Source organism: Spinacia oleracea, chromosome 1, assembly GCF_020520425.1.
Source record: "Spinacia oleracea cultivar Varoflay chromosome 1, BTI_SOV_V1, whole genome shotgun sequence".
In the NCBI taxonomy this organism is placed as follows: domain Eukaryota; kingdom Viridiplantae; phylum Streptophyta; class Magnoliopsida; order Caryophyllales; family Amaranthaceae; genus Spinacia; species Spinacia oleracea.
This window is the reverse complement of record NC_079487.1, coordinates 42,481,169-42,552,636: the sequence shown is the minus strand read 5'-3', so window position 1 is coordinate 42,552,636 and position 71,468 is coordinate 42,481,169. Positions and strand designations below refer to the sequence as shown.

General features: G+C 38.0%; 7 protein-coding genes and 1 long non-coding RNA gene across 8 annotated transcripts; 1 reads left to right on the top strand and 7 right to left on the bottom strand.

Moving 5' to 3' along the window:
- Nucleotides 1–17,416: 17,416 nt before the first annotated feature.
- Nucleotides 17,417–21,388, bottom strand: LOC130465845 (uncharacterized). Its single transcript, XM_056834676.1, has 6 exons — nt 19,306–21,388; nt 19,064–19,222; nt 18,660–18,977; nt 18,437–18,577; nt 18,260–18,367; nt 17,417–18,176 (listed from the first exon to the last, which is right to left on the bottom strand). Exons 3-6 carry the CDS (start codon nt 18,903–18,905, stop codon nt 17,871–17,873), a joined length of 801 nt encoding a protein of 266 aa, XP_056690654.1. The 5' UTR covers nt 18,906–18,977; nt 19,064–19,222; nt 19,306–21,388; the 3' UTR covers nt 17,417–17,870.
- Nucleotides 21,389–24,380: 2,992 nt separating this feature from the next.
- On the bottom strand, nt 24,381–25,972 carry LOC130465844 (uncharacterized). The gene is made up of 2 exons (XR_008925863.1): nt 25,707–25,972; nt 24,381–24,578 (listed from the first exon to the last, which is right to left on the bottom strand). It is a non-coding gene; the product is annotated as an uncharacterized lncRNA (long non-coding RNA).
- Nucleotides 25,973–31,938: 5,966 nt separating this feature from the next.
- LOC110801373 (uncharacterized) lies at nt 31,939–33,885 on the bottom strand. Its single transcript, XM_056837520.1, has 5 exons — nt 33,642–33,885; nt 33,462–33,554; nt 33,271–33,372; nt 32,755–33,081; nt 31,939–32,651 (listed from the first exon to the last, which is right to left on the bottom strand). The coding sequence occupies exons 1-5, from the start codon at nt 33,810–33,812 to the stop codon at nt 32,553–32,555; spliced, it is 792 nt and encodes a 263-aa protein (XP_056693498.1). The 5' UTR covers nt 33,813–33,885; the 3' UTR covers nt 31,939–32,552.
- LOC130464007 (uncharacterized) lies at nt 32,108–32,539 on the top strand. Its single transcript, XM_056833324.1, has 2 exons — nt 32,108–32,149; nt 32,231–32,539. The coding sequence occupies exons 1-2, from the start codon at nt 32,108–32,110 to the stop codon at nt 32,537–32,539; spliced, it is 351 nt and encodes a 116-aa protein (XP_056689302.1).
- Nucleotides 33,886–33,953: 68 nt separating the features above from the next.
- LOC130464005 (uncharacterized) lies at nt 33,954–43,501 on the bottom strand. Its single transcript, XM_056833322.1, has 6 exons — nt 42,893–43,501; nt 37,990–38,281; nt 34,839–35,001; nt 34,687–34,740; nt 34,339–34,536; nt 33,954–34,247 (listed from the first exon to the last, which is right to left on the bottom strand). The coding sequence occupies exons 2-6, from the start codon at nt 38,272–38,274 to the stop codon at nt 33,979–33,981; spliced, it is 969 nt and encodes a 322-aa protein (XP_056689300.1). The 5' UTR covers nt 38,275–38,281; nt 42,893–43,501; the 3' UTR covers nt 33,954–33,978.
- On the bottom strand, nt 38,423–40,491 carry LOC130467951 (uncharacterized). Its single transcript, XM_056837207.1, has 4 exons — nt 39,799–40,491; nt 39,396–39,713; nt 39,232–39,313; nt 38,423–39,140 (listed from the first exon to the last, which is right to left on the bottom strand). Exons 1-4 carry the CDS (start codon nt 40,407–40,409, stop codon nt 38,646–38,648), a joined length of 1,506 nt encoding a protein of 501 aa, XP_056693185.1. The 5' UTR covers nt 40,410–40,491; the 3' UTR covers nt 38,423–38,645.
- LOC130464001 (uncharacterized) lies at nt 40,420–42,101 on the bottom strand. Its single transcript, XM_056833318.1, has 2 exons — nt 40,563–42,101; nt 40,420–40,437 (listed from the first exon to the last, which is right to left on the bottom strand). The coding sequence occupies exons 1-2, from the start codon at nt 42,099–42,101 to the stop codon at nt 40,420–40,422; spliced, it is 1,557 nt and encodes a 518-aa protein (XP_056689296.1).
- Nucleotides 43,502–54,188: 10,687 nt separating the features above from the next.
- On the bottom strand, nt 54,189–56,441 carry LOC110803373 (uncharacterized). The gene is made up of 2 exons (XM_056836850.1): nt 55,940–56,441; nt 54,189–54,490 (listed from the first exon to the last, which is right to left on the bottom strand). The coding sequence occupies exons 1-2, from the start codon at nt 56,297–56,299 to the stop codon at nt 54,320–54,322; spliced, it is 531 nt and encodes a 176-aa protein (XP_056692828.1). The 5' UTR covers nt 56,300–56,441; the 3' UTR covers nt 54,189–54,319.
- Nucleotides 56,442–71,468: the final 15,027 nt, after the last annotated feature.

Sequence of the window (71,468 nt, the reverse complement as noted above, 5' to 3'; positions counted from 1 at the left end):
AACATCAAAATTTAAATTCAATCTTAAATGTAACAACTTTTTTATTCAACTAAATAAATTCCACACACTAAATTTAAACCCAATTATATATTGAAAGTATAAATATTTAAAAACAATTTAAAATGTACCTAATTATTAAAAGAGGAGAGACGACGTGACTGAGAAGGGGCGCCGGCGGAGTGTGCGGCGGCGTGGCCGGCGGCGTCAACAGGGACCAGCGCTGCGTCGTCTGGAGAATGACGGCAGGGGCCGGAACAGGGGCCTTGTTGTGCGCTGCGTCGTCTGGAGAATGACGGCAGGGGCTAATTGAGTGGGATGCGCTATCAGGACGAACAGAAGAACGACGCAGGGGCCGGAACAGGAACGACGACAATGAAGCCGCCGGTGAAGCAGTGTTGTCGTGAGTTGAGTTTGGGTGTGAAGCAGTGTTGTTTGTCGAGAAAAACCTAGTTATTGCTCACAATTTGTGGTGGTTTCGTCGGTGAAGCAGTGTTGTTTGTCGAGAATATTAATTCGTTTTGCAATTAAGTGTGAGCGGGAATTTGAAAAAAAAAATTCAAAAGCTTGTGCATCGCAGATTTATAATTCTGCGTGGCAAATGACTCTAGGGGCACCATAGAGTCCTTTGCAACGCAGAATTATAAATCTGCGATGCAATTGATTGAGTAATTTGCATCGCAGATTTATAATTCTGCGTGGCAAATGACTCTGGGGGGCATTCTAGAGTCATTTGCCTCGCAGTTTAACAAATCTGCGATGCAAATCACTAAATTTTATGCTAAAATTTGTTATTTGCTTCGCATGTTCAGAATGGCGTGGCAAATGCGGGGATGCAAATAAGCCTTTTTCCACTAGTGCCATGAACCCGCACCCCAAGGCTGAGGACCACTTCCTCCGAAATAATAGCCGGAAGGAGGAACAAAGGGTCGTGAACCGCTAGCACCTCCAAATGAATGCCTGGGGGGATCAACATGTACAAAAGGGGAAGCTCCCCGCTCAGCATCAGAATGCCTCTGATGAGCACCAGCACCGAACCCCTGTCCCAGCTCCAAGCTTGGTCCCTCCTGTCCCAAGGACGTCTCCGCCTGAGGCTCCCTGTCAACAGATTCTCTACGGTCTCGACGGCGCTCCTATACAAGATACAATTTCAAGAATCAATTTCCCAGTTGGAATTTCCAGTATACAAGTTTCAAGATCAAGTGAGGTACCTCTCTGTTTCGGCCAGAAAGCTTCTGGGCCAGCTTGGCGCACTGCCTCTTCCAAGAATCAAGCAAGAGCATCCAGCGACGCACTCTCACCCAAGGCGCCTGCATACAAAATTCAAGATCAATTTCCAAATACAAGTTACAAACAGTTTCAAAAATGCAACAGTACTTACAGGGGCGTAATGCTCGGGTACAGCATCATATGATTTCCGGTGCGGAGGAGAAGCCCAAGGAATGGTGTCCACCACCTCTTTCCCGTCCGAATCCTCGTAGCGGAGGATCCTATCAGCATGAGGAATGTCCTCAGGATCAACCTCCTCCTCCTACATACAATCATACAATCATATAATCATCCAAGAATACAAGAATACAAGGTTCAAAGCTCACCGGCAGTACAAAGCGTACTCGTAGAGCAAGCCTCCTCGGGAAGTCATCATAGCTCCCCTTCCTATGTACAAAATCCCTCCAAGAGCGGCAAACAGCATCGCCCCTAGCCTCCACATAGAGCCGGGCCAACTCTTCATCCAACGCCAGCATGGACCCTGGTGGGTCCTTGGGGATGAGTCTCCCCCCCGAATTGTGCTGAGGGGACACCCGCTCCCCCATATACCACATATGGCGATACACGCCTGGAAGCAAAACCCGCCGCCCAGACAGGAAATGGGCACGAGCAGCTGAGGCAGGTACAACTGCGTTGGCAAAAGGACGCCATACCACCTGCGAAACCAACAACTCAGGCAACAGTACAAATACAAATACAAGAGAGCAAAACAGTACAAGAATATTACCCTATCAGCAGGTGAAACTCTCCAAGCTCTGCGAAAAGCCGCCAGGGACGCACCAACGCGCACCGCTCCTATCCAAGAGGCAGCATACGGGTAAGCCGCATCTCTAGTACGCTCCGGCGCCAATGTCGGAAAGTGCTCATGGATCCAATTCTTTCAAGGAACAAACAAAACATCAGTCAAGTTCAAGATACAAGCATACAAATACAAAGTACAAAGTACAAGGAGTCTCGAATACCTCTAGCACGCTCCACAGAGCAGCCATGCTCGGGTCACTACCCAGTGCAATCCGGGAGGCCCGCCCCATTTCATACAAGAGGTGGCTATATGTCAAACCACCCCAGTTATAACTCGGGACAGCTCTCAAGTCCCTCATAGCGGACAAGAAGCTAATATGCACCCGACTGTTCCTACTCGGGGCAATCACTCTGCTAACCAAGACAAGGAGGAAGAGCCTAACCCTCTGCTCCGCGGACACACCCTCACCACAGATAGCATCCACAAGCACCGTCACAGAAGCGTGAGAGTCGTCCTCTGACAAATATAGAACATGGCCGAGCAAGTCCCTGGCAATGGCCGAGCGCCACGTCAGCTCAGAGTCAAAGGTCACATTCCTCTCAGAAAAAGGAAGACTTGTAATCATAGCAAATTCAAGAGGGGTAATAGTAATCTCCCCCCATGCCATGTGGAAAGTGTTGGTGGTATCCCACCACCGCTCTAACAAAGCCCACAAACGGTTTTTAATCCCCGTTCTCCTCGGAGAACCTCCCATGGTGTGCCAGAAATCGGCCAGGCCCATCTGCGACCAAATCTCCATAGCCTCTGCATCAGCACGGAGAGCTCTAAAGGCCCTCTGAATCTCCACCAAGGACCAGTAAGTACGGAACGGCTTTCCGTCGGCCTACAGGTGAACGAGTTAGCTCAAGACCTATACAAGTACAAAGTACAAACCCAAAACACAGTACAAGACTCACCATGCCAGCGCGAGGCCGCTGAGAGAAGTGTCAATCCGGCCGAAACACCAGGTCGGAAGGGGTCCAACCAGCACCAGGGAAAGCAGGCGCATCTCGGGGAACCATACCCCAACCTGGCGCATTTATTGCAGCCGCTTCATCATCCGAAGCGTCTTCCTCAGCAGCTCGAACCACAGATGATTCAGCGAGCTTTCTCCGAGTGTGACGAGGAATACTAAATCAAGTAGCATACAAAGAGTCAAAATTTTAAACTGGGGGCTATCCTATATTAGCCTAAACAAAGTCAAAAAAAAATTCAAAACAAAATCCCAGTGGACCTCTAATTCAAGGTACAAATTCGACACCAACGCCTAAGCTACCCACGCCGAAGCAGGTATACAATTCCTACACCAACGCCTAGGCTATCCACGACGAAGCAGGTATTCAAGTTCCACATCAACGCCTAGGCTATCCATGCCGAAGCAGATACGAGTTCAAAAAAATTTCAAAAGTACAATTTCCAACAGTTCAAGTTCAAGTGGCTATCAAACAGTTTTCTACAAGATTCAAGAAGCTTAAGTATACAAGCATCATTTCAAAGTACGAGAAAATCAAAACTACATGCAATCCTAGAGTTATTTCATAAGCAAAAACATGAAAAACTTACATGGACAAGGCAAGAACAAGACCAAGGGAAGAGCTTAATCAACCTTTGAGAGAAAGAGCAAAAGAATTTCAAGTGAATGTGCCTCAAAATGGAACGGAAAGGGACACTTATATAGTGCAGCCTCGAGCCAGGCACCGCCCAAGCGCCCTGCGCTGACCTACTGCATGCGCAAATCTGCAGCGCGCGCGGTCTCCCGTGCTGATTGCACGTCCTTTGCTGCTACGGTCTTCCGCACCAAGCTTCAAACGTCGCATCGAACCATCCATCAAAATACGGGTATACACCTGTAGCTCCAAGTGCAAACAGATGAATATTTCAAGAATACAAAGTCCAAAAAATACAACGACTCGGGCGCCCAACTCCCAACGGACCCAAGCTTCGGGAAAGTCAGTCGAAGCTCAAAAATTTTAAGGGCCAGTAAAAAGCTCTTATCCCCAGCAAAGCACATCCCAACGGATTAATTCCGGGTGTCAAAGTTCAAAATTCAAGATTCAAATTTCAAATTTTCGATGCCAAGCTCCGTCCTGAACTGAAGCCAGAAAAATACAAGTACAAATCGGAGTCATCACCAACCGCACCGAGGTAGACTCTATCCTTTTTCTAACGCCGGCCTGTTTTATGCAGGTACCGGCGTACAAATAATGGTCTCGATTGCAGAACATCTTGACCATTCTCCGTCCCTTTCGTAATACTTTGACTTGCGCTTTCCTAACCGAACGCTCAGTCAAAGTAGTGGCTTCTGTAGACACCTAATTTGTGTCTCCCCTTTGGGATGATAACGATACCATTATCCTTGTTAGGCGATTGGAGTAACTCAAGGCGGAAATCCCAATTGCTAAGAACACCTCCAAAATCCAAGATCCAAAATCCAATCCCCGAGGTCGTTCCCCTCCCCGAACTCGGTACAAAATACAACTTCCAAAATCCTACTTCAAGATTCGAGTACAATCTCAATTAGTGGACCATCCCATTGGTTTTACTAGGTCTTTTCCACTCAAAATCATATAAGGCAAGTCAAATTTGGGGGCCGACCCACAAAACCTAGCATGCCGGGCCCCGTTCCGTAAAACCGGAATTCAAAAACCCGAGAAAGGCTTGTTTTTAGACGCAAATTCAAGTCTTAACCTCCAAGCAAACACTACACGCCAAACATCATACTATGCGTACGAAGGTACACCCATACAAGACAAATCAAGGACGGCATCTTTTCGTCCTTTTTGGCGGCATTCAGGCCACGTCAGCAGCGCACAGCGCTGGCCTGGCGCAAGGCGCTGGCGTGTGCTGGCGTTTTGCACCATTCCCTCCTATAAATACCCCTCAATTCCATCGAAAAAAGGGGAGAAAAACACATACAACGTCATAATTTCGACATTACTCCTCACAATACAAACTCAAAAACTCCTCAAAAACACATACAAAATTCCTAAATTCAAAAGCAATTGGGAGCTCGTGCCTAAGCCTAACTAGGTAAATCCGAATCCCATTTCAATCAATCATGCTATTTTGATTTCAAATGATTAGCAAGTTGGTGTTTTTTGCCATAAAAACACCACTTGCAACAATCATACATGCATGCTTTTTCAAAAATACAAACTTTTTCAAAATACAAAATACAAACTTTCAAGATTCAAGGATGTTCAAAGTTGCTTACATTCGTCTCTTTGAACTAGAACCACCTTCAAGTGTGGAGTAATCAAAGATGACACCTTTTTAGCATTTAAAGGTTTAGTCTTTTGAGATTCAAGACTCCATTTTTCAATATACAAGTTCAAGTTTTCATATTTCAAGATCCCACCATGTTTAGGGTTGTTCATAACTACCTCTTTAAACTAGGATTATTTCAAGTTCAAATTTCAATCATTTCAATTTCAAACATTTCAATATTCAAGCTTTCAATTTCAAGTTTAATATGCAAAATCTAGGATATTTGGGTTGAGCAACCTCTCCCAAGTTGAGATTTATGGCTTTGAATTCGTGTCGGGCGCACTTATTTTTAAGGAGCCGCTTGGCGTTCGATCTCATGTGCCCAAGTACAAATTTCAATTATGCACCTTTCAATATCGCAATTTCAATATCGCACCTTTCAATATTGCACTTTTAATTTCAATATCGCACTTTCAGTATCGCACTTTCAATACCGCAATTTCAATATCGCAATTTCAATTTCGCACTTTCAATTCCGCACCTTTACTTGCCTAGTCCATTTCTAGGCAATGTGGACCTACTCCCTAGTCCTTCTCTAGGGGGTCTTGTATTTACTAATTCCGCACTTTATTTAGTATTGTGATGTTGCTTTATGTGCTTTATCGCTTTCATCACCAACATGCTAAATACAACAAAATACAAAGGTTACATCACGCTTAACGAAGATATTTTTGGACAAACCGGCCTTAGGTTCCTTAAATCAATCTTTAAAGCAAAGTGACCACCATACAATTAGAAATTCTATTTTGCTCTAAATTTCAAACCCTCATAGTCTAATCTTAGGGTTTATTTTCGAAATAATGTTGTGCCAACGTACTTGAATATTTTTAAAGCTCGCCGAATAAGCATTTTCGTTCCTGAGCCCGGAACTCACCCATCCGTTTCAAGGATGCAAGGCCTTATCCAAAAATAGAGTCATTTTGTGGTCTTCCCAAACGAGACCTAAAATAAAGTTTGGTGGCGACTCCTTCGAGGTGCAAAAAAAAATTCAACGGTTCTCTAAACGAACCGCCGCGTGCCAACCCCCCTTATTGGAAACGGGAATATAAACAAAAAAGAACCCCCCTACAGTGTTGAAGTAGGAAATCCGGCATTATGGCGCCGTTGGATTGTATTTTGAACTTGAAAATTGGAATTTTGGACTCGAAAATCCGGCATTATAACGTCCTTGGATTGAACTTTGAATTTGGAACTTGGAATTTGGACTCGAAAATCCGGCATTATGACGCTGTTGGATTGAATTTTGAATTTGTAACTTGGAATTTGGACTCGAAAATCCGGCATTATGACGCCGTTGGATTGAACTTGAATTTGGCATTTGTGCGTGAGGCGTGTTTAAGGGTTTTGAATCAAATGGAGTGACACTCCTAAAGACCCTAAAATCGGCGATTTAGATGCATGAGGTTTGAATGATGCTCCTAGGGGTTTGGTTTCCTAGTTGGAGGCTAATTGGTTTTGGAAAGCTAGATCTCGAGGTTAGTCATTCACGCGTGCAAAGACGCCCACACAATGCACAAGTAGCACGTTGTCACACTAATCATGAATATGAATGCGACATGCAAAGTTCTCAACCTAAGGTAGGTCTAAGTGTTTGTATTATGCAGGTGGTCGGCTTTGGGTGTCAAAAGGTACTTAGCTAAGAGACGGATCCGGCGACAAGCTTTCACATCCGCCTAAGGGAAGTGAGTGTCGGCAGACAGCCTCCGTACTTGACATCGGGAATGCCAAGTAAATGCCAAGTTTCGGAAGGCGCGGAAATGGTCACACACTTTGGTCGGGAACCGTATGGAGAGTCACCATTTCGTTGCCCCCGGGGCTGGCCCGAATGTAGAACACATCCGTTTGGGCAAAGGTAGAAATTCATTTTGCACAATATGGTTTTCGAAAAATGCATGAAATGCCTAGAAATTGAAATTGAAATCGTACTTGAATTTGTATTTGTAAAGCCCGTTTTTCGGCACTCGTTCACGAGGCTTGGGAGCGTCCTTCCAGATGCAAAAATAGACTAACTCCCAACACGAAAATTTGAGCAAAAGTGGGCGACTAGCCACTGTGAGCCACTGTCCTGGATGCAGGTAGTGGCGTTGGGCGCAGGGGCTGCGCTTGGCGCCAATGCTGGCATCCAGTACTTCGGCAGATCAGTGGCTGGTTGCTCGAAATGTGCTGCATTTTCGAATTTGAAACTAGAAAGTCCCCAGCAGAGTCGCCAGAATTGTAGGGGTTTTTTTTTTGTTCATCCTGTTTTCTACAATGGGGGGTGTTGGCCGGCTCGTTTAGAGAACCGTTTGAATTTTTGCACCTCGAAGGAGTCGCCACAAAACTTTATTTTAGGTCTTGTTTGAAAAGACCGCAAATGAATCTGTTTTTGGATAAGGCCTTGAATCCTTGAAACGAATGTGTGAGATCCGAGCTCGGGAACGAAAATGCTTATTCGGCGAGCTTTAGAAATATTCAAGTACGTTGGCACAACATTAGTTCGAAAATAAACCCTAAGATTAGACTATGTGGGTTTGAGATTTAGAGCAAAATAGAATTTCTAATTGTACGGTGGCCACTTTTCTTTAAAGATTGATTTAAGGAACCCAAGGCCGGTTTGTCCAAAAAATCTTCGTTAAGCGTGATGTAACCTTTGTGTTTTGTTGTATTTAGCATGTTGGTGATGAAAGCAATAAAGCACATAAAGCAACATCACAATACTAAATAAAGTGCGGAATTAGTAAATACAAGACCCCCTAGAAAAGGACTAAGGAGTAGGTCCACATTGCCTAGAAATGGACTAGGCAAGTAAAGGTGCGGAATTGAAAGTGCGAAATTGAAATTGCGGTATTGAAATTGCGGTATTGAAAGTGCGATATTGAAAATGCGATATTGAAAGGTGCGATATTGAAATTGCAATATTGAAAGGTGCATAATTGAAATTTGTACTTGGGCACATGAGATTCGAACGCCAAGCGGCTCCTTAAAAATAAGTGCGCCCGACACGAATTCAAAGCCAAAAATCTCAACTTGGGAGAGGTTGCTCAACCCAAATATCCTAGATTTTGCATATTAAACTTGAAATTGAAAGCTTGAATATTGAAATGTTTGAACTTGAAATGATTGAAATTTGAACTTGAAATGGTTGAAATTTGAACTTGAAATGATCCTAGTTTAGGGAAATAACTATGAATAACCCTAAACATGGCAAGATCTTTGAAAATTGAAGACATGAATTTGTATATTGAAAATGGAGTTTTGAATCTCAAAGACTAAACCTTTAAATGTTAAAAGGTGTTTATCTTTGATTACCCCATGTTTGATGATGATTCTAGCCCAAGAGATAATTGTAAACAACTTGGACATCATTGAATCTTGAAGATTGTATTTTGTATTTTGAAAAAGTTTGTATTTTTGGAAAACATGTGTGACTGTTGCAAGTGGTGTTTTTTATTGATTAAAAAAACCAACTTGCTAATCATTTGGAAATCAAAGCAACATAGTATATTAGAATGGGATTCGGATTTACCTAGTTAGATTTAGGCAAGATCTCCCAATTGCTTTTTTGATTTTAGGAATTTTGTATGTGTTTTTGAGGAGTTTTGTGTTGAATTTTGAGACGTAATGTCGAAATTACGATGTTGTATTGTTGTGCTAACCCCTTTTTTCGATGAAAATGAGGGGTATTTATAGGAGGGAATGGTGCAAAACGCCAGCACACGCCAGCGCCTGGCGCCAGGCCAGCGCTGTGCGCTGCTGACGTGGCTTGAATGCCGCCAAAGCAAGGACGGGGAATCGTCCTTGTTTCGTCTTGTAGCGTTGTACCCGTTGTACGAATAGTACTAGGTTTGGCGTTTTGTATTTTCTTGGAGGTTAACGCATCGTTTAGCGTCTAAAAACAAGTCTTTCTCGGGTTTTTGAATTCCGGTTTTACGGGACGGGGCCCGGCATGCTCGGTTTTGTGGGTCGGCGCCCGAATTTGACTTCCCTTATATGATTTTGAGTGGAAAAGGCCTAGTAAAACCAATGGGATGGTCTACTAGTTGAGATTGTACTTGGATTTTGAAATTGGATTTGGAAAGTTGTATTTTGTACCGAGTTCCGGGAGGGGAACGGTCTCGGGGGTTGGATTTTGGACCTTGAATTTTGGAAGTGTTCTTAGCAATTGGGATTTCCACCTGGAGTTACTCCAATCAGCTAACAAGGTTAATGGTATCGTCATCATCCCAAAGGGGATACACAAATTAGGTGTCTACAGAAGCCCCCACTTTGACTGAGCGTTCGGTTAGGAAAGCGCAAGTCAAAGTATTTCGAAAGGGACGGAGAATGGTCAAGATGTTCTGCAATCGAGACCACTCTTTGTACGCCAGTACCTGCATAAAACAGGCGTTAGAAAAAAGGATAAAGTCTACCTCAGTGCGGTTGGTGATGACTCCGATTTGTACTTGTACCTTCCCGCCTTCAGTTCACGACGGAGCTTGGCATCGAAAATCTTGAATCTCGAATTTTTTTGAACCTTGAAATTTTGAATACCCGAAGTTAATCCGTTGGGGGTGTGCTTTGCTGGGGATAAGAGCTTTTTACTGGCCCTTAAAAATTTGAAATTTCGACTGACTTTCCCGGAGCTTGGGTCCGTTGGGAGTTGAACGCCTGAGTCGTTGTATTTTTTGGACTTTGTATTCTTGAAACATTTATCTGTTTGTACTTGGAGATACAGGTGTGTACCCGTATTTTTGATGGATGATTCGATGCGACGTTTGATGCTTGGTGCGGAAGACCGTAGCAGCAAAGGACGCGCAATCAGCACGGGAGACCGCGCGCGCTGCAGATTCGCGCATGCAGCAGGGCAGCGCCGGGCGCTGGGGCGGTGCCTGGCGCGGGGCTGCACTATATAAGTGCCCCTTGCCGTGCCATTTTGAGGCACATTCACTTGAAATTCTTTTGCTCTTTCTCTCAAAGGTCGATTAAGCTCTTCCCTTGGTCTTGTTCTTGCCTTGTCCATGTAAGTTTTTTCATGTTCTGATTGCATGTAGTTTTGATTTTCTCGTATTTTGAAATGATGCTTGTATGCTTAAGCTTTTTGAATCTTGTAGAAAACTATTTGATAGCTGTAGACACCTACTTTTGTCCCCATTCCCGCAAGGGAAAGGTTCGATGATGAAAACGTAAATCTCCACTTGACAACGCATCTCCTATAAAATAAACGAATCTCAATTCCCCTTTTCATTTCACCCGAAACCTGCTATTTATGGAAACCTGCTAAAAATAGTAACTGCCGTAAAAGGTAGCTTCTAAAAGTGGCAAATCATAAAAGATAGAAACCTGTCAGAATTAGGTGTTGCATTCCAACATAAATCCTAAATGAGATAGAAAACTGCGAGAATCCTATTCCTAATATGATTCGGAAATAAGAGTTACGTATTAATTGAAATCCTAACGAGCCTAGTGTTCGTAAGGGGCCCAGACGCATTCTGTCACAAAATTGGTACGCGCTAAAAGACTCGAATTAATCTCAAACTCTACGGATTTCAGGAATCCGAATCTGACTAAAGAAAACAGCCCAGACCCTATTTTCAACGCCTGGCTCTGGGCGCTGAAAATACCTGGGTATGTGTTTTTTCCTAATTCTTTGTGGATTAGAACTCTGCAATTCTATCTTTCCACGAACTCTTCCCTATAAATAGGCCCCTAAATTCGACGTGAAAAGAACACACACAACACATAATTATATTATGAGTATTGACTCCAACCCTTAGCCTAAGCCTCTCGCTGCGAAATTGTTCACGCGTTCTGTCGCAATCGATCCATAAATCGAACAGAACGTATCCTTACCCATAATTGAGATTCGTTAAATAAAAAGGAGAAATGGCAAAGTCAAAGTGGTTAGTTTTCTGAGAACCGTGACGCACCTCTCAAGGGTGCGTCGTAATGTGTCCCTTTTCGATGATTTAACTGCTTTCCTCGCCCTTTTTATGAACTGTTAAACTAACCTAATCTGATTGTTCTATCACGCCTAACAAATATAATATTTTTGGGAAATCGGATTATCATGCTAGGTCCCTTAATGCTATTTAAATCAGATAATCACGATCAAATTAGTATTATATGTTGCATATTGCTAAAATCAACTCAGATTAGTTTAATAGTTAACGCATGTCCCTTCAATTATTTATGCTGAGCTAGTAAGGATATCCTGCCTCTGGAGTTATCGACGAGCGAAGTACTCCTCTCGGTAGTTACAATCCCCCGAACCCTCAATCTCTACCTTGCGGGTGTATATTGAGAGATCCCCACACCAGGGATCACAAGGGAACCTACGGCCGCCGTGGTTAAACATAATTGCACTCCCTTTATGTCACGATAACCGGGTTTTGTCAGTTTTTCTCATTGTCTTTAAAAACTGAATGGTGACTCCTATATTACTAGTCAATTGGGTGTATACTCACAGGGAATCCAATTACACTTGATTGAATAAAAAGAATCGTCACACCCACGAGGGACGAGGTCACGCATTAGCCTCGTGCTTTTTCGACCCCCTCACAATGGTGACTCCACTGGGGATAGTGAAGGAAATACTCGTGCTTGTAGGTAATCAAAATAGCCGAAGGGTGAAACGATCCTACCCCGCGTTTATTTCCCCATCAAGTTGGGGCGACCTGAAAATAAGCATATTAATGTGAACGGGCAGAACCGCATAACGAATCTCGGCTCCCTCGGGAGTTGGGACTAAGGATACATTTTTTCGCCAATAGGGGTGTGCATACGCCGCGCATGTTTCCCACTCGGTACTTGTGCAGGTAGTACACCTATCCCGAACCCAATCGCTCGCCCATTAGGTCCCTCTCGCCTGCATGCCCCCTTGGCTTGCACTTGCGGGTTGGCCTCTTGAGCGAAATTCGTCTGTTGAAGACACTACCTCGACCGGGGCATGTGTTGGATCTACGATAGAAGCGGTACCAAGCCAGGCGCAAATAAACTACCCATAGAAGCCTATCACAAACTACGTGGCATATTTAATTTTCAAATCCATGTTTGTAATGTAGTTATGTGTAGCGAAATATGTGATTGTGTGTGACAAACTATCCTAGAAAACCAACGACCTTAAAAATTGCCCAAACATTCATAGACTAATTTGCCAAAGAGTTATACCGAAACACGTGTTCCGCAAACCCGAATGATCGCCACAAAAATAAGCGACGCTCGGGATGGCCTGTAACGAATCCCACAAACGCTGCCACGCGTAAAGGATGTTATCAGGAAAGCACGCAAATCGAAGTCGCATAAACAGAAGACAGAAAACGAGAACCAGCCAGGGACGCATTTTCAACGCCCCTGGCTGGGCGCCAGAAATTCTCACGCCCCTCGCTGGGCGCTGAAGTTGCTGCTTGGCCTTCTGGTCAGGCGCAGCAGCCTCGGTGCCCGCGCGAAAGGAAAATATGTAGCGCAAAAAAATGTTCATAAAAAGAATTGCTACAAGGGCGTAAGAAAAGCACTCGATTTCAAAAGCAACTCGCGAAAAAATTAATAACTCTTTGCGTCGTTGTTAGGCCTCCTACGACGGCAATGCTCGACACTAAAAGTCGACCATGCAAATAATCATGAATGTCACACGGGCAGAGATTTTCGAAAACATAAAGAGTTCAAAGTGCACACATAGCAGTCCAAATATACTAGTCCGACTTAAGGGTAGTCATAGAATGTCTAAAAAAACCGACTCACGAAACAAACTAATGTGTCTCCTACTCCACAACAATAATGCAGGGCCCCTAAGTACTTGCCCGTGATAGCCATCAAGGAATGCGATGGAAGAAGCATATCCCGAACATCTATACCTAGAGGTCGCACAAACCCAAGAGATGCATGCTCTGGGACACGACCCTTTACGTTCTCAAAGGCCACTCGCCCCAAAGAACCATGCTATGCCAAAAACGCTCCCCAACTCACACGCTTTCGGGCTATTGTTTGGGTTAGAAAAGAAAAGAGCGAAGAAAGAAACAGAAATTATGGCATTAGCTCTCCAAGATGAAGTGTTCGATCCTACTAAATTGATCGCTCCATCACCCTCAAAAGATGACCAAATCCAACGAGGGTGGCGCAAGACTTTCAAATGGACTAACGCTCGTGGGATGAAGTTCAAGATATCTGCGGGAGAGGGTCCGATGTACGAAGAATTAGAGTCTGAATCCGAGTCTGACTCCGTGTCCGAACCTAGCAAAATTGTAACCCCTCCCAAAAATAGTTTAGACTTGGAAATCTCCACCCCGGGAGATCTTTTTGATGTAATGCTTCATGACTTTAATAAGATAAACAAAACTTTTGAGTATGTGCCGCTTAAAAATCCGAGTAATAATGCAGAATGTCTCGCCACTAATGAGCACGAAAAAGAGCCAGAAGAGGAATATACCGAACTAATAAAAGATGTAAGTGAACAAGAACTCAAAACTTCTATAATTGAGGACACAGAATCGGTAAATATTGGAACGGAAGAAAATCCTAAAATTATTAAAATTGGCCTCACCTTAACTCCCACTGAAAAGGCCGATCTAATCTCCACTTTGCGGGAATTCGAGGGTGTCTTTGCTTGGTCCTACAAAGACATGCCAGGAATAGATCGAGAAATCGCTGAGCATAAAATTCCGCTAGATCCCAAAATGACGCCAGTAAAACAAAAGCTACGGCGGCTCAAACCAGAGATAGCCTTGAAAATAAAAGAAGAAGTCACTAAACAATTAGACGCCGGCTTTATAAAAGTCTCCAACTACCCAGAATGGGTGGCCAATATTGTCCCCGTAGCTAAAAAAGATGGACGAGTGCGAATGTGCGTAGACTTTCGAGACCTCAACAAAGCCAGTCCCAAAGATGACTTCCCTCTACCTCACATTGACATACTAGTAGACAACACCGCAGAGCACGCGCTCCTCTCCTTTATGGACGGGTACGCCGGATATAACCAAATACTCATGGCAGAAGAAGACATGGAAAAAACAACTTTCATAACCCCTTGGGGAACATATTGTTACACTGTAATGCCTTTTGGTTTGAAAAACGCGGGGGCCACCTATCAAAGAACAGCCACCACGTTACTCCATGACACGATACATAAAGAAATCGAGGTCTATGTGGACGACATGATCGTCAAATCTAAAGACCGGCACGGTCACCTCCCGACACTTAAAAAGTTCTTCACCCGAATCTTGAAACATAACATGAGACTAAATCCACAAAAATGTGTGTTCGGGGTAACCTCGGGAAAATTGCTAGGATATGTTGTTAGTACGCGAGGAATCGAGATTGACCCATCTAAGATCAAAGCCATTACCGAAATGCCCCCACCAAAAACTGAAAAACAGATAAGGGGCTTCCTAGGAAAGCTGCAATACATTAGTAGGTTCATTTCCAAGCTTACTATGACTTGTGAGCCAATATTCAAAAAATTAAGAAATGAAGAAAAGATCGAATGGGATGAACAATGCCAAACTGCCTTCGATAAAATCAAAGAATACCTAAGCAAACCACCCGTCCTCTCCCCGCCTTTGCCTGGAATCCCTTTACGCCTATACCTAACCGTCACGGATACTGCAGCAGGAGCTATGCTCTCACAGTGTGTACATGGATCCGAGCGAGCCATTTACTACTTGAGCAAGAAGTTCATACAGTACGAGACGAGATACACAGAACGTGAGAAAACCTGTCTCGCCCTTGTCTGGGCATCCAAAAAACTCAGACATTACCTATTGGCCCACACTGTTCATATAGTGTCACAACTAGATCCCTTAAAATACATGTTCGAAAAGCCCGCCCTAAATGGTCGCCTGTCCAGGTGGCTAGTCATGCTCTCAGAATTCGACCTAAAATTCATGCCGGAAAAAACAATCAAAGGAAGAGTGGTAGCCGAATTCCTGGCCGAGCATGCCACGAATGAGGAAACCACGGAAGCTTACCTCCTCCCCGAGGAGGAACTTCTGATGATACGAGACGACTATTGGACACTATACTTCGATGGCGCGTCCAACCAAAAAGGATGCGGCGTCGGAGTTCTCCTAGTCAGTCCCGAAGGAGCTCATATACCAATTTTCGTCAAACTTGACTTCGAGGCCACGAACAATGCCGCCGAATACGAGGCCTGCATAGTTGGGCTAGAGGCCGCAGTTAGCCTCGGAGTCAAACATCTACAAGTCTTCGGGGATTCTTCCCTAATAATCAACCATATATCCAAAAGATGGAAGGTCCGAAGCACTAGTCTCTCAAAATATCAAGCTCACTTAGACCAAATAGTCGAGCAATTTGAAAAAATCGAGTATACGTACTTGCCAAGAGACGACAACCAATTCGCGGATGCACTAGCAAAGCTAGCTTCAATGCTCAACATCCCGAATGAATGGGACGGAATGACCCTTCGGGTCGAGCGAAGGAAAGAGCCGGCTTATTGTTGTTCCATAGACTCCGAACCTGAAAACACCGAAGAAGAACCATGGTACACGGACATCCTTCGTTACAAAACAAGTGGGGAATTCCCCCCAAACACTTCCCCGCGAGCACAAAAGGCCCTACGCCTCCTCGCTTCACAATATAGCATAATTCTGGGAGAACTGTTCAAATACACGCCGAATAAAATCAAGTTACTTTGTGTCCATCAAAACCAAGCCCAAAGACTAATGGAGGAATACCATAACGGCGTGTGCGGACCCCATATGAACGGAAAAATGCTATCCCGAAAAATATCCCGCTCAGGGTACTATTGGACCACTATGAAAACTGATTGTCATCACTTTGTAAAAACTTGCCCAAAATGCCAAATCTTCAGTAACCTTAACCATTTGCCTCCCTCAGAACTATACACCTTCACTTCTCCATGGCCCTTTTCCACCTGGGGTATAGATATAATCGGCAAGGTAACACCAACAGGCGTATGGGGACACGAGTACGTTTTAGTCGCAATTGATTACTTCACTAAATGGGTAGGGGCAGTCTCCTATGCAAAATTAACGGCCAAACATGTCGCTCGATTCCTAGAAAAGAACATATTCTGTCGACACGGGGCTCCACATGAAATCATAAGTGACCAAGGTTCCCACTTCAGGGCCGAAGTCCAAGACCTGCTCGAAAAATATCATGTCAAACACCATAAATCCTCTCCCTACAGGCCGCAGATGAACGACGCGGTAGAGGCGGCCAACAAAAATATTAAAGTCATAATCGAAAAAATGGCCGAAAATTATAAGGATTGGCCCAACAAATTATACTTCGCATTATGGGGCTATCGAACCTCAATCCGCACCTCCATTGGAGTAACACCCTACTCCTTGGTATACGGAATGGAAGCAGTTCAACCGGTCGAGTTGGAGATTCCCTCCCTCCGGATCGTCCTAGAAAGCAAGCTACCCGAAGCTGATTGGGTTCAAGCTAGGTACGACGAGCTCGTCCTTTTAGACGAACGGAGGTTGAGAGCTTTACATCACGTGCAAGTGTATCAAAAGCGCATCGCAAGGCAATTCAACAAAAGAGTCAAACCTCAAAATATCAAAGAAGGCGATTTTGTATTAAAAGAAGTCCGCGCACCTACTGCAGACCCTCGAGGAAAATTCTGGCCTAACTGGACAGGACCGTATTTTGTAAAGACCATCCTACCTGGCGGAGCAGTCCAACTAGCTGACATAGATGGAGCGGAATTCGCTAACCTCACGAACTTAGACCAAACTAAAAAAGTACCATATTTAATAAAATTCAGTCCAGAGTTAAGGCATCTAATAAAACACATTAAGACTTATAAGAAAACATTATGCGCATTACTCTAAGCAAACGGCATAAAACTCGATAAGGTAGAAAAAGTGAAGGACAAAACTTTAACGCCCAGGACTGGGCGCTGTTATTTTTCACGCCCAGGCCTGGGCGCCGATATTTCCTTCGCCCTTGGTCGGGCGTCATTCTCTCTTGCCACCTACCCTCCCGCTTCTGCAAGTGTTCGTACTCCTTTTTCTAACCCTCAAAAGAGCCACGAACACTTGGGGGGGGGGGGGGGGGGGGGGAAGCAGACGTGTAATGAACACCCTTTCAAAAATTTTCTCAAAAGCTAGAACTACGCGCGACCTAATTCTGACAAGATACGTAGGCAATCCTTCTCAAGGATTCGGTCCAATAAAAATTAAAAAAATAATAAAGTCATGCAACGCATCAAGAAGAAAAGATATTGCAAAGGGCACTCTACCCTAACCCATGCACGGGCAAGACCAAATAGAATGAAAAAAAAAAAAACAAAGCCACAAGAATTTCCAGGAACAAGCCCAACAAAGGAGTATGGCACGAATCGGCAAAAAACAAAAAAATAGTGAACATGCATATGTAATACCCCAAGTAGTCGGTTAGTCTAAAAATATGTGTGCACTCTTATATGAACTCATTATTTTTACGAAAGTCTTTTCCTTTTCAAAATTCGTCGTTGGTTTAGAAAGCTAATATTGCTATAATATGTTAAAACAAAGCCCACGGAAGGCTCAAAACATTCTTGCACCAAAAATCGCAAAAAAAATATATATATACACGCGGAATACAAGAATGAATATGTACAAAACAGGAGGTAAGCCTAAGACTCGTCATCGGCTCCATGTCTCCAAGCCTCGCCGGTCCATCCACTCCACTCCCCGTGGTATGAGGGCCCCCAGCCAGAGTCACCCCAAAAATGAGGTTGTGACTGCAACTCGGGGCTAGGCTCTCGGGCCACCGACACGGAACGTCGCCTACGCTCCGGCTCGGACCTCTCCCCGGAAGAACTCACCCCCGCGTCGGAACGGCGATGCCGTAGGGGCGAGTGTCGCGCCCTCTCTCTCTCACGACCGTGTCCCCCGCCCGAGGGACTCGCGTCGTCGGCCCCGGCACGTCCAGCCGCCGTCTACAAAAAAGGACAAAAAAGAGAGTGAATAACCGAAAGCCAAACAAAAGGTACAGATCAAAAGAAAAAAGAGGGCACATTACCCGAGTAGAGTGGGGGCTCCTGCAAGAAAGTGCAGACCGAGCTCGAACCAACGCGGACTTCAACCGGTTGATCACCCCCACCATCGCATTGGTCGTACGGGCCGGAACCTGAAACAGGAATGTTAGTAAAAAAGAAAGAAAAAATATAAGAAGAGTACACAAATAAAAGGTGCATACCGCCTGTACTCCCTCAGGGAGCGGAGCATGGAAAACCCGGTCTTCCGGGAAAGTCTCCACAATCTCGGATCCACTCTCTCCGGTATACGAGATCCGAGCATCGGGAAGCACCCATCCCCCCAACGAAGGGTCTGGACACTCCTGCACAAAACACAGTAGGCATAAACACATGGGCACGAGCATGAAAACACTAAAATCAATACGAAGAGAGGAGGCAACTTACAGCGCCAGGCTCCGGGAGACGAAGAGAATCCTGGATAAACTGGTAATAGCTAGCTCCCTCTATCACCAACTCCGTCGCCGGCACGCCAGTCCTCGAGTGGACCCTCCACGACTCTCCTATCGAGCGAGTAGACAGCATGGTCGCAGGCGGAGGCCTGGGCACCGAAAAAGCCCCGACCGTCTGCATACGTACCCGCTCTCCCAGGTACCAGACAGGGTCCCGGTGGCCAACGAACAAGACCCGCATCTGGCTCAGGGCATAATTATCCCCGACCGAAGCATGGGTACCCCTAAAAGAGAGCCATGGGGTCCAAACCACCTGTTTTTGTACAAACGCAGTCAGATCTCGCACATAGAAAATAAAAAAGAATGACGAAATACGAGATAGAGGATAAGATTTTGTACATGCTCAGGGTTCCCGTCCCGGATAAGATCCCACACGGTATCGGGCGGTGGACGCACTGTCAGCTTCTTCTTCCAACCCCAACGGCGACCGGCAGGGAACTCCAAAGGCCTCTACCCCTTTCGGGGAGCCAGCCAAGGTAAGTGCTCAAAGGCCCACAGCTGCAAAAAGAAAAGGACAATAAAACATTAAAAAAAAGAGGCCCGGTAAAAGCGAGAAAATAAAAGAAAGTCTAGGCACATACCTCGATCAAACGCGGCACTCCCGCTAATGTAATTACAAAGTGACGTCTACTCGGGTCCGAGTCGCGCACCGACAAACTCATCTGGCCGACAAGCGTCGCATAGCCCAAATCGCCCCAGTGATAGTCACCCAGTGTAGACACGTCCTCCACCATGCCTATCCACCTCGGGTCAAAGGTGTCAGTCGGACCCGATAGAAAAGTGGAAGTAATAAAATGGAGGTAGAACAGCCGAGCCTGTCTCGAAGGCGACTCCTCTACCCCATGCTCCAAAGCCCACATCAGGTCAGCGAAAGGTATCCCACGGGGCTGGTACGAAGGTAATCTACTACCCATCCACGAGCCCAGGAGCCTGGTACCCTCAGCAACAGTCGGCGATGGGCCATCCGACCTCAGACGAACGGGGTTCCCTGTAAAGGTCAACCCCGTCAAAGCCGTGTAGTCCTTAGGAGTGATCGTCATCTCGCCCCAAGGAAAATGGAAGGTGTTGGTGGTATCCCACCACCACCTCATAAACGACCGCAGAAAGGACAGGGAAATGTTAAGCCGCAGTATCTCCCAGAAGGTCTCAACCACCGGAAACAGTGAGCTCGCCCTCACCAAGGCCTGGGCATCCGAGCTTAGGTAGCTAAAAACGGTCTCACTCGTCGCTGCGCCATAGCCGCGAACCGTAGTCTCTCTCCTCGCGTGAAGGCGGGAAGTCACGTGGTGCTCTAGGTCGTAGTGCAGATCACGACCGTCGTAGAGCTCAGGGCCCACCCATAGGGGACCCGCGCCAGTAGACTGACGCGTCATGCCACGCTCCTCGTGGCCACCAGGATGGGGTAACGACTCGTCAGACATGCTGATCAACAATACAACAAGGCATTATACCTTTGACAAAATCGGCACTCACACCGATCCTTAAAAAAGAGTGCATTTCACTCATGAAATGGAGTCATACAATTTTTGTTCCCTAAAAACATGATACTAAGTTCATACTTAGAAAAATTCCCTAAGTAAAAATTAACTCCAGCAAAATAAAAATTCTTCCATAATTTGTCACCCATGAATTATGAGGAACGCAAGCAATATACCAAGAACACCTACATTATAAGAAAAAACTAGGGTCGTAGGTATACTTGGGGGCTAGCATGAAAATGCCCAAATTCAACAAAAATCAACATACTTGCAAAAATTAACATGCACAAACTAATTAACATGTTATGTGGAACATTTCCAACTATCTAATTGAAGGAAAGGGGCACAAAATCAAAAAACCCCAAATCAATTTCATGCACAAAAATACTTGACAAAAATACTGAAATTGACAAAAAAGCTCAAAATTACTGAAAATTACTTACGTTGGGAAGATTAGGAAGTGATTTGGAGTAGAATTCGTGAAGAAAAGTGAAGGAAACGAGCAAAAATCAGTAGAAAGAAGTGAAGAGTTTGAGCGAAAATGGTGGAAATGGGAAAGGAAGGAGACGGTCCGCGTATTTAAAGACCAGCCCCCCCTTCGCATTTTCAACGCCCAACTCTGGGCGTTAGAAATTCTCGCGCCCACAGTTGGGCGCTGAAAATGCTTCCCAGACAGCGAGTCGGGCACGCGTACTCCCCTATTTTGTGTAAGATATCCGTTATCTTGATATTTCTTCCCCAAAAAAAAAAGGTATTTTGAAAAAAAAAAAAAAAATTGTTAAACAAAAATATACACAGTGTGGACCCACTTATAGGACACATCTAATCAGGAAATATTACGACCCACCAACAGGTTGTAATCACAAAAGCCCTTCTACATAGGCAAAATAAGAAATTCAAAATGGGCTCGCCCACCCTCAGCCGGCGGGGTCTGCGTCAGTAGCCGCGCAGGTCCTCAGTTTTCGAAAGAAATAAAGTCTTCAAATTTAAAATAGGCTCGCCATCTTCAGCCGGCGGGGTCTACGTCACTAACCGCGTAGGTCCTTATTTTCAAAAAAGCAAAACAAATTTCAAATTAGATTCGTCCACTTCTGTCGGACGGGGTGTCCACCCTTAGCGGACAAGGTTCGCCATCTTTAGCCGGCGGGGTCTACGTCACAAATCGCGTAGGTCCTTATTTTCAAATTTCAAAAACAGATTCGTCCACTTCTATCGGACGGCGTGTCCACCCTTAGCGGACAGGCTCGCCATCTTTAGCCGGCGGGGTCTGCGCCATTAAACCGCACAGGTCCTTAGTCGCTGCGGTGATAACTTTTGCTGGATTTTCCTTCGTTTTCTGTCCTATAAAAACAAGGGTGCTGGATTTTCCTTCGTTTTACGTCCTATAAAAACAAGGGTGCTGGATTTTCCTTCGTTTTACGTCCTATAAAAACAAGGGGGTTTTCTCGTTTAGCTAGCCCTGAAAATGAGAATCTTTACAAAACGTTTTTACCTCGTGATTGGGCTTGGCCAGGCCCAATTACACTTTACAGCTTTGATTTCGAAAAACTCTGTAGCTACTCCCAATGACAAAGTAAGGGAGTTTCTACGCACCTTTAGATCCTTCCAATGAAAAAGTGAGGAAGTTTCTATACTATCAGTTGACAAGTCCCAATGACACGTGAGGGATATGTCATCATTTCAAGTGATGACCCTTAAGTCAAATGTTATCACTCGGGGGCTCGTGAGACCCTCGCAAAACAGGTCACAATACACCATGGCTTGTGTGACGCACTCCGTCTAATACTTTGACCATCGTCTTACTCCAAGACTCAGTCAAAGTGGGGGCTAACTGTAGACACCTACTTTTGTCCCCATTCCCGCAAGGGAAAGGTTCGATGATGAAAACATAAATCTCCACTTGACAACGCATCTCCTATAAAATAAATGAATCTCAATTCCCCTTTTCATTTCACCCGAAACCTGCTATTTATGAAAACCTGCTAAAAACAGTAACTGCCGTAAAAGGTAGCTTCTAAAAGTGGCAAATCATAAAAGATAGAAACCTGTCAGAATTAGGTGTTGCATTCCAACATAAATCCTAAATGAGATAGAAAACTGCGAGAATCCTATTCCTTATATGATTCGGAAATAAGAGTTACGTATTAATTGAAATCCTAACGAGCCTAGAGTTCGTAACGGGCCCAGACGCATTCCGTCACAAAATTGGTACGCGCTAAAAGACTCGAATTAATCTCAAACTCTACGGATTTCAGGAATCCGAATCTGACTAAAGAAAACAGCCCAGACCCTATTTTCAACGCCTGGCTCTGGGCGCCGAAATCTTCGGCGCCCAGGCCTGGGCGCTGAAAATACCTGGGTACGTGTTTTTTCCTAATTCTTTGTGGATTAGAACTCTGCAATTCTATCTTTCCACGAACTCTTCCCTATAAATAGGCCCCTAAATTCGACGTGAAAAGAACACACACAACACATAACTATATTCTGAGTATTGACTCCAACCCTTAGCTTAAGCCTCTCGCTGCGAAATTGTTCACGCGTTCTGTCGCAATCGATCCATAAATCGAACAGAACGTATCCTGTCCCATAATTGAGATTCGTTAAATAAAAAGGAGAAATAGCAAAGTCAAAGTGGTTAGTTTTCTGAGAACCGTGACGCACCTCTCAAGGGTGCGTCGTAATGTGTCCCTTTTCGATGATTTAACTGCTTTCCTCGCCCTTTTTATGAACTGTTAAACTAACCTAATCTGATTGTTCTATCACGCCTAACAAATATAATATTTTTGGGAAATCGGATTATCATGCTAGGTCCCTTAATGCTATTTAAATCAGATAATCACGATCGAATTAGTATTATATGTTGCATATTGCTAAAATCAACTCAGATTAGTTTAATAGTTAACGCATGTTCCTTCAATGATTTATGCTGAGCTAGTAAGGATATCCTGCCTCTGGAGTTATCGACGAGCGAAGTACTCCTCTCGGTAGTTACAGTCCCCCGAACCCTCAATCTCTACCTTGTGGGTGTATATTGATAGATCCCCACACCAGGGATCACAAGGGAACCTACGGCCGTCGTGGTTAAACATAATTTCACTCCCTTTATGTCACGTTAACCGGGTTTTGTCAGTTTTTCTCATTGTCATTAAAAACTGAATGGCGACTCCTATATTACTAGTCAATTGGGTGTATACTCACATGGAATCCAATTACACTTGATTGAATAAAAAGAATCGTCACACCCACGAGGGACGAGGTCACGCATTAGCCTCGTGCTTTTTCGACCCCCTCACAATAGCCACTTGAACTTGAACTGTTGGAACTTGTACTTTTGAATTGTTTTGAACTTGTATCTGCTTCGGCATGGATAGCCTAGGCGTTGATGTAGAACTCGTATACCTGCTTCGGCGTGGGTACCCTAGGCGTTGGTGTAGGAATTTGTATCTTGAACTAGAGATCCACTGGGGATTGTTGTTTCGAATACTTTGCATAGGCCAGCGTAGGATAGCCCCCAGTTTAGAATTTTGACACTTTGTATGCTACTTGATTTAGTATGCCTCGTCACACCCGGAGGAAACTCGCTGAATCATCTGTGGTTCGAGCTGCCGAGGAAGATTCTTCGGATGATGAAGCGGTTACAATAAAAGCGCCAGGCGGGGGTATGGTTCCCTGAGATGCGCCCGCTTTCCCTAGTACTGGTTGGATCCCTTCCGACCTGGTGTTTCGGCCGGATTGGCACTTGTCTCAGCGGCCTCGCGCTGGCATGGTGAGTCTTGTACTGTGTTTTGGGTTTGTACTTTGTAATTTTATAGGTCTTGAGCTAACTCGTTCACCTGTGGGCCGATGGAAAGTCGTTCCGTACTTTGGGCACAAAAGTTGGTTTCAGTAGTAAAGAAGATTTTGTAAAATTTGCTCATTTCGGCAAGATGAGCAAAACGAAGTTTAAATGAGCAAAAAAAACTCAAATGAGCAAAAAAAAATTCAAATGAGTAAAAAAATATTTAAATGAGCAAAAATTTCAAATGAGCAAATCTGATCTTGTAACACCCTAATAATTCCTTGCTTTTATAAAATCATTTTCCAACTTAAAATAAAGGAATTACTAAAGTATTACCGCCACCGTGATAACGGTTAAGGCTATTACCAGAATTACGCAGCGGAATTTAATGTCAACTAACTTTTAAAAACATAATAAATGAAATATCGAGGCCTCCTACAATTCGGAACCATAATGGCCCAAAACCAAAACATAAATAGTTCAAACATTTCAAACATAATTAAAGTATTATTAAATAGTTTCAAAGTATACGAAAACATGCAACTCTCTCGATCATCCCAAGCCACATGATTCCGATCTACCAACCTGCTATATTATTCTACTCCCCATCAATGCAAGTGCAAATGATAGATCATCATAGGGTCATTAAGGTAAAGGCCATGACCAAAACACACAAAGCACGTAGTCAGCAAAAGCTGAGTACTTACAAGCATAGAGTGAGTGAAACTAAAACATGCATCACTCACTAAGTACTAATCAACATGCAAAATCCATATAATAATAAACAATCAATCATGAATACAAGACTCGACTCTTGACTCGACTCTTGACTCACAATTCAATTAGAATAAGCTTTGAACGGGCCAAAAGAAAGTTCCATAAAGGAAAAGGTGATGGGAGCCAACCATACACCAAATAATAAATAATAAAATCGGACCATACCGAGTGTCGGGCCATACCGACGGAATTCCTGCGCATATTATAAATGAAACAACGTCTTGTATCATTAGTAGGAGTACGAGCTTTCCGGCAAGACTCCCCCCCATTGTTCATACTCAAGGTATATACGTTCCAAGAGTTTTGAAGCTTGTTCCGGTTGCACTTTACGTTTATTAATATTTTATTTGAAGGCGAACTCAACACTCAACAATATACACACATACAATTAATAAACGACAACCAAAACAATCTCATTTTAATGCTTTAAGACTTGTGATCAACCAAGCAAGACTCTTGTGAAATTACTACCATGTTCCTCCTCACCAAAGTGAGACTCCACATCATGCACATTAACATGAGGGGTTGTGCCCTTGCACGACAAATCCTAATTCATTTCATACATAATACTCCCAACTGAACCCTACATGTGCGGTGGCTTACATGAGCTAACCCTTCACATGTGGTAAAATAAACAGTACAACGAGGTACGAATAATTGGCTCAAAGTATGCTAGACAACCCGTACCATAGCATACAATTAAATGATCATCCCTTGCATGTGAAACAAACCATACATGCATAAATATTGAACAACATGATTGACAATGAAATCCATACTCATAATAATCTCAACATGCTTGTTCAACCAACAATTCAATAATTCCAATAACATTAATCCACATGATCGTTCACCAAAGCATATATGAATCCACATAATATAATTCAGATCATCAACAATCATGTAATGTCATTGACAAAAGGTGTGGTCGCCCTAGACTTGTACGTACCTTGAATACCTAAGCGTAGGGGCCACTTTGCAATAACGAGCACTCAACTAGAAATAACCTCCAATCCAGCCTGTAGCACGGAACAATCACGAACAATCAAGAATTGAATTACGAACACGAACAACACACACACACACACACGTCCGTGTGTGGGTGCGCGCACGGCAAGGCGACGAACAAAGGGGCAGGGCAGCGCGCGCGGGCTGGCGCAGCGTGCGAGTGAGAGGGGCGAGCAAGGGTGTGCGCTGAGCACACAAGCAAGGGGACGAGCAAGGTGTGCGCGAGCACACGAGCAACAACAAGGGACGGCAGCAGCGCAGGGAACGAGTGCTCGCTGCGGGCTGCGGGCAAGAGAAGAGAGACGAGAGGGAGTGTGGGCGAGAGACAAGCACGAGGGCACGAGGCCGAGGGCGTGCAGCACGAGGGCACGAGGCCGAGGGCGTGCAGCACGAGGGCACGAGGCCGAGGGCGTGCAGCACGAGGGCACGAGGCCGAGGGCGTGCAGCACGAGGGCACAAGGCCGTGCGGTGCAGCACGAGTGGGCGTGAGGCCGATTGGGCGTGAGGCCGAGCAAAGAGATGGAGAGGAGAGAGGAAGAGTGATGGGAAAGCAAAGCAAAATAGGGTTTATGAATTTTAGGGGCTCATTTAATGATGAGGAGTCCTATTTATAGGCTCCTTATTTTTAATGGGCTAGGCTTAGGAAAATAGGATTGGGCTTAGCAATTAAATGATTGGGCTAGCCAAGAGTTTGGAATTAAATTCTTTTAATTGGGCTCGTTTAATAAAACGAATTGGACTTTTCATTTAAAACCTGAAGCCTTTAAAAATCATTTGCAACCCATTTAATTTTCCGACTCAAGAATTAAATTCGTTTCGTAATTAATTAAAATAATAAATATTCTAATTAATTAAAATACATTTAAATAAAATACATTTAAATATTATTTAAATGCGAATTAATCGTAAAATGCTTTATAAATATAATAAAATATACTTATAAATATTATAAAAATACGAGGTATTACAGATCTTGACCGACCACGTGGATGCTCCGGATTCCTTCTCATTCTTCTTATTTTAAGGTGTTTTTTCATTTGAGTGTAAATCTCTCTCTCTCTCTCTCTCTCTATATATATATATATATATATATATATATATTATATATATATATATTATATATATATATATATTATATATATATATATTAGATTTGGATTGTAAAGTGATTAGTGCGATTTCAGGAGTTTAGCTTTTCAATAAAAATACTTAAGTTGGAAAAATATAAAGAAGATATCATTTTCTTTTGGAATTTGAATAGTATCCATAGCCGTAACCATACCCGTGCCCTCGATCTATCCAAAATTTTGGATATGGTATTGATTTGATAACCATATCAGTTATACTACTCTATTTTCTGAATTGGGTATATAACATGATTTCAGGTTTATAAGTAATTTTGTTTGACCCACTTTTTAACACTTGTTTTACATTGTTTGGGTATTGTCGTATAATAATACATTTCAGTGTTATTTATTTATTTATTTATTAACTTTTGTAGGTTAAGAGTGTAATACATTTTTTTGAAAATTTTATATGAAAATCAAAAAAATATTTTGCTATTTTTCTTTACGGAGTTTCCTTAATAGCTTACTACGTATATTATAGAAACAGTAATATCAAAAAAAAACTGTGATAATATTTTTTTTATCCTTATCATAATACATGAAATCATAATTTATTTTTTCATATATATACTTTTATTATATTAAATTAAAGGAAAGGATAAGAAAAAAAAATCAGAAAATCGAATATTTTAAAAGATTCTTAAATTTTTTTTTTTTTAAAAAAATACTAAGGACTCACCAAGACGTGACACGTGTCATTCCTCATGTATTTTTTACGGAGTAGTATATACTCCTAGTAAATACATACTCAGGTTGGAAAATATGTTCAATGTATTTGTCTTGTTGGTTTTAAAACTAGACAACACAATAAATATAGGAAGAAAAGTTCAATTCACTAAACACATAGAACGGAGATAATTATTTACATCAATTATTTTTTAATACAAAGCTCCTTGCACATCTACGAGTAATTCTATGCAATGTAGTCGGTAACTCGGTAAGTGTGCAAGTAAGAAGAAGGTAAAATGAAAAACGCTAGTGTTTTCATTGAACGAAATCTACCCCTTTTGATTTATATTTTTGGACGGAACAAATTCTTAAAAATAAAATTCTGGAAGATAAAAGTTTAGAAAAGAAATTAGTATAGGACCCGTGCGATGCACGGTTTATATATTTTAACTTTAAGTGCAAAGTTAATTTAATTTAGAAAAAAGAAACATGTATAGAAAAATACGTAGATTATTTTATTCTTTTTCACGCATTACCCATGATTTCATATTAGGTATAGTTATCATCCTATACTATGAGAGATGTCAATTCTAAACCTGAACCGTTGAACCCGTCGGGTTGGTTCGATCGTTTAGAACCCAAACCGTTAATAACTCGCGAGCTGGAACCCAAAACCAGATCCGATTATATTCAACCCGAACCGACCGAAAAATATTAACCCAATTAGATTTGAAACCCGATAACAAACCATTCCAGCAACAACCAGAACGGAATGGATCTGAAACCCGTTAATAACCCAATCCGCTTAAATCCGAACCGTTGAACCCGAGGAAAACCCATTGACAACCCGAACTGTTTTAACCCGTAACCCGCTTAATCGAACCATTTACAACCCGTAACTCGTTTGATTCGAATCGTTTACAAACCATAAACCGTTTAATCCCATTACCGATTTTAAATTCTTAACCCTTATAAAGTTAGTTATTGGCTTTGTCCCAATTTAACAATTTAACATCCCTATATTCGATAAATAATCAACTTTTAGCCTGCACATCCGCACCCGTCTATTATTCTCATCCATACCCCCTCCATCAATGATAGGAATGATTTTCATCCCTTCCAATCCCCGTTTTGAGAGGTGCAAAATAAAATGCATCCCCTCTTCATCACCCTCCCCCGTGTATCCACACCCGCCTCAAACCCACCCCTAGCCTCAACTTTTTTTTTTGTAAGACAGTTTTGAATTTTAAAACTCTATTCTAGAGTATTTGACAATTCTTTTGTTTGATTAGAATAATTAAGTAAATAAGCAAAAATTATAATAGGAAAGTTTTTAGTAAATTTTTTATATATTCATAACTAACGTGGTAGAACCTTTAGTAAGTGTTAGTTATGCATATTATATTTGGTAAAAAACAATGAACCATTTGATATTACGATTCTCGGCCCGTATTTTCGGAATATACTATTTGCGTGAGATTATACGGCTGTAAAATATTTGTTGTTATAAATTATTGTTAAGTTTAATTATCTATACTATATATTAAAAGGCGTTTCCGAACAAGTTTATGTGCCACGTGACGCTCTGTTTGTGATTATTTCTTTTCACGTAAACTTCATATATTTAAAAATGTAGCATGTGTAAGACTCGAACCCACGACCTCACGTTTAAATACCATTGAGCTATAACACATTGTATGCCATCATTGTAAAAAAAAATATACTAATAAATGTAATAAAAAGGAACTGATTAATAATATTTTCAAATACAAAGTAAGAATAATATAAATGTTACTAATGCAGTAACCCGGAGCATCGCCCGGACCTAAAAACTAGTTTATATTAAAGGAGAGGTGAATCAATGAGTGATATTTGTCATCACTACATTGATTTCCACTCTTTTAGTATAATTTTTTATATTATAAGATAATCAAATAAAAAACAACACTTGTCAGCACCATGTAATAGATTTGGAGTTTGAGGGGAAAATAACGTATTGTGTATTAAACTATTTATACGTAATTATAAGAATCTTTAAAAATGAAAATCTTAGTAAGTTATATTTTTATGTTATATTTTAAGATGTTTATTATCAACACAATCTAAAGATTTATAATGCCAATCAATAATATTTTCTTTGTGCATATTTTTCCTTAAATAAAACAAACAAATTTTGACTAATATTTTTAATTATTTTTTATATTAAAAGAGAGGCGAATCATGGAGTGACATTTGTTATCATCACATTGATTTCCTCTCTTTTAGTATATTATATAGATATATAGATAGATTGTAAGTTATTTACTTATTTAGGGGAAAAAAACATTTCAACTAAAAAAAATAAGTTGCCAATATCTTTTCAAAAATACCTATAAATAGTACTCCTCCGTATCATGTTTCAACATACTCCGTATGTTTTCTTATTTATCCTCTAGATGATTTAAATCTTCTTCACATATATTTTGCATCTATAATAAACTAGTTTAGTAACCTACAATCTTGGAACCTCCTCTCCACTTCTTGCTGAAGCAATAGCTCTTCGTAATGGTCTTCTATTAGCCATCGAAAATAACATACGACATATTTTCATTGTGGGGGATAATTTATTAATCATAAATATTTTGCAAGGAAAAACGCAATGCCCGTGGAAGATACAGGTATTAATGAATGATGTCAAACAACTACTGAATCATTTCGACAATATTTATTCCCGCCACGTTTACAGGGAAGCTAATTGTGCAACAGATTATGTTGCCGCCTTAGGTCACAGACGCACCTAGAAATTGATCCATACGTAGATAGTAAATTTTCTTATTTTATATCTTTAGATAAGTTAGGATATATTCTTGAGAGAAGACTATCCTAACTTTTACTGTATCTTTCCTTTCCAAAAAAAATAAAAAAAAATAAACTAGTTTAGTAAAAAAATTTATCAAAAATACTATGTATTACATTATTATTATTATTATTATTATTAGAAATTAGATACGTACTAACTAGTTTTAGGCTAGTTCGATGCACGAGTATTATTTTTAGTAGATTAAATAATTGGATGTTTATATAGAAATTGAAAGGACAATTTACTAAGTTGTGGATTTTTGATGAATCGAGATTTAAAAAATGTTAAAGAACGTTCAGTTATAAATCTAGAGAAGGTTGTGAAAGATTTCATTATTTTAAAAACGCAAATTTGTGAGGAAATACCTTTTAAAATTTATTTCCCGAAAACTTGGCTTTTTGGTCGGAATCATGTAATAATATTAATATATAAGGTGATTTTTCACAAAAAAAAGTTTAAAGTTTTTTTTAACAAAAAATGTATTGTAGAAGGTCTTTTCCACAATTTTTCCTTAAAATAAAAGGAATTTTTAAGAGGGTGTCACGTGGTATACAATTTGAACAACATGCTTGACATAATTCAACGATTATAAAAGTCCATAACATGATAGTTCAACAGAATCTATAAAGCATAATTCAATTCATAACATGCTCGTTCACATAGATTCAATAATAATAATCACATGCTTGTCTACACATCAAACATGAATTCCCAACATATAAGTTCACATGATTCGCATTCAATACACTTCACAAAGTCCTCAAGGGATGGGTGGCCACCCTTATCTTATACATACTTGGAATACCTAAGTACGGGGGCCAATGTGCGAATCACGACCACTACTAGAAAAATCGGATACAGGGGCAAGTCATAATTGCCTCTAAAAATAGGGATTTAGCCTCTAATGGGTTTTTGAAGCAAAAAAGTGGATGCCTCTAATAAGTCCGTCGCTAATTATTGGTTGCCTCTAAAGGCCCCTTTTGAGGCAACACAATGTGTTGCTTCTAAAATCCCATATATTTAGAGGCAACCATATATCCTTGCCTCAAAATATAATTAGAGGCAACTCCATATTATTGCCTCAAAATATAATTAGAGGCATCCATTTATACTTGCCTCAAAATATAATTAGAGGCAACAATATATCTTTGCCTCAAAATATAATTAGAAGCAACCACGTATTATTGCCTCGAAATATAATTAGAGGCATCTGTATATTCTTGTCACAAAATACAATTAGAGGCTACATATATCCTTGCATCAAAATATATTTAGAGGCAATAGTAAAAGTTGATTCTAAAGACACTATACATTTAGGGGCAGCCATATGGTTTTGCCTCGAAATATAATTAGAGGCAGTATAAACGGTTGTTTCTAAAACGACGTATATTTAGGGGCAACCATTTAATTATGCCTTTATATATAATTAGAGGTAACATCTTGTTTTTAAAATAATGATATTTAGATGCAATTTTATATTGTCATAAAAGGTATTTAGAGGTAGCGAAAATAAAGCTAGTGTATTGATAAAATAACAAAAGTAACCACCAAATTTCATAAGAATCGAATATTTATCAACTTCAATAATATTATTAACAATAAAAACATCAATTGTTGTCCAATCTCAAACAAAAAAACACCTTAGAGCTTGCAACAACGAGCAAGCCCAAAACAAACAAAAACCACAAAAATAACATGTCTTAGAAGATGTCTGATTGGTATATTCGGATATTACTATCACTCCTGACGGTTTAAATTTCCCTAGATTGGTGCATAAAAATAGTCACTGAAAAGTCAAACCAAAAGTCTAACAAAACGGAAAAATAGCAGCAAGACAGCAGCATACAGCAGCAGCTTACAGCAACAACAGCAGCAGCAAGACAGCAGCATACAGCAGCAGCTTACAGCAACAACAGCAGCAGCTTACAGCAGCTTACAGCAACAGTAGCAGCAGCAACAACTTACAGCAGTTACAGCAACAGCAATAGCAACAACGACAGCAACAGAAACAACAGTTACAGCAACAGCAACAACACTTACAGCAACAGCAACAGCAGCAGCACTTACAGCAATAGCAACAGCAACAGCACTTACAGCAACAGCAGTTTACAGCGTAACAACAAAAGCAAATCAACGTAACAGCAGCAACAGATCAGCGTAACACCTCACCATGCTCTTCGTCCACATCCTCATCCTCAACCTCATCCTCATCCCCATCCCCATCCCCATCCCCATCCCCTTCCGCATACAACTGCCATTATAGAATTATAATGTAATATATATTAATAATTAAAAAAAATTAAGAAAAAACTAAATATACTACTAGCATATAATGGTTTTAATTAACAAATTACCTCATCCATATCAAAACCCAAACGATCAAATATTTTTCCCATGAACCCTTTCATAAGTTCCATATTTTTTTTCATCACTTTCATCTCTTTAGTAAGTGCTTCATTTTTCTCATTGGCCTCCTTTGCCTCAATCTTTGCCTCATTAGCTTCTTTTCGCAGTTTTTCTCCTTCACTGAATGACCCATATAATGATGTAATAGAGGGGCTTACTCCCTTGCCACGATCACGACCGCGTTTACCAATGGGTTTAACTTTTGCATAGATTTCTTCATCTGTCATCTTTATTTCTCCCGCCTCACGTTGCGCTAAAAGCTCTTTCATTTTTGACTGCGCAAAAAAAATCGTTAAACATTACTAAAAGATTGAGAAACACATAACCACTACACATTGTTTCATAGAAGCCTTTATTTTTCAAGTTCTAACATTGGCTTATGTAACTAACAGAAGTGTTGATGGGAAAATTAAAATGCATTAACAATTAGCAATTAGTATATATATCAAGCATTCATTTCTTACCATTGTTTCTTTTGCCACTTCAGTAACCGGTGTCTTATCATTTTTTGAATGAGTTTCTTCGTACAATTTCAGCATGGTCGGCATTACTTTGTCACGTTCGAACTAGTTTTACAAACGAAAAATAGATTAGCAAATTGATATTTTACTCTTTTTTTATTAATACAAAAATCATAGCAAGCAGAGAGTATTACCATGTCTTCAACTTTTTGAGCAAAACTCTTTGTACCAGAAGTGTGTCCGGCATCTTGGTAAGATCGATTTTTGGTATTTCTTGTACTTTTACCCTATATTATGTAAATATAATTGGAAAATGAGAAGTAGAAAGATCGGGGAGGGATATACGGAAAAAGATTAATATTATACGTAATTACCTTAAACTCGTCTGATCCAAAGTACTCAACAAGCCATTCCCAGTCATCTTTGTCAACATTTGGTGGCCTATTTTCTTCTTTAAGCTTCTCCTCGTCTGTGCTCTCAATATCATAATAATCAGCTTTCAGTCTTGCACGATAATTCCTGTATTTTTTATTCAAAGACCCCATGATGTATGTTTTCCTTTCTTTTTTTATTTTTTCACGTTCCCCTTCATCTTGATCATCCTCAAGTCCAATATCGATTTTTTCCTTGCAAACAAAAGTACAACTCTTAGTAAAAACAAATACGGCACGAAAAGTATATGAAAAATATTTATTACTAAACAAGAAAAACTTATACCAGAACAAGATCCCACATCTTCTCCTTATTCTCTTCTGGAATTTCTGAAAATACTTTCAACTTTTGAAGTGGGGCATTAAGAGGATCTCTAACAAGGGAGCCACAATAACTTGCAAGACAAGCTCTATTCACACCAATAGGTTGGCCTTTTATGTTGAAATCCACTTTTTTCTTCTCACCGGGTCTCATTCTTGCCATTTGAAGATTTCTTGTAGGGCCTCTAGGAGTGACGGTCTTGTATGTTTTCTTCTTTTTCTTGTTTGCTGTAATACATGTATATATAGTTTAAACCTGACTAAATACCATTGCAAAGAAGAAAGAATATTAAATTAGAGAGTATAAAATAAGTCATACCAGAATTATCCTCTCCCCCCTCCTTGTCAGCAAGTGTCTCCTCGTCATGATTTCTCAACGTGTTTGAAATGATATTATTTTCTTGATTTTCTAAACCATAGTTTCTTGTCTCGTCTAGATCCTTACCGCCTTCTTGATCTTCTAAAGCATTATTATCATTGTTCTCAACAAGTTGCCTCTCATCATGCTCTAAATCAACTGTATTTTCATGTTAAGTATCAGAATATGTAGATTTAATACATGTTATGAAATAAAATATTTTACCTGATAGGTGGGGGTGGGGTAGGGGGAATGTGCTGCAATTATTAATATAATGCTTATTTACCAAATAAAAAGAATAACTTATACCTCTATGGAGATTATTGCTTTGCCTATCCTTTAACGTCTTTTGTCGTTGAAGGTCTAGCAAACGTGAATTAAAGATTCGTCAATTTCTAATAAATGTGTACTTTAATCATATACGAAATAACATTCAAACTCTACTGAGCAAATAAATAAACCTTCTTGTAAAGTTGAGAGGGTTTCTTTAATTGTTCCCACTTCTTTTGTTCCATGTGCTGCTTGTTTTTCCTTGTTCAGTCTTGATCTTAATAACTTGGCAACTGACATCGGTGCAATAAATTTGTTTTTTTTCCCTCCTCCTTTGATCTCATTATTTTTAACCTGAAAAAAAATCAAATAAAAAGTAAGTTGGTTCATCATCCGAGGTTCATCCTCTGATCGTAATTTGTGATGATGTTTGAATAGCTCTTTCACTCTTTGTAGTACTGCAGTCTATGGCTTGTAATTCTTGTACCACATTGTATAAAAATAAAAGTGATGTCAATTATAATATAAAAATGCACTGCGTTAAATAACCAGATTTTCCAGGAAAAAGAAAGATGATGAGGCGCGTGCAATTATGTAGAATTCCTACTTATTCCTAGGTATAGTTGTCTCTCACTAACTGCACCAGGCCACAATTCCCTAATTGTAACAGGGTCCTTAAGCAATGAGGTTAATGTTACAACTAATGACAGAAAATAATAGCATAGAAGAATTAAGAATATTGAATGGATACTATTCTGGCTAAAATTCAAGTTTATTTGACAGCATACTTATTCAGTTACCAAAAAGCCACTGAAGATTTTCTTATACCAATGTGGCAAAGTCCCATCTTTTTTAGTATAATTTGGTAATTCGGCTACTTTCATCAAATACACAACTTTACTTCATTTTACTGGTTAATGGGAGTCACAACACAATAAGACAAATTAACAAGAGACTTGACCCAACAGCTGAAAGTGCTTGGAAGTTTTTTCTTAATCAACTCGGCAAAGAACTATTTGGTTCGCGTTAAACAACTATGCGGTCATTGAGCAGAGAACCACTATCTGTTGTAGAAAAGGCCCCAATACCTTAAAGTTATAAGAAAAGCAATTGGTGAGAGATTACATCTGTTTTGAACATGACAGCAATCACAAGTTCAGATGCTATTTTCAGGACAAACTACTATAAGTTGACCAGCAAGCAGCCGGAGAAACTTGATCAATCATAAAGCCTCAAACAATTTCATGCAGCAGGAAACAAAAAGGAAAAAATAGCTTCATAGAATTAGCAACCTGAACAACATCATCTCTTGCAGGTTCAACAATAACTTCTGGATGGTTTTCAAATCTGTAATCATAGCAAAACAAGTTTATGTTCAACTTGCTGCAATAGACCACAGTTAATCTTACCACACCACAGCTTGCTGAAACTGAACAAGGCAAGTTGTTCAGTTTGCAACAAAGAATCTGGAATTGCTACGCAAACCGACTCAATCAGTCTTATGATTATTTGCCATGTCAGTGTTTAGAAAAACTGACTACTTATGAGCTTTGATGATAATTTCAATTTTGATATTTTTACATTATTGTACATGTTGACACTGACTTCTTATGAGTGACTCTGACCTGTTGTTTCCCTCCTAGTAATCTGAATGTTGATTTGTTCTCTCTTTCACTTTGAACTTTAAGGCTATACCAACTTAAGAAAAGGGAGTGAACTATCAGATCTTAATTCTAAAAGTCTCTTGCTAAACTGTCATGGGTCTGACATTGTGTGGAAGACTTTTACTAGCTCTCAGTTGAGATAATATTGCTGGTCCAATGTTCAGTTGAACATTACAGAAATGAACAGAATACTGCAAGTTAGGGGCTGATGGGTCTGAACTCTAAAGACAGAGGTTGCAAGGCTTGACAGGTCAGAAATGGCCCAGAACATGATAAGAGAATTCAGTTGAATTTCCTCTTATATTCCCTGGTGTATGTTGAAGTCTTTTATTCTGCTTTAGCTCTTCCTCCCGAAATTCTGTTCTTAAATTCGGTTGAGCATGATTTGTGGTGTGGCCTGCGAGTCTGAGTAGACACTGAGCTGGATTCAGAGGCAAATTTTTTATGTTTAATTTGGATTTTCATCCTTTAGCAACTTCCAAACTGTATTCTAGCTACTGTGATCAAGTATATGAGGCAAATAGTGCAGAATTGGAATTTCTGAGCTTCTGACAGTTGCTCATAACTAAGAGCTGCAAGTTTAGGATAAATTTAGTGAACCTTGTCTAGTAATATAAATTTAAAGACTAAAAGAAATGATGGCAATGAGTGCTTGAGTTAACAAGTTGCAGAAACTTAATGGCATTGTTGTGCACTACTAATAAACCGATAATGATGGAAATATGAAAACAGATCCTTCGATATTTATCACATGAACTTGGAGATTGACAACATGGAGTCCTCAGTTCTTCTAAAAGCTCGTCAGATGGACGAATGAAAATTTTAGGAACAATTTACAAACCTGAAGCTACTACCCCTTTCACTCCCATCTTTGTATCATCAAAAGCCTTTAGCTCTTTTATGCAATCATCTTTCAGCTATAAAGATTAGATGAATGAAATAATTTTGTCAAAATAAGTGTATCAGTTCACAGGGAAGGGTAAGTGAATTAGGTAATTAAACTGAACATACTAAAAATCATTTAGACTCCCGGTTTGCTTATATCTCCTGGTTTACTTATTTTGGTAGTTAAGACGCATGCCCCGTTTTTCCCCCCAGTTCAATATTCTAATTTCTAAAAACAAAATTAGAGCAGCAAACAGAAATGAGAAGATCAGGAACATCAACACAACAGCTTGTGCAGGGTTCTGCAAGTCCAACATAAACCTCCTTTTACTCAACTGAACAAGAGGCATCCCATTAGACCAAGACAAACCAACTTAGAACAGGAAAACAACACTAAACTTCGAGGCGCATGTAACAGAAGCAAGCAAGCAATAGCAAACTAACAGTCAACTTCCCAAAGCCAAACTCACACTCAGCTTTCCAAAACCAAACTAACAGTCAGCTTCCCAAAACCAAAAACCAAACTAACAGTCAACTTCCAGGCGCATAAAACATAAGCAAGGAATAGCACTCAAGATAATTCTAGGCTAGAAATATAAAATAAACATCAACAACTGAGAAGAAAGAAATATAATAGCATTCGACAGGAGACTACAGGCAAGTTATAACCAAAAGAGTAGATGGAGAGAAAGAAAGCATCAAATAAAGAAAAGACAAAAAAATAAAGACAAAAGAAGGAGAGGAACATAATGGATGGGCAGTGAACAAGATGAAACACGGAAGTAGAACGTACCTTTTTATTTGTAGTCATAATTTGAGTTTGATCCTCACGCTCATCTTCCTCATCCTCGTCAGGCACATAGTCACCATCTTTCTCAAGTGTAAAATTACATTTTTGTCGTCTTTTCTGAGGTTTTGAGCTATCCACCAAACTTGTCACACAAGCAGCAATGCGCTTTATACCTAAAGTTTGCATTTTCAGCTTGTTAGATTTAATATGCCTGAGTCTTTGTTGTTCATAATCATTTGGAGTCGTATCATCATGATTAGAAGGCGTCTTCCCTCCAAATCTGGACATTTTAGTGCTAAGAGAAAAAAAAAAGATGTTGTTAGAATGAATACAATTATTATACATCAAATTTAAAATAAAATCATAACATTGTGTCTGCATTAATGAAAATGTAGGCAGAAGACTGCATCTTATCAAACACGTGAAGAATTTTATTATGGTGGCAAGAGAAGTTGGCAAACAAATTCATCAAACAATCTAATCAGTCACTCTTAACGTAAACGGCGTGGTAAAAGGCAAGACAAAAGAGCAATTTACTAACACAAATATATTCAATGTAGAAAGCTTAAATTGAAACACAATTGAAGTTCATAATTTATAACATAACAATGAAAATGAGTAATAGGAAAATATTTATCGAGCATATAATCAGCTTCGTTCTATTCATTTAGCTCCGGGACATCATAGGAGTTTCTTGGTGTAGTCTTAACTACAACCTTCCAATTGGGCTTCACAACATCATCGACATAAAACACTTGTTGAGCTTGAGAAGCTAAAATGTAAGGATCATTAGCCAACACTTTTGAGGTATTGACGCTTACAAACTCAAAAGAATCTGTAATGATCCCTTGGCCTTGGGTATGAACATCCCACCAATCGCATTTGAACAAAATGACCCGATTTCCTCCAATATATTGAACTTCTATGATTTCTTGCAAAAGGCCGTAATATTCTAGATTTGAAGCTCCACTTTCTCCCTTCACAACAACGCCGCTATTTTGTGTTTCTCTCTCCCTTTCACTGTTCTTAGTGCGATACATCGACCCATTAACCATGTATCCATTGACAGACACCACCGCACGATCTGGACCTTGTGCTAATGATATTAAATTATTGGTAGCACTTGGATGTTTTCTCTTAGACAATGTTGTGACCTATAAATAAACAAAATATAGGTTTTAGAGGATTGCTACAATTATAAAAAGAAACTATTAAAAAAGGATTTCGTTATTTTAAAATTCTTACTTGATCTCTAAACCATTGAATGAATTTTCTTTTACGTGAAGAAACCATCCCCGTGGCATTTGTCGCATCGCGATTGTACTCACTATGATAATATTTCGAAAAAGTTATACAATTTTACCATAAAACGGAGAGTATATAGAATGGAACACAAACTACAAACTTACTCGATGAATGGTTGCACTTCTTCACAATTGTTCAACACATAATAGTGAATTTCTTCCCATTCCTTTGTACTAAGTAAACGAGGATTTTCCTTCCCAAATGCTCTACCTCTTATCCCGAATATAGGAAGGCAGTCAGTTGAACTAATATCATCATCACCATCATCATCATAAATTCTATCTTGCTTGTTGAATTTTGTTTCTACATCATCCATATATCTTGAACAAAATGTCAAGCACTCCTCTAAAAGATAACCTTCTTCCATTGATCCCTCCGGGTGACCTTTATTGCGTACATACCCTTTTAGTTTGCTAAGATATCTGTTAAGTACGTAGAAACACTAGTAAGTATTTTACTATTATCAACCAAAAAAAAAAAAATACCAAATAACATAACTTCGCATACCTTTCAATAGGGTACATCCATCGATACTGAACTGGCCCGGCAATCAAAGCCTCACTTGCAAGGTGTACGGGTAAGTGCATCATAATCACAAAAAATGATGGTGGGAAAATTCGTTCCAACTCACAAAGGGTAACACCAATTTGCTCTTCGAGTTTCTCTAACTCGTCAATCTTCAATGCTTTAGAGCATAACTCTCTAAAAAATTCGCTCAACTTAATAAGTGGAGCGGACAATGATACGGGCAAGTCACGTATGGCAAGAGGCAATAGATGCTCCAAGATAACATGATAATCGTGAATTTTCAACCCAGAGAGTTTACGCTCTTTAAGTGAGGAATTTCGTGAAATATTCGAAGCATACCCATCCGGAAATTTCACACTAGTCAAAAAGTTACACAGATTCCTCTTTTGCTCCAAAGATAAGGTAAAAGGAGCTGGTGGGAACTCTTTTGGGATCTCTGTTGGATTATTAGGATCTCTTATAGGATGCAATGACTTTCTAATGTTCATTTCCTCCAAATCTAAACGTGCTTTCATATTATCCTTACTTTTCCCTTCAATATCTAGCAATGTCCCAAGTAAAGTTTCACATACGTTTTTTTCAATGTGCATCACATCCAAATTATGGCGTATCAAAAGACTACTCCAATATGGCAATTCAAAGAAAATGCTTTTCTTTCGCCATAATTTTGTTGCCTTTTGCTTCTTCTTTGTGCGTCGCCTCTTTTTTGAAGTATGTTTTGAAGAAGCTTGTTCATCATTAACCTGTTGTAGCAGTTCCTCACCAGATAACTGCTTAGGTTTTGGTCTCAACTCTTGCTTCCCATCAAAAGTACTTCCATCATACCTCCACATATGACTCATAGGTAAAAATCTACGATGACCCATATAACAATGTTTTCCCCCATTTGACAACCACCTAGAACAAGTATCACTGTTACAAGAAGGACAACCAACAGCTCCGCCAGTACTCCAACCAGATAGATCACCATATGCAGGATAATCACTTATAGTCCACAGCAAAGAAGCAAACATTCTAAAATTCTCTTTTTTTGAGGCATCGTATGTTTCAACACCAACTTCCCAAAGCAACTTCAACTCCTCTATTAGAGGTTGCAAGTAAACATCAATTTTATCTTTGGGCCCCTTAGGACCTGGGATAAGCATAGAGAGAATGAAAGATTGTTGCTTCATGCAAAGCCATGGAGGCAAATTATACGGGATAAGAACTACCGGCCATGTACTGTGGGGAATATGTCCATTTCTAAAGGGGCTAAACCCATCACTTGCTAAACCGAAGCGAACATTTCGAGGCTCGGAGGCAAATGTTGGATATTGTTCATCAAACGATTTCCAAGCTTTGGAGTCCGCTGGATGTCTCATTACTCCATCAGGATCATCAACACGTTCATCGCTATGCCATCTCATACTTGCAGCGGTTTTGGTTGACATGAAAATTCTTTGAAGCCTAGGGATCAACGGAAAATAACGCATTGTCTTGCTAGGAATCTTCTTAGGCTTAGATTGTGAGGTAGAAGATTCGCTACTTGGTTCATTCTTTTTCCATCTAGAAGAATGACACTTTACACATTCATTTGCATCGGCATGCTCCTTCCAAAATAAGATGCAGTTATTAGGACATGCGTCAATCTTAATGGACTTAAGCGACAAGTTCTTTATGATCTTTTCAGCTTCATAATAAGATTCCGGCAAAGTGTTATCCTTAGGTAATGCTTCTTTGAATAGGTTAAGAACCATTTCCAAACTTTTGTCGGATATTCCAGTTAAGCACTTTATGTGAAATAACTTAACTAAGAAGGACAACTTAGAGAATTGCTTACACCCAGGATATAGCTCCAACTCAAGATCACCCATCAATTTGTAAAAAGCTTCTGCTGCATCTTTAGGATCTCCACCTTCACTCACTTTATTTCTCTCTCCCTCAACATAATTTTCTATCGGTACTCCAAATGCCTCATGTAGCATATCTAACATTTCATCATGCTCATGCTCCTGGAATTCATTTGACTCGTTTATGATATTGTTATGAGTTGTCTGATCAATGATGCTTTCCCCATGCCGCAACCAGCGTGTATAACTCTTAACAATTCCAAATTTAAGCAAATCCAACTCTATTTCATCTCTACATTTTCTCCTTTCGTTGTTGCATTTCACACATGGACAAGGCACCACATCTTTGACATTTTTTTGTGAAAAAGCAAATTCTATAAATTGTTTCACACCAATCTTATACCTAGGGTCATTTTTTTTGCACTGCATCCACTCACGACTCTTTGACTCCATAATGTCCTATTTAATTATCATAGAATAAATAAAAAACAAGAAAAATAAGGTAATTATAGCTCATAAGTGGAAATCATATATACAACACACTACATGTGATCAACCAAGTAGCAATTTAAAATCAACCGAGAACCAAATATCATGAAAAAAAACATCTCAACAAACAACTAAGACATTATAAGCTTAGTTTGATAAATTAAAAAAACATCTTAGCAAGAATATCAACAACATACTAGATAATTCAACCTTATTATGCATCAAATCATAAACACCAGAAAATCTTCACTGATACAGTAATACCCAAAATCATCTGACTGATTATTATAGTATAGTTCTAAGTAAACTTTAGTTTTTTTTAAAAAAATCCAATGGGTATGTTTGAGTTCATTCCTGGTCACAGTTTCTAATTCCATTAACAAATCAACACAAAGTCCAGTAAAATTAATTTCACAAATAATCAATTGCAAAAATTACAACTCGAATTCAAAGCATAATCAATTGCAATAATTCCAACTCGAATTCACAAATTAACACAAAGAATACGTAAAATTAATGGAAGATTACATCAATTGCATTAGTTCCAACTCGAATACACGAAAAAATAATGGATATTAACGCACTGCTAAGGAACCAGTCGATTTTAGTTCAAACTGGAATTCACGAAAAAATCATGGAAATTACTGCAATGCTATGGAACCAACTCGAATTCACGAAAAAAATAATGGAAATTACTGCACTGCTATGGAACCAACTCGAATTCACGAAAAAATAATGGAAATTACTGCAAATACCTGAATTCGTGCAAGCAAGTCGAATCCGTCACTCAGTTCCGAAGTCCACAAAATCGAGATGGAAGTTTTTAATCGTCAACAGTTATTCTCTCTAAGGAACCAGTCGATTTTGTTGTAGTTTCTATATCCCAGAGAAAAGAAAAAAAAAACCCTAATTGTAGTTTCTATATCCCACATATTGCGGGATTATTTTTGGAGGGAACAATTGTTGAAAATTAAAAAATTCCAAATCGATTTTAAGAAATCCAGCAGAATAAGGAATTTGCTTAAAAAAAATAAAATAATATTCCAACAAGAACAACGAGAATCGCGGATGAACAAAAGAGGAAAGTTCAGTTCCAATCAAGAAGATGGACGAATTAAAGGTTTTGCGTCAAAATAAGAACATAGGCGAAAGGTTAATTTTCAAACGATTACAAAATAATCACAATACTTACTTTGTCCCATTGGTTAACTACACCCATTTGTAGCAGTGTAACCTGGGTTCGACACCTGCTGCGTATATTTTTTTAAAAAAAAATTGGTGTTTATTTTTGTCAATTTAATTTTGTTATTTTTGTTGTCCTAGTCCTTTAATTTTGACCTTTAATGAAATTCTCATAGCCTAAACTTTACTTTTTGACTTTTAATGAAAGAGTTCAATATATATATATATATATATATATATATATATATATATATATATATATATATATATATATATATATATATATATATATATATATATATATATATGTACCATCAATACATCCAATAGAATCCTGAAATAGAATATATCGTCTTTAAGTATAGATAATTTACATAACAACAACATTGATAATATATATATATTCATTTTCTTTTGGTTAGTTCTTCTTAATTATCTCATAAATATTTTAAAAACTTTAGACAATATTTGAGTTAAAGTTCAAATATATTACAAAAGTTTCGGAAAATACTAAAATTTAATTTTTCGATTTTGATATTTTTAAAAAAAAAATTGGTGTTTGTTTTTGTCAATCTAATTTTGTTATTTTTGTTGTGCTAGTCCTTTACTTTTGACCTTTAATGAAAATTCTCATAGCCTAAACTTTACTTTTTGACTTTTAAAGAAAGAGTTCTCTCATCGTGAAAATTTAAAGCAAGTCGAGTTGCCTCTCCGACCCAGGTTCGATATATATATATATATATATATATATATATAAATATATATATATATATATATATATATATATATATATATATATATATATATATATATATATATATATATATATATTCCTTTTCTTTTGGTTAGTTCTTCTTATCTCATAAATATTTTAAAAACTTTAGAGAATATTTGAGTTAAAGTTCATATATATTACAAAATTTTCGTAAAATACTAAAATTTAATTTATCGATTTTGATATTTTTTGACATTTTATGCATAATAGCACATACATAAGTAGCACGAGCAAGCTAGGTTTACCTTTTACTTTTGTGCACACTATATCTCTTGTGTAACATGAGTAACTTGAGCTAGTCTGCTCAACAATACATCAATGACAAGCCCTCGAGTTGCACCAATCAAGGTCTTTATTGGATAAATATAAATATGCAACTTGAGTACGTACCCAAGTGTTATTTTTCTAACTCTAAGCATCCTCTGCAATCCACTTAGTTGAACAACCCTTATCTCCAGCAAGAAATTAATATACTCGATTCCTACAATGTGACAGAGTAAACATTTGTACTGGTCATATAGACGACAAATAAATCAATAGCTGAATTTGGTACGTGTGCTTCTCAATTCCAGTAAAAAATAATTGCACAGGCCTGTAGATAATAAACTCAAAGATTTAGAAAAGGTTTGCATAAACCTAGTTAGTTGAGCAAATTAAAGAAAATGGATGCTTAAATGCCTCAATATTTTGTCATCTACCAAATTTTGTAGCGTAATAGCAAACGAGTAACCTCTATTATTTTCAACATATTCAGAGCATAAACATAATCAATCAAGCATACATAACCAATTCCCAAAAGAAATTCAATCAGTCGACTTAGTAGAGACAAAAAATTACCGTACTCAAATAAAGAATGAACGAAACAAGTTTAAGCACAAATTACAGATAATACTGAAAAACTGGGAAATCCTTGTCAATTTTCCGTTCAAGCACAAATTACAGATAATACCGTGATAGAATACGAGCTGATTGATTTTCCGTTTAGATTTTTTGGTTGATCTTGAAACAACTTGTTAGAATTACGATTTTAGGCATAGTCCACAATATATTTTGTGTGGAACATGTCCATTTAAAGAACTGGTGCTAATTTGGACATGACCGCTTTTTATATGGACAAATTTGGTTATGTGAATTGAAATACTTTGTTAATATTTTTGTTTATTTATTATTATGGCTCAAACAACATTCGCATCACAATTACACCACCACTACTAACAACAACAACACCAACAACAACAATAATAATAACAATTGTTATTTGATATGAAATACATACTCATTCCATTCCTAAAAGATTAAACAATGTAGCTTACTGTGATTCTGCTAGTTTTGAGGTTTGCGCACTGCTGTTTTGGTGTGTATTATTCTGTGCCAATGTTTTGCGGGGAAAAGGTTGTCCCTGGCTCTCTGTTGATTACACCTTATCATATGAAGAGCTAGCTAACTGAATAATATTTGTTTTTTATGCTATACATTCACATATATCAGAATGACCTACCGCACATTCACTTTTTACTAAGATAGACAAAATTTGTTTTCACCAGATTTTCTTGCCATGAGAGGCAGAACAATATACATTGAATATTTAAGCAAGACGTAAATTGTTATTTAAAGATGGTGTACAATAATTATTATATATCGTCGTAAAAGTTAACTTAAAATGCTTAAAAGTTATCTATTTTTTAAAATTATAATAAATATTATTATTTCAAAATATTAATAATGTATAAATATAACTATATAACCTTTTATAATACTTATCCATCAATTTTTTCTTAGGCAAAATTTATTCGGAGTTAATAAATATATTATACATATTACGTGTGCAAGGAGTTATAATAAATTTATTATACATATTACAAAATATTAATAAATTGTACGAAATTGAGTTTAAGCAATATTATTAAGCAATATTATTGATCTAAAATTCATTAGGCGGGAGATTAAAATTTTCATAACCCCGCCCAATGGCTCCCTCTGTCCCTCACCTTTCCCAATTTAACAAGCCTATTAAAATTTTTCTTCTAATTGGCGGGGATACGATAAGTGAAAATTTCAGGAGCCCGCTATTCTGCAAAAATAAAAAAAAGTCAGAGCCCGCTATTCTGCATTCGTTTTGCCGCTGCAACCTCTCATAATACTACTCTTCATAAGTTTTATCTCTTCATTCAGTTTCTCTCCGCTCTTGCAAATCCTCTATAGTGCGACTTCATCTTCTTCAAATTGGTTGATTTTCGCTGTTCCTGCAAAGCTCTTCACCTTCTTTGGGATTACCCCCATTTCAATTTTCTAGGTACGTACGTAATATGTATGATATTTTGTTTCGATTTTTGCTATGTTGATTGCTAAATTTAGGGCTCAAATTTTTTTCGACTAGTTCAACGAATTTCAATTGTTGACGTTAGGGTTTCAGATATTATTCGTTTCAGTGTTTTTAATTGCGATTTTGATTACTAAAATGATCCAATTTTCCTGTTTCATAGGGATGGCGTAGGGTTGTTATTCCGCGATTTCAATCAGATTCACTTTACTTCTCTTTACCTCTTTTAGTGCTGAATCAGAAACTTGACAAGGACTAGTATTTGAAGCTATTTACTGATTTAGTCCATTTGAATTTCAAACTATAGGTTTTTGCTTATGATTTCTTCATGAACTTCATTGTACTAAATCTGAAAGAAGTTCCCTGTTTTTGAAGGCTCAACTTGAATCTGAAACTCTAAAGTAATTGACTTGTAAAAGGAAAATTTTCTCAGTTGAAGCTCACCAAATATCGATGAAGAGAAAACGAAGCAAGGAAGAACATACTCTTTCTTGAAACAGGTAGAGATTGAAATTATGTCCTTGTTTTTGGGTTTGGTTGCTTCTGCTCTCTCTCACATTTGTTCTAATTTTTTAATGGTTTGCAGCCGGATACTGATAAAGAGTGTAGATAAATTAGGATTTCATGCAACATGAGAAACTGGATTCAAAAGGAAAATTATGGTATCTTTGCGTTCAATATTTGCAAGTTGTTATCTTTATCTTGGTTTATTGTCATTTGCAAGTTGGTTTTTCGACAATGGAAAAACTACGTGCTTACTTTGTTTATACACGACTGAATTTTGCGACTGAATTTTTGAACAAGATGGATTCAGAACCGTTTGAGAAGAGGACCGTGTCAGGTCTGAGATGATTCAACTACCGATGATGGTCTGACATTTAGTCTTCAGCTTAGATGTTAGCCTGTGAATTATTTGTAATGATAGATGAAATAAAAGAGATGGAAATTGAATAAAACTGGCTTCATTAATCACTATTTTGGTCTATTGCAACTGTTGTTCTGCTTTATATATTTATCTGCTTATTCTACTGCGATTCTTATGCAGTGTGTGCCATTGCAGCTTTTCTTAGGGACCTCTGCATTGCTGAGGTAACTCCTTCTATTGGACATTCAGTCTGATAACCAGACTTGGTTTATTGCCAATCCTTTTGATGGTATAATTTCCTTTATATTGATAAAGAGTGTAGATAAATTAAGGTTTTATGCAACATGAGAAACTGGATTCAAAAGGAAAATTCTGCTGTCTTGCGTTTAATATTTTCTTTTTCTTTTGAAACCAGTTTGCGTTTAAAATTCTGCTGTCTTTGCAAAAGACTAATATTCACCAGCAAAGCCAAAAACTAATATTCATGCAACATGACTCAATACAAAAGAATATTAGTCTAATATTTCTTCTGAAAGTCTTGATATTAAACTCTTGATATTAGTCTTAATAATAATATTCAGTAGTTATCAACTTCCCCGAGACTTCCAGGTACGCCTCTTTGCTTCAATGGTTACTTGATGTCTGATGTCTGAGTTGAACTATCCTTTTATTTTATGGTAAACACTACACTATTTTCTTTCTGGTTGTGAGCACACAGGGGTCGGATACTAAGATGTTATAGCCTTATCTGCAACTGCAAACAGTTTGTTGCATGAGAAGCTTGACTTGAATAATTTAACTTTACGCCATCTGTAGTTCGTTAGAATTTTGGTTACTACAAGAGAGATTTTAAGACCAAGTACTTATAATATGTTTCAATATGCTTTATAGGTGTCTTACTTTGGTGTTCTTTTTCATCTTAGTTACTTCAACAGAGCTTTTAACTTTTTAAGACAGTTTGGATTCTCGTTTTTAAGCGATTGCTAGAAGTGCGTTTATATGGCACTAGCTGAGCAAAGCACTGCAACTTCCACCCTGGTTGTGCTCGACTACTGTCCGTTTCTCATTATGTTTGGTGCCTTGAGTTGTAATGTAACAATTTGTTATATGTTCATTCTCAGAACATGTTCGGCTTAATCTGCTTTCTGACAGAAAGAAATAGCATAGACCATAAGTTGTTTCCTACTTATTACTGTGAGACTATCTGAAGGAGGCGTCAGTAGCTAAAATGTCCAACCTTTCACCAGTTTATATATGTCCTTTCTTTGATCGATGAAATGCTCACTGGTAAATGCAGATACATCTAGTCATCTGATTTTGTTTAACTTATTGTTGGCTTATTTTTCTGAACTTTTTCCCTTTCTGCAGCAAACCCCAAAAGGGCCCGGCTGTTTCACGATAAATCACTGGCAAGCGAGGATATCTATGAACCGTTTGTAAGGTAAGAATACGAAGACTCTTGTTAGATAATTACTTTTCTCAAACGCTTGCCTGCTTGTATAACTGCTTGCCTACTTGCTGTTAATTCTGGTCAACGTTACCAGAGTTGATCGACTTTCTATGTTTGTGTCGTTTTTTCTTTATCTTTTGTTTGCTATCTTATACGCTTACTTTTGATTTCTTTAAGTCTTGTTTCATCTTTATGTAGGATGCTTGATTGCTTTTAATTTTATTTCTTTCTATTTTACATACTTAAACAGAGTATTACTTTAGTTTTGTGAACTAGAAGCACTATTTATTAAGTGGAGATTTACATTCACATATTTGTATGATTATGTTCTGCCTACACAACCAAGTATACAGGTTTATACAAGCTTTTGAAAGTCTCATATCGTCATTTGAGTTCTACTCTTGTTTTACAATCTCGGGTCTGATCTCTAGCTTTCAGCTCATATCAGCAGGTACTCTTCTGGTCAACATGTTATGTGGTACTTAAATCTCCTAGTGTATGTAGAGATGATGCAGCGTTGCAGCAGCTGGTCTGGGTGTCCATGCTGAGATGGGCTTGTTATGTTCTGCTGATTTGCTTTCTTTATCTGAGCTATTGCATACTGCTTTGCAAAACATTACCCATTCTTGTCTGCATAACTGTGCTGATGATGGGGTGCCGGCTGAGTCCTTGCACACCTGCTGGTTCAGTTCTATATATCTGCTTCCTTCTGCACAATGGTGCTGCTATGGGTTATGACGTGGGTCAACTTCACAAATACCTGCCGGCGAGGACTAAAAGTGCTGCAAAGGATGGTTGAAGCATATATAGAAGAAACGTGAAATTTTCAGTTTGTAAAAACTAGTTTAGACCTAAGTTGATTGCTAGTTTTTGGTTTTTTTTGTTTTGTAATTTTCTTCGTTTAGCTTTGGTAGGCTAACTTTATTTCATTAAGACTTTAGTTTGTTGTGTGACTAAGTTTGGTTGAGCTTGTATAAACTTTACTTTGTTTTTTGGTTAATAAAATTTCTTATATACCCAAAAAGGAAAAAAAAAACAAGCTATAAATCTTATATTTTATTCAAAGGAAAAATTGGTGCTAAATTGTGATTAGGCTTTGTGTTTGAGTTTAGCAGAGATAAAATATTTGAATAAATTTACAATCGATTCAGGTTGGGTTAAATGAGTTGAGATTGTAAATGGATCAGTTTAAATTGGTCACGTGTTAATGGTTGTAAATGGTTCGAGAATAACGGGTCACATGAGGTCACAACTTGATATATATATTTATACTTACCCTCTTATATAATTTAACAATATTTAATAGGATGTTGAGCTTGATATAGTTTTGTTAGTTGTTTTAAAGCTAAAATGTGAGGAACCCAACATTATCATGTCTTGAATTTTCTATATAGACTTTTGCAACATATATTTAGAAGATAGTTAGTATGGTAATTTATATTTTACTAGTGTTACAAACAACTTTTAGGGCAATCTAAATTTCAATAATTGTTGAAAAGACTTTTAGAGGCTACCTAAACTTCACTAATGTAAAAAATTAACATTTTGAGGCAAACATTATTTTAATAATGTTAAAGTACTTTTTAGGGGCAACTACAATTTAACTGATGCTAAAAAATGTTATAGGGACAACCATTATTTTCTGACGCTAAAAAAAATGTTTTAGAAGCAACCATTATTTCTTTAATGCTAAAAAGTACTTTTTAGGGGCAACTAAAGTTTAACTGATGCTAATTTTTTTTTATAGGGGCAACCATTATTTTCTGATGCTAAAAACATGTTTTAGGGGCAACCAGTATTTCATTAATGCTAAAAAGTACTTTTTAGGGGCAACTAAAGTTTAACTGATGCTAATTCTTTTTTATATAGAGGCAACCATTATTTTCTGATGCTAAAAATATGTTTTAGGGGCAACCATTATTTCATTAATGCTAAAAAGTACTTTTTAGGGGCAACGTATATTTCATTGACGCTAAAAAATAGTTTTAGAGGCAGCTGTTATTTCATTAATGCTAAAAGGTACTTTTTAGGGGCAACTTAATTTTTTTTGATGCTAAATAACCTTTTTAGGGGCAACCATTATTTTATTAATGCTAAAAAGTACTTTTAGAGGCAGGATAAATTTCACCGACCCTAAAAGTAACTTTTAGAGGCTAGCATAATTAACTAATGCTAAAAGACACTTTTAGAGGCCATAAAAATTGAATTGCCTCAAGGTGTTGCCTCTGTATCTAAATTTTCTTGTAGTGGACTCACTAGAAATCACCTCCTATAAACACAAAGGATAAACTTTATTATTAATCATGTTTACTAAATTTCCAGCAACTATTTAAGAAACTAAAACTCTTGGTTTAATTAGAAATGAATCGTTATTCATTAAATTAATAGTCTCAAATAGTCAACTCAAGTCCTAGCACAAAAACATTGACATTTTAGCTTTAAAACCATTAAAATCGACTCTTTAAAGCTTATAAACAATCTGAAAATTTAAGTTGATTCCCATAATTTAAATCGTCATTAAATTATGTGAATCAATATATTAAACACTCGGAATTAAAATCCTACTATTAGATTATTAATAAAACCATGTTTGGCCTTGAAAATTGACACTTTAATTGACTTTGAAATCTGAAAATTATAATTCTTTTGAAACAAAAACAATCTCATCAATTCGAATACTAAATATTAAAACACAGTGTTCATAACCGTTTCAACCAATTTAATTAATCCAAAACAACTAAATAATCACAATTAAATAATTAAAACAATTTAAAAACTGAAAATTAAAAGTTTAAAAGTATACAATTTGATTATCACCAATCAACAACACACACACACAACAATTGATGTGTTGTGTGTGTGGGCCGTCGAAGCAACGACGACAACAACACACACGCGGCACACCAACAACGCACGCAAGCAGCGCTCGGCACAGCAGCGACGGCGCTGGGCGAGGACGATGGGCAAGGGCGAGGGTGAGGGCACGCGGAGCGCAAGGCAACAGCAGCAGCAGGCACGCGAGTGCTGCGCTGCGGGCTGCGAGGTGAGGCGAGGGAGTAGGGCGCTCGGCTGGGCACTCGAGGAGTGCGGGTGCGCGCACGAGGCTGGGCACACGGCACAATGCTCTTGCCTTGGGCTGAAAGAAAAGGGGGGACGAAAGGAGAGAGAGGAGAGAGGAGAGAGATTGCTGAAAATTTGTCAGGGTTTAATGAGGGGGTATATTTATAGTCTTTCTCTCCCACATGGGCTAGGTTTTGGGAGTTTTGAGTTGGGCTTACTTTCAGGCTTAACTAAAATTAATCCTTGCAAGCCTTGTTGGGTTTGGTCATGGAATTTTAACTGGGCTTTGATTAAATTAAATTCGTTTTCAAAACACAACCCAACAAATCCCGATTAAATAAATTCGTTGAATTTATTTAATAAAAATACGGTTTTTCGTAATTAATTAATAATTAAATTAATTAAAAAATAAAATACATTTAATTCTCATTAAATGGAATTAAATTCATAAAAATACTTTATAAATATAACAAAATACTTTATAAATATAATAAAATATATTTATAAATACAGAAAAATACGAGGTATTACAGTGGTACTCTGTTACGACCGACTTTATGCCCTCCCATAGATTCAGAGAAATTCCTCTTTGAAATAGAAAACTGAGAGATTCTACAACAAGGTCAAAGAGAAAAGGTGAGAGGGGATCGCCTTGGCGAATACCTGGTTGTAGTTTAAATGGTGGAGTCGGAGATCCATTAACCAGAATGGAAGATGCAGCTGACATGACACCGATGCTAATCCGTTGCTTCCATTGGGGGAGGAAAGCCATTTTCTCAAGGACCCAATCAAGGTAGCTCCATGAGACACTGTCGAACGCCTTATGGAAATCAAGTTTCAGGATGACTGCTTTGATATTAATTAATTAAAATAATTAAATTATGATTAACAGTTGATTATGATATAATTAGTGACTAATTAGTCGACATATGGGCTAAGGTAGTAATTGACAACAATAACTAAATAGCTAGGTAGTAATTGACAACATTTAACAAGGTAGGTAGTAATTCGCAACGTCACTAAAGACTCAGGTACGTAGTAATTTGCAAATTTTCCTACTACCTCTGAAAGTTCTTTACGCTTTGCAATATGTGTCCAAAGTATGAAAACTATGATCGTAAATTCTCACTATTATATACATCAAAACGTTACATGTAAGATCTTGTTAATTAGATTGGTTTCGATGTGTATTTAAAGAATATCAACTTTTTATAACTTTTTCACATACAAAATTAGATATATTAGTAGTTGAATATTGCATTAGAATCCGTGCAAATAGTAATTGTAAAGAACTTTAAGAAATGGAGGTAGTATATAATAAGTTTGACATAATCAAGCTAAGTAAAATATATATCATTATTTTGTTTAATTATAGACGGGAAATTATTGTCATAAAAGTAAAGTATATAATTATTTTGTTTAATTAGAGGATGACAAAATAGAGGAATTTTTTTTTAACCAAATAGCAAACAATGTTGGTTTAAATTTTAGGGACCTCTCTTCAGTGGCGGAACCAGAAAATTTATTTTGGGTGGGCCAACCATGTAAGACTAGATTTCATCGCACATAGTATTTCAAAATCTTAAGTAGTACAGAGTACTACTCAAGGCAAATACCATATCCTCCTCTGCAAACCACCTAAGCTACACACATTTATAATCTTCTTAATGCAAAACTAATTTATAACTAGAATCGGGGGGGGGGGGGGGGGGGGGGTGTTCATGGCCCCCGCCAGCCCCTAGTTCCCATGCCTCTCTTTTAGTAAAGTTATAGGGATGGTGATAAAGGTCGCAAGTTGCCGCAACAAAATGTTGTCGCAATCCTACGTGTCAGATTTTAAATGGTACATATATGCGCCACGTAGGTCATGCGTCATCAAAATATTTTTCTTATGAATGCAATATTTTTGCTATGAAAATATGTAAATAAGGTAGTTGATACAAAGGAGGAAACAAATATTTATTATATTTATAATAAATTATATTATTAAGATTTTCCTACATTTTCTTTAACATATATAATAGATTATACTTCATCCGTTTCTTAATATTCGCAACGTTTGAACTTTTTACACTATTCATATATTGTTAGGTGATTTATACGTAAGATAAAACATAGTCATGTATGATCTTGTTAGGTTCGTCTTAATGTGTATTTTCAAAATATCAACTTTTTAAAACTTTTATCTAAAGAGAATTGAAGATATTAATGATCAAAGTTGTATGTTGGCATGCGCGAAAATAATCAACTTTGAGAGTAAAAACAACGGAGAAAGTATAAGTTAATTATTGTAGCTTCCAATTACGTTAATGACACATAAGAATGCCATGTCATCGCAAAGTGCGAACTTTATAATTTTCGTAGTTATAAATGGATAGTTTGGGATTTATGAATCACAATTGACGAATAATAAATACAGTTTATTTATAATTTCATATAAAGATTGTATGCTTGGTAACAAAGATAAACATTTCACGGACACAAAGTACTTAAAATGGAAGGATGGTGGTTATGATCTCAGGCTACCACTCTATTGGAGAGATGCGTGTGGTATGACACCATATTGTCCCTCATAGAACTGAACTTTGATACTTCCTCCAAAAATAGGGTCAACATACTCGCTGATGCTCCCAGACTTACCCATTCTATCTTCAACTACATTCCAGTCCACTGGACCGATGGGTCCGCATTCACAGTAAGCCTAAAACACAATTTATTGACCAAAGCAAAAGTTAATTTAAAAATGCTCATTCCAAGTGGTGATGAAAATATAGAATAATATATTTTATGTTGACATTTATTAGTATTTTATGTTGAACATGAAATATAACATGTACTACTTCCTTGTTATAACGATGTTTGTAATTATTATTTGTACAAATATTAAGAAAAAGTGGAAAAGTATGGAAAAAGATGGGAGAATATAATAAAATATTGATAAAATAAGATAAATGTGTACAAAGATGGGTGAGTGTAAGAAAAAAAAATTGAATAATGTAAGGGATAATGCAGTGGCAGATCCAGGAATTGAAGAATGGGGGTACAAAACAACTCTAATTTCTTTTTTTAAAAACAGGTCCCATTTCTGCTTGATATAACATTCTTGTCTAAATAGAATACAAACCATTCACTTCTTTTATGTTTTCCATCCATTTTTAGTGTTATTAATTATATATATATATTTTTTTTAACCAATTGAGGTTGGCATAAGTGGTTAGAGACCCTTAACCAAGGTCTCGGGTTCGAGCCTTGGGAATGGAAAGAATCTCAACTTGGAGGGATGCTGCCCATCGAGGTACCCATACAAACTCCCACGGAAGATTACCTCGGTGGGAACTCCTCGTAGTAGAACCAAAAAAAAAAAAAATTATATGTTTTTATGTTAATTTGAAAATTATTTGTTATACATCTGTACGGATTAAAACATTGTACTACTAAAATGATAATATTTTATAAAACCGTTACCTGATTTTAAGTAGTCATACTCTTTTAATGTACACAGTGACCACATTGAAATCAAAAAGAATTGAAATAATAGATATGACCATTAGCATTTTCTAGGCACTTTTAGTTTAAAAAATAAATTTATATAAGGGGAATATTTTCCAAAAATATATGGTAGTAAGTGAAAAAGAAGAAAAAAAAAGAGAGGAAGCAATTTGGTTGTAAGTTAAAAAGCTTAAAAAAAAATGGGAAATTGATTTTAGTAGGATTCGAACCCTACCCCTCAACCTCCAAAACATATTTTCATAAATCCTTCCTACCAACGGGTTTAGATATTGCCATTGACATGTTTACAAGCATTTAATTATACATAACCGTTTTTTCTGTATTCAGTTTTTTTTGAATCTTGGGGAAGGGGGGGGGGCAAGTAAACCTCTTGTACACCCTAGATCTGCCCTTTGGGATAGTGAATGGGAAGTTTAAGATAGTAAAATTTTATGTCAAAAAATAGTACTTCGTATAAAAATCAATGTAAATAACATTATAAAACAGATTAAAATAAAATGTGTAAAGAATATTTTCAACCGGAAGTAATACTACCTAATAGTCTAATACTCCGTACTCCGTATTTAATAGGTAATTAAGTCTCAAGTTGAAGAGAGTGGGAGAAATAATATGAAGTAATTGAAGGTTAATTGGTATATACCTTTCTGGCAAGCACATCAAAAGCCGCAACCCATTTACGATCAGTGGATTCGGTACCAGTAGCTAAGGAAAAACCCCACTTGATTCCTTGAGGGAGAGTACCTTTCTGGACAAATAGGTAAACTGCGTTTGAAACCAAATCAGGCCACCACGTATTAACCATTTCTCCAGCCCAAAAATAAGTGTCAATCTTTGTGAGCACGTGGTTGGTACGGTTGCTGATATTGGTGTTGGCTCTTATTTCTCCGTTTAGTAATTGAGTTGCATCATCCAAATCGGCCTGAACCATAGCTTGCAACTCTTTAATCAGTGTCTCATCATCAGTTTCTGGGTTCTCGAAATGCAACACCTTTGGTTCCATCTCCACCGTGATTCTTTTGACTAATAGCTAGCTTTAACAGTTCTAACTTTGAGGATTTTTGGGAATGCTTGCTTATTGTTGCACTGAATGGATTATGGAGGAGCTTATCAATTCGATCAGTATTTATAGAAGACGTACAGGACGTGAGACTTTAGCATACAAGAATCAAAATACGTATGGACGGAGGAGTCTATCATGTAGGATGAGTGGTCTGTGGTCCTGCATCTAAATTAAACTCGTGTATAACGTGATACTGATTGAATTATTCATATGGATAGGACCACCAATAAACTGACCGGTGGCGGTGGACGCATTATAGTGGTCACTTTCGACTTTGGACCTTATTAATACAAACAATCTTATACAGTATCAAAGACATGAGAGATAGTTAGATAAACGACCTCTGGAGCTCGTGCTCCACTTAATTTCAATTGTTCTTGTCCACTACAACTCCCTAATTAGCCACTTAAGTAAACAAGTCTAAAACTGACCCGAATAGAAAATACGACGTAAAGCGGTTGTTGGTGTTGTAATAATTGAATTTTCAAGGCAAATACTAGAATAAGAATAAGAACGAGTTTAGGAAATCGTTGCGCCGTGATAACCAAACCACTGCCTTGAAAACGAGATTCGGTGCAACCGGGGTGCACAATTGTATCCACCGATTCGTTCCCTAAGGTTTACACAACTCTCAACACACAAAGGCACTTTTGGGTGATGAGATGGAGCCACATAAACTTATGCCCAAAAGAATAAGAAGGAAAAGGTTTGAAGAGATACAAATATTCATGACTTAATCATGAACCAAAATTCTTCCATCCAAAACAAAAGAGAAAGGAGGAGGAGAGGAAGAGATCAATATATGTGTGTACCAACAACTCAGAAAATGAAGAGTACTTATAGGATGTGTGGAGGAGACAAAACAATCCAAAGAAATCAAAGGTTTCAAAGGAATTCAATGATATTAATCAACCATAAACCCATGATAATGAAGAGTTGATAACCCCCATAATCAAGAGAAATAATGGACCAACTTAATCACCATAATAAGAATGATAATTGTCCATAAATAATACTTAAAAGGTTATTATAAAGGAGGAATCCAAAGAGAAGATAAAAAACGGACAACACCAAGAACCGATCTCGAAACCTGCCGGTTTTCCAAAACCGGCCGGTTTTCGGTTCACTTCAAAAAATGCCTTTTAAGTCCAATTTTCAACTTACACTCGAAACCTGCCGGTTTCGGAAAACCTGGCAGGCAGGTTTTGAGAAACCTGCCGGTTTTCCAAAACCTGGCAGGCAGGTTTTGAGCGCTTTTACATGCGGAATTGACACAAAAATCACTCGATTTGGATGAGTAACGAAGAAACTGCCGAAAAACTGCGTACGTATAATTAAATAAACGCAATTTGCAATTAATTAACAATTACGAAAATTAATCACCCCTTTTAATTCTTGCAAATTTGTAATATTTAACCATGTTCATGCAATTTAGATTATGAAAATAATAAGAGGCTCGTGATACCACTGTTAGGTTATGATACATATGACAATTCATAAATCATGCGGAAAAACCATTTGGCCAGGAATACATATTATTTACACATAATCATATAGCATAGTTTAGATGCATACTCTTTGTTGCGTGCCTTCCCTAGCTGCGCCCGAACCGAACAAGAACAAGTCTTTAGGACTCCAAGTGTCGTCCCTCCGTAAATAGTCCACAGCACGTCCGGATCCGCTTTAAGATTGACCAACTAGAATCGCCCTTAAGGTACTAAAGATTTTCGGCACTTATAGTCAAGGAATGTGTCTGAATTTTCTCTCAAAAACTCACTTTGAATACTTGAATAATCTGTAAAATATGTGACCCTAGGCACCTATTTATAGAGTTATGGAAAGGGTTTTGGAATCCTATTAGGATACTAATTTATTTAATTATAACCCTACGAGGACTCTAATTAAATAATCATTATCTAATAGTTTTAGGATTTAATCACACTTCGAATCCCGATTGCTTCAGGATTCCCGCACAAGCATTGCACGAGCACCGTACACCCGCGCAAGCCTTGCGGCCCACGCTAGGCGAACAGCGCTCGGCCCATTGCTGTGCTCTTGCGCGCGCGCCCAAGGCCTTGGCTGGGCCTAGCCTTGCGCTGGGCCTGGTCGAGGCTTGGCGTGCGCTGGTGTGCGTTGGCTCGCTGGGCGACGGCCTGGCTTCGTGCCGGGCCTTCGTCTAGCGGGCCTCGTCCGATGCTAATTCGTACGATACGCTTCCGATTAAATTCCCGATTCCGGAATTCATTTCCGATACGAACAATATTTAATATTTCCGATTCCGGAATCAATTTCCGTTTCGAACAAATATTTAATATTTCCGTTTCCGGAATTATTTTCCGATTCCGATAATATTTCCGATTCTGACAATATTTCCGTTTCCGGCAATATTTCCGATTCTGGCAATATTCCCATTTCCGATAATATTTTCCGATACGTACCATGTTTCCGTTTCCGGCAACATCTACGACTTGGATAATATTTATATTTCCGATACGATCCATATTTCCGTTTCCGGCAATATCATCGTTTCCGGAGTATTCATTTCTTGCCTGTGACGATCTCAACTCCCACTGAAACCAAGATCCGTCGATTCCGAATATCCATAGATGGAGTATTTAATGCCATTAAGTACTTGATCCGTTTACGTACTATTTGTGTGACCCTACGGGTTCAGTCAAGAGTAAGCTGTGGATTAATATCATTAATTCCACTTGAACTGAAGCGACCTCTAGCTAGGCATTCAGCTCACTTGATCTCACTGAATTATTAACTTGTTAATTAATACTGAACCGCATTTATTAGACTTAACATAGAATGCATACTTGGACCAAGGGCATTATTTCCTTCAATTTCAACCATCAAGGATCATTACATCTCCCAATTCAATCTTCGTACCATAGTGCATAGCGTACCTTGCATTAAGATTTTCCGTTAGAAAGTATAACCATAAGCAAGGACATTTAAATGGTATATGCTCACTCAAAAGCACACATGATAAAGAAATTATAAGATGCTTTGTTCTTGGTTCAACTAACACCAATTAAATTTGATGGGACAATTTTGTAAAACTAAATTTTACAAAAAGTTCTTCATAAAGTATGATGCTCAAATCAACATAGCCACTTTAGTGAAAGTACTTCATCAATATCAAACTTCTATAATTTGCATCGAAAACTTCAAAGCGACATACTTTGAAAACATAGCAAATAAATACCATTCGACCTTATCCATGATACCTTTAAAATGAAGCAAACCCTCGTTCACTAAAAATTTGTGAAATTAAAAACAACTCAATTATTTCACAGTAAATTCACAAATAATAGCTATGTCAAAATACCAACAATACATATCATTATCATAGCGGAAAATATACTAGCGTCCACAACCTAAATCATGTTTTAGGTCCTTTTAAAGGTTGAAGCTAAAAATTACATTCCACACATACCCACAAATGATATGATTTTATATTTCCACAAATCTTCTCAAAAATTAAGAAAATGACTTACTATGAAAACCAAACATTTGTTTTCATATATTACTCAAAACCATTTACTTAAATAACACTTTCAACTTTCAAGGGAGAAGACATAGAATTCAATGAAGGTTTAAAACTCAATATTCAACATGTGATGTAAATATAACTTGAGCACATCATCCACATATCGAGTAAAATAACCACACATAATTATCACCTTGGAAAAATAAGAATTGAAATTCTCCACCCAAGTTATTAATCTAAACAACTATGAGAATTCAAATTCTACACAATCAATATGCATCAAGATATCGATAAGGTACATGTACCATTACAATGGTGATAACTCCAACACACATAATGAATTCCATAAACACATAATTCTTATCCTCAAGCATGGGAACTCATCACTCATGGTTTTACCACTTAGAACAATCACTTTACATACCTATGATAAAAGAGCATGCAATATAGGAATGAAAATTAAACTGCTCAAAAATCTAAGTGATATAAAACTTGTTCCCAAAATAATAAGAATAAGAAAATCCCACTCCCTTACGTTGATAAGGTTCTCCCAATTCAAGTATAGCCTTGAAACTCCTAATAACCATCCGGTGAATAGTCATCAAACCCTTTCAAGAAAACATCTAGATATTCATATTCCTTAGGTAGGTTGCGAAACTCAAAAGTAAGCTTAACTTACTCCCAAAAGCTTCCCCTCAAAGGTTAACGACAAAAAGTCTCCATTGACAAATCACGGAATTAAGGTCTTACTCATAGGAATTGAAAACACAACACAAATTCAAGGCATACATAAAAACGTCCTTTAGCATAACGGGCAATTCTCATGCCTTGAAAACTCTGACTTCAAGTCTCTTCTAAATTCAACTTGTTCACTACTAACAAAAGAATTAGAAGAAAATAGAACAATCAAGCAAGAGACACTTTAAACCCAACATGCATAGCCAAACAATTAATTGCATCATGCACAAACATGCTAAAAGAAGAATTACCGTTAAAATGAGAATACTCAAAAAAATACATACCAAAACTCATCAATAAGATGAACATCCCAAGAAGTCATGGAATTACATGCATAATAAAAAGAGTACACTCAAATAATACAAGGACCAAGAAAACAAGTCCAACATTGAAATATTAGGCACTTCCCATATAGTGGACTTAAAAGTCTCTTTTACATGACACCTAAAAATTTCGAATCTCGAATATTTGGACTCACAACCACATTCCAAAAAACACCGGGGTCTAAAGGTTTCCCAAGAGAAACTCTCAAAAATACATGAGCATTCAAAAACAACCCCCACATGGAAATAATAAGCCCAAAAATTAAGATCATAAAATGATCACTCAACAAGGTTAAACTATGAGAAATGCCATAATAAAATTATGTACTCAACAATTCCCATAAAACCATTTTAAGATCAATAAACCCTTAAAACTCAAGTCTCAAAACTTTTGGCCAACTTTAATGAAAATCCAACACCAACACAAATAAAAAGGCTATTAATTCTCAACCATAGAAAATTCATTAAACAACACCATACCAATCATGACAAGATTAATGGTCAAATTCCCAAAAGTGTAGTGACTCGAATAATCAGGTATACATCCAAGGAAAATATTATACGTAAAAACTCACTCAACATATTCCAAGGAAAAGGGTTAACATAGTTTGCTTCCACAAACTCAAACACTTATGTTCTAGGGGGTCATCACAAGCTTATGATAACTTGCTCCAATGGGTACACAAAAAACTCCAAGGAATTAAATATGCATATTTCCAACAATGCATAAGAAACCATTGATTATGAAGTTACATACCCAATATTCATGGTGATAAACAAGAACTTGGAATCATACGTATACACCAATATTACTATGACAAGTTAGCGCTTGAAATGACAACGTACAAGGCTAATAATCTAATCACTATTAGAATAAAACTACTTACTAAATACCCTTAGTAAAGCAAGTACACAAAGTCACAAGCCCAAAATTCCTCTACCAAGGAAAATATGACAATGCACAAATAATTCACATTAGTCTTTAAAAGACTAAAAACATAACTTTAATAAAACTAAGGTCTCCTCATGAAATTAAACATGCATGAAACCAAAGTAAACTGTAGAGTGCAATAACATGTTCATACATCATAAATAATTCAAATACTCTACTTTCTAGTAATCATTCCAACAAACATCATTTGAAAATATAAAAATCAATTTTAATATTGTCATCTTCACAAAATATAATTTGTTGAAATGACTATTAGAAATGAACATGTTAGAATAATATCTTATTAAAAGAAGTAGTTTAGAATAAACCTCCCTTGATATTAAATCAAGTATGTGTATTGTAAGACATTCCAAAATCTTCAATCAATCCTCCATCACGATATGATGACCACCATTCATCAATCATCTTCTTCCATGACGTTACTTTTGACTTTCCGTACCCAGAAAAATCAGGTTCGTTGTTGAAGTTGTAACTGACGATCGCGATCATCCAATGACAATCCGACCGTTGAAAATCAAGCCCAAGATGTCCCGGATATTGTGTCAAAATTTCAGGACAATCGGACCACGGATGACCCTCGATCCGGATCAATCTTTGAGACTTCTCCCAGAAAAACGTGAATGAAAAACATCTTTGGAAACCCTTTAAATTCCCTTTATCTTTCACTCAAACTCACAAATATAAATTTCCTCAAAAATCATAAGAAGTATTTAGCCATTGAAATATATCTCGTTTTCAAATTGTTGTAATAATTGGATTTTCAAGGCAAATACTAGAATAAGAATAAGAACGAGTTTAGGAAATCGTTGCGCCGTGGTAACCAAACCACTGCCTTGAAAACGAGATTCGGTGCAACCGGGGTGCACAATTGTATCCACCGATTCGTTCCCTAAGGTTTACACAACTCTCAACACACAAAGGCACTTTTGGGTGATGAGATGGAGCCACATAAACTTATGCCCAAAAGAATAAGAAGGAAAAGGTTTGAAGAGATACAAATATTCATGACTTAATCATGAACCAAAATTCTTCCATCCAAAACAAAAGGGAAAGGAGGAGGAGAGGAAGAATTCAATATATGTGTGTACCAACAACTCAGAAAATGAAGAGTACTTATAGGATGTGTGGAGGAGACAAAACAATCCAAAGAAATCAAAGGTTTCAAAGGAATTCAATGATATTAATCAACCATAAACCCATGATAATGAAGAGTTGATAACCCCCATAATCAAGAGAAATAATGGACCAACTTAATCACCATAATCAGAATGATAATTGTCCATAAATAATACTTAAAAGGTTATCATAAAGGAGGAATCCAAAGAGAAGATAAAAAACGGACAACACCAAGAACCGATCTCGAAACCTGCCGGTTTTCCAAAACCGGCCGGTTTTCGGTTCACTTCAAAAAATGCCTTTTAAGTCCGACTTTCAACTTACACTCAAAACCTGCCAGTTTCGGAAAACCTGGCAGGCAGGTTTTGAGCGCTTTTCCATCTTTAAATTCCAACAGTTGGAGTATGTTCCTCAAAAGTTATGCTTCAAAAGAAGGAAATTTTCTTTGTCCCACATTAATAAAAAAAACTCATGTGTTACCTTTTTTAAATATACCGCTACCCTTTAATGATTTGCAATAAGACAGAAAGGCCGGGCTGGGCGAGTGGCGCAGCACGTTCTCGGGTGTTGGTGGGGCTATTTTTTCCTGACCATTATTATTTTTGGTCGTGTAATCTTTGAAAGATTTACTTAACGGTTAATTGATTTCTTTAACGATTTGATTTCCATCAAAGATATTATCCCGATTTTTGCTTCAGTTATGGAATGAATCAAAGACTAATTGATTGTGTTTCCGTTTTTCTAGCTTGACGGTTTTTGCTATAAAGCACCACATTCCCTTCCAGATAAGATACACAGAAAATAATCTCTTCCTCTTCTCCGAAATAAAAACACAAAACCACCATTGTTCTAGGCATTGCTTAAGGGTGTTCTCAATCTAGTTCTTCGTTGTACAGCGAAGGATTGAAGTCGTTTTATCCTTGGGGGTCGATTTCTACAAGTCTACGTGTACTTAGCGGGGCAAATTCGACTTTAGAGAAGTGATTGGTGTCACGCTACAACATTGTTACATATAAGCTCGTTCTAATTATTGTTATTAGTCATAGTTCCTACAATGTAAAGTCGAATTTATTTTCATTCGTGAGCTGATAATATCCCTACTGTTGTACCCATTTCCTAATCCTTGCTTTCCCATGCTTTTATTCCTGATATGTCGAAAATGCAACATTTTGATGGGAAAAACTATAGGATGTGGTCTGATAAAATGAAAATTTTCTTAGGTCGGATTGGGGTAGATTATACTCTTCTTGTTGATGTACCTCCTGTTAATTCTATTAGGGATTTTGATAAGGATAATAAGACTGTATGTTGTTGCATTACATGACTACTTCCCTTTACATGATTCATAGTAAGTCAAAGAATGCAAAAGATATTTGGGATTCTTTGAAGTCTAAGTATGGTACTGATGATTTTGGGACTAAGAAGTATGCTTGTTCTTGTTGGTTAAATTTTTGTATGACTGATGATAAGCATATTTTGAATCAAGTGCATGAGTATGAGAATCTATGTGCTGATATTATTGCTGAAGGAATGAAGATTTGTGATCAGTTTCAAGCTAATTGTCTTCTTGAAAACCTACCTCCTTCCTAGCAGAATTATATTCACTCCATGAAACATAGACAGAAGGATTTCACCCTCCAAAAGTTGGTTTCTAGGATCGAGATAAAAGAGCAGAATCACATCCAAACCAAAGGGAAATCTCATGATCAATCCTCTTCTACTGCTAACCTTGAAGGAAATATGTCCTTCACCCAATGTGCATTAGTCTAATACCAAGGTTCAGATTAATTACGAACAATTAATTCAGTGAGATCAAGTGATCGGAACAGCTGGCTGGAGCAATGCTTCCGATCAGTGAGTTCTAATCTATATTAGGCTCACAGCTTACACTTGATTGAACCTATAAGGTCACACCATTAGCATGCAACAGATCGCCAGATTAAATGAATCGGAAATTCATTTAATAGCGTTTCGGGAAAATATCTCGGAAAACATAAATATACGATATGACGTTTGATCGGAATCGTATAGCGTATTGCGTATATTCGTAATCTAGGCAAAACGAATAACCGTATAGTTCGACTTTGGATCGTCAAGTACTATACGGTAAATAATCGCCGTAAGGCATTGGACGCAAATACGAGAAGGCAACGCTGCCGGATCAACGAGCCAAGGTGCGCAAGGCTTACTAGGCGCAGCAGCGAGCTAACACGCGTGCACGGAGCAGCAGCAGCAGCGCACACAGCGCGGCCCAAGGCCCAGCGCCTGTGTGGTTGTGCGTGTGGGATTGCGCGGGTGATTGCCGCCTGGTTCTTGGCCCTTTTGCCTTTGCCTGATAGTGTTATAACCTAAGGGTTATAACATTAATCCAACACAAGTTATTTTCTACACACTACCCTAATCAGATTCTAACCTAAGGCAAGAAAAACCCTAAACTCTCTCTGTGCCTCCATTAGAATTGTTCTTCCCTAAAGCAAACTATCTTGAGTGACTTCTAAGCCATCGATCTCAGGACGGATCTGAACGTGCTGGTGAACCAAGTAGAGGAACGACATCTAGAGTTCTTGTTCGTGTTCGTGATACATTGAACTAGGGAAAACACGCTACAAACGTAAGTATTGCTTGATCTGTACTTTATACATGCTTCTTGACTTTGGGTTTATTCCGCTGTCATGTTATGTATTTAACTATGAACCCCTACAGTGGAATCATGAGCAACATGTATTCAAAGTACTTATTGGCATGTTTTATATGTTTGTGATTATTGTCGAATTTTTCTGAATTTTTTCGTGAATTTTCGAATTCTTTCTGGATTATTGGATAAGTCGTAGAAATAAATCTGATTAAAAACGGCGTTTTAAGATCAACTCATGTGAAAAGAATCTCAAAAACATTCCCCGAAGTTCGAGCTTTTCGGCGTTTTTGTTAATTAATTAATTAAATCGTTAAATTTGGAAACTTTTTCAATTAATTGATCGACCTAATGAACTCGGAATTAATTGATATTTTTCCTTACTGTTCTTGGGTATATTATAAACTTATGGAAATTTTTTCGTTCATGAATATTAACTATGAACCCTAATTTTATTTTTACCTAATTTAATGAATTTTGGATCGAAAATTAATTATATTAATTGGTTAGATCTGAAAATTTATTTAGGTGAGAAGGGGGATATGATTTCATGTTTAAATGGCTGATTTAAAAATTCATGGATTAAAATGTTGATTGGATTCGTTAATTTTAATCGATCACCTAAACCAAATTTGATAAAAATCTAATTTTAAATGTTTAGAACGATTTAAAGTTTTGGATTGAATTATCAAAATCATTCAAATTTTTGTTGATGTTAATCATACGTTAAATTTGAATATATGTTAGCCAAGATTTATAAATTTCACGAATTGGATTGTTTGAAATTTAATAAAATCACCCAATACATTATTTTTCGTAATTAAAACGATTAATTTTGTTAATATTATTAAAAATAATTTTCGAGCAATTTTCGTTTCGGATATTAAAAAATTATTTTTTTTTTGATCGGACAACAAGCCACTTGCATGAAGCAAGGGCTGATGCCCGTGCGAGACGAAAGGGGAGGCACGCACACGAAGGCAACATGGGTGCTGGCCTTGTGTGCGATGTCTGCTTACTGCGACAAGGCAGTGGGTGCGCGCAGAGCTGAGCGAAGCCCTCGGGCGGGCACGCGGCACGCCACACACCAAGGCCAGCAGCAGCTGGGCCAAGGCATCGAGCAGCGACGAGAGCAGCAACAACGGCATGGGCGCGAATGCCTGTGCGCTGCGATGCGTCGTGCCTGCGCGCTGGGCCTTGCGCCCTCGCGTGGGTGCGATGCTACGATGGCAATGCGCGTCGATGGGCTGGGCACTCGCCTAGCCCACGATGCACATGATTGTGCAGTTTTTGCTTTGTTTTATTACAAAGCCCAATTTTGGGGCTTTGGACTTATTTTTGCACGAAGGGGCTAACGGTGGACTTTTTGATTATTTTATTTTATTTGACTTGGGCCAGGCCGTGAATTTAAATATTTAAAATTAAAGTTCCAAATTAAATATTGGTTTAAGTGGGAGCCGCTTAAATGAAATTATTTAAAATAATTATTTTTAATTATTTTTCGTGGAGCACCTTTAATTTAATTAAATTATTTTTTGATTAGAATAATTTTAAGGATTAATAATTCGGAATTGATTAATCCTTTTAGGACGCGTTTACATGAACGTGATTTTTATTAAATCATGTAAATACTTGCATATTTACTTGGGCCATTCGTTTTAGGACACGAATGGATGAATGCATATATATTATTTTATGTATTGCAGGTGTTGAAGGTGACTAGTATGGCCAATCTAGGATAGTTAAATACGGTCTGCGTACCGTTTTATCTTTGAATGTAAAGTTTTAAATATGGTATGCGCACCATTGAAGTTTTGATGTAATAATTAGGTTATTATTATTTCAAGTTCTTCTAGATTATTTAAAATTTTAAGCTAGCTTTTGAATGGAGTTCAAGACGATGCCAAGATAACAAGGTGAAGGGAAGATTGGATGCTTCAAGACCAAGTTTTGGGCCATACTAGTTCACCAAAGTTATTTATGCACTTATATATATTGAATGAATGTATATTATGCATGAATTTCGTTTGTATGTTTGATTAAGATTTAGTTCACTAAGTAATCAAACCAACATAGAAACAACTAGGTCCAAAGTAATATTGAGTTTATAATTGCCTTCCAAATCAAGCACTTACAAAAATCTAAGGACATAAGATGCTAGGTTTCTGCCAAAGCGAGGTGCTATTTTAGTATACTTAGATGGTAAGGTATCCCAAAGGAACACGTTGATTGTGGTTTTGACTCAAACAACATTGGCATATGTTGTGGCAATGGGATAAATTATGGTATTAATTTATTAAACAAGAGTAATTTGGAGATTACTAACAATTGGTTTTTGCTTACCTAGAATCTTAAAAGACTTAAGACAAGCCAAAGCATGCTTAAGAATTTAGGACTTTTAGGGTCTTGGAATCGTTTCATTCATTATGGACCATGTTTTATTTTGCATGAATGATTGAATGATTGAATGATTGATTAATAGCTTTAATGATTGAATGGTTGCTTTTATTTCAAAGTTATTAAAGGATTATGAATGGTTATTTATTGCAAATTATTTTCAATTGTAGAATTTCTGAAACAACAATCAAAGCATCAGAAATTATGGATGTCGAGTTAAATTAACTTGACTAACCTTCTTTAATGGGAAGGGAAACTTATCGAAGTTTTAAATGCTAACGACATGAGCTATGTTATCAAGCAACCTTTCCCTAGCTATTATGCGAGGGGTATGACTCCAGAAAGGTATAGAAGATGGGCACTTCACAAATACCTTGTCTCGGAACTTATCCTAAAATTTGTCCCTGGAAATTGGAGAGGGAGGTTCATTACCTATGAGCCTCATGCACTCCTAAGTCATCTAAGGGATAGATGGCGTGTGAGGTATCAACCCAATGGCCAAATTGTTGGCAACGGGGTTGATGAATTGGCTAATTCAATGAGCAATCTCAAACTCATTACCCCACATGAATCGTGTCTGGAAGTTGAGCTTCTAGAGGCACAAAAGCGCATTTACAAGACTAAGATGGACTATAACACACCAATTCGGTCTCATGTGAATATGATGATTGGATTGTTCTTCACAATTGAGAGATTTGGTGGTTCCGTCAAAGAGCCAATAGCTATAGCCCTTGTGCTAAACTCTCTTCATAGGGATTATGAGGGGTTTAAGATGCACTATCTCTTTAATCAGAAAGAGAACACATTCAGTGAAGTTATGGAAATGCTTGAGAAATTCAAGAGTGTTAGGTTATGATACATATGAATAAACATAAATCATGCGGAAAAACCATAAAGTCAGGAAACATATTATTTACACATAATCATTTAGCATAATTCAGATGCATACACTTTGTAGCGTGCCCTCCCTAGCTGCGCCCGCACCGAACAAGAATAAGTCTTTAGGACTCCAAGTGTAGTCCCTCCATAGATAGTCCACAGCACGTCCGGATCCGCCTTAAGATTGACCAACTAGAATCGCCCTTAAGGTACTATATATTTTCAGCTAATAGGGCAGGAATATGGCTGATTTTTCTACTTAAAAATCTTAGCTTTTTATTGTGTGAATACTTGAAATTATCTATATAAATTATGAGCCTTTAACTCATATTTATAGGCCATGGAATAAGTAATCGAATCCTACTAGGATACGAATTAATTAAATTAGAATCCTAGTAGAACTCTTATTTAATTAATTTATCTTTTAGGATTAGGAATTTAATCATTAAACAAATCCTATACACTTTAGGTTTCGTATGTGAACACAAACTCTACACGAGCATGACCCGCAAGCGTGCAGGCCATGCCCGCGCACAGCCAACACGGCCGCTCGGCCCACGTGAGCTACAAGCCCACACGAGCGCAGCTGCACTGCTCGCAGCTGCGCCCGCTGCCACGACCTGCTGGGCCTGTCCTTGCGTTGGGCCTGGCGTGGCCTTGGCTGTTCGTGTGGCGCGCTGGCTTGCTGGACGTGGGCCTGGCTTCGTGCTGGGCCTTCGTCTAGCAAGCTCGTCCGATGCTAATTCGTACGATGCGCTTCCGATTAAATTCCCGATTCCGGAATTTATTTCCGATACGAACAATATTTAATATTTCCGATTCCGGAATTAATTTCCGTTTCGAACAAATATTTAAAATTTCCGTTTCCGGAATTATTTTCCGATTCCGATAATATTTCCGATTCTGACAATATTTCCGATTCCGGCAATATTTCCATTTCCGATAATATTTTCCGATACGTACCATGTTTCCGTTTCCGGCAACATCTACGACTTGGATAATATTTATATTTCCGATACGATCCATATTTCCGTTTCCGGCAATATCATCGTTTCCGGAGTATTCATTTCTTGCCTTTAACGATCTCAGCTCCCACTAGAACCAAAATCCGTCGATTCCGAATATCCATAGATGGAGTATTTAATTCCATTAAATACTTGATCCGTTTACGTACTATTTGTGTGACCCTACGGGTTCAGTCAAGAGTAAGCTGTGGATTAATATCATTAATTCCACTTGAACTGAAGCGACCTCTAGCTAGGCATTCAGCTCACTTGATCTCACTGAATTATTAACTTGTTAATTAATACTGAACCGCATTTATTAGACTTAATATTATATGCATACTTGGACCAAGGGCATTATTTCCTTCAGTCCCCCACTTGTCCTTAGGGACAAGTGTGCATTTCCTAATTCCTTTGTCGCTCGATGCTTGCTTTTGAACATAAGGTAAGAGTTGTCATCCTTATTATGTCCAGAGGTGTTTCTCGGTTTGAGAGTTCAACTGATCAAATAAAGAGATAATTATAGCCTATGATTCATCCGAGCACGGCAATGCATTTTACAGTTTCTAGCTCTCCGAGTGGCCTTGTACAACTTTTAAGCATCTCATCCCGATTTATGGGAGGACAATCCCAATCTTGCGATCTTGAGAATAGACTTCGTTTGATAGGTGATCACCTGAGCGTTGCCTTTATAGCCTCCTTTTACGTTGCGACGGTTGGTCAACGTCAAAGTAACCAGTTCTCAAACAAGTAATCTCAAATCACTCAGGTATTGAGGATTTAGTGTCTAATAATTTTAATGAAATTTACTTATGACAGATTTTCATCTCTTACAGTAAAGTTTCATAGGTCTGTCCGATACTAGTCTTCCCAAAGTAAGTATCTATGCAAATGATTGAGACATTGCCTTGTCCACATAGTTCAAGAAACAGAACTACTAGTCATCTTGCATTCTAGTCGTCTAACGTTTTCTATGCGTCCATCTTTATAGAAAACTCCGACCAGGGACCATTTTCAACTTTTGACATTCAAGTTCACTTGATAGACATTTCTTAGTCACAGGACTGGTCCTGACAGTCTATCTTGAATATATCGTCAAATTGAAAGGACTCATCATTTAATAAACTACAAATTAAATGGAAAATGAATTATATTCATTTATTGTGAATGATTAACCAATAATGTTTTACAAAGTATTAAACTCTAAAACTTTTAAGCATTAAACAAGGACATCAAATCCATTCTCCAATATGCTTGATTCCCGTAGCTGCAGTGTGCGAGTTGTGCTTCGCCTGCGGCAGAGGTTTAGTCAATGGATCTGATATGTTGTCATCTGATGAGCGGCATTTATGTCGCTCTAGGCTAGGATTTTATAGAGTTTTATTATGATTTTTTGATAGTTTTATATAGTTTTGCTGCAATTTTATTCCCTTTTTCCATCTTTGAGCTTTTCAGGTAATAATGTTGAAAATGATAAAAAATAGCTGAGATTTTCTCGAGCAGGTCCAGTGCGATCGCACGGCATTTACGTGCGCTCACACGGATCTACAAAGTTGGCTCCAAAGTCAA

Excerpts from the sequence above, each read along its gene's own strand:
- LOC130465845 (XM_056834676.1), bottom strand. The coding sequence starts at position 18,905 with ATGCGGGTCTTGTTCGTTGGCCACCGGGACCCTGTCTGGTACCTGGGA. Across the intron at positions 18,368-18,436 it reads TCCCTGAGGGAGTACAGGCG|GTTCCGGCCCGTACGACCAA; the intron begins GTATGCACCTTT and ends TTCCTGTTTCAG. Across the intron at positions 18,177-18,259 it reads GGAGCCCCCACTCTACTCGG|ACGGCGGCTGGACGTGCCGG; the intron begins GTAATGTGCCCT and ends CCTTTTTTGTAG.
- LOC130464007 (XM_056833324.1), top strand. The coding sequence starts at position 32,108 with ATGTCTGATTGGTATATTCGGATATTACTATCACTCCTGACG. Across the intron at positions 32,150-32,230 it reads TATTACTATCACTCCTGACG|CAAGACAGCAGCATACAGCA; the intron begins GTTTAAATTTCC and ends GAAAAATAGCAG.
- LOC110801373 (XM_056837520.1), bottom strand. The coding sequence starts at position 33,812 with ATGGGGTCTTTGAATAAAAAATACAGGAATTATCGTGCAAGACTGAAA. Across the intron at positions 33,555-33,641 it reads TTGGATCAGACGAGTTTAAG|GGTAAAAGTACAAGAAATAC; the intron begins GTAATTACGTAT and ends TACATAATATAG. Across the intron at positions 33,373-33,461 it reads CTCAAAAAGTTGAAGACATG|TTCGAACGTGACAAAGTAAT; the intron begins GTAATACTCTCT and ends TTGTAAAACTAG.
- LOC130464005 (XM_056833322.1), bottom strand. The coding sequence starts at position 38,274 with ATGTCCAGATTTGGAGGGAAGACGCCTTCTAATCATGATGATACGACT. Across the intron at positions 34,741-34,838 it reads CCTCTCAACTTTACAAGAAG|ACCTTCAACGACAAAAGACG; the intron begins GTTTATTTATTT and ends CACGTTTGCTAG. Across the intron at positions 34,537-34,686 it reads AAGCAATAATCTCCATAGAG|TTGATTTAGAGCATGATGAG; the intron begins GTATAAGTTATT and ends ATGAAAATACAG.
- LOC130467951 (XM_056837207.1), bottom strand. The coding sequence starts at position 40,409 with ATGCACATTGAAAAAAACGTATGTGAAACTTTACTTGGGACATTGCTA. Across the intron at positions 39,714-39,798 it reads TGGATGTACCCTATTGAAAG|ATATCTTAGCAAACTAAAAG; the intron begins GTATGCGAAGTT and ends CGTACTTAACAG. Across the intron at positions 39,314-39,395 it reads GAAGTGCAACCATTCATCGA|TGAGTACAATCGCGATGCGA; the intron begins GTAAGTTTGTAG and ends ATATTATCATAG.
- LOC130464001 (XM_056833318.1), bottom strand. The coding sequence starts at position 42,101 with ATGGAGTCAAAGAGTCGTGAGTGGATGCAGTGCAAAAAAAATGACCCT.
- LOC110803373 (XM_056836850.1), bottom strand. The coding sequence starts at position 56,299 with ATGGAACCAAAGGTGTTGCATTTCGAGAACCCAGAAACTGATGATGAG. Across the intron at positions 54,491-55,939 it reads TTGATGTGCTTGCCAGAAAG|GCTTACTGTGAATGCGGACC; the intron begins GTATATACCAAT and ends ATTGTGTTTTAG.